The sequence below is a fragment of the Balearica regulorum genome, chromosome 2 (assembly GCF_011004875.1).
Source record: "Balearica regulorum gibbericeps isolate bBalReg1 chromosome 2, bBalReg1.pri, whole genome shotgun sequence".
NCBI lineage: Eukaryota > Metazoa > Chordata > Aves > Gruiformes > Gruidae > Balearica > Balearica regulorum.
This window is the reverse complement of record NC_046185.1, coordinates 19,567,062-19,628,009: the sequence shown is the minus strand read 5'-3', so window position 1 is coordinate 19,628,009 and position 60,948 is coordinate 19,567,062. Positions and strand designations below refer to the sequence as shown.

The following is a 60,948-nucleotide window of genomic DNA, read 5'->3' as shown; positions in this document are numbered from 1 at the left end:
GGGGTGTCACAGGGATGTGAAAGGTCTCTGAGTCACCTCTATAAGCATCGGTGTGTTATCACCCTCTTGTGTTGCAAATGCTCCCACCTGCTGGCCAATTATTTCTCCTCCCTTGTGCCCTTCCCAAAAGCTGCAGAACAATGCGTGGCACTGTCTGGCTTCACTAGACCCTTCTGCTCTGGGCTTTGCTGGAGGGGAAACAGGAGGCCGGCCAGTGAGGTTTAAACGGCCAGAGGTGGTGTTGAAAGGTTGGGGTGGAGCCAGGCAAACCCCACTGTTTTATCTGTTGGGTAGATCTGATCTATGCACAGATCTATGCACAGATCTCAAGTTTTGGACATAGAGAACTAATGTTTTGATGGTCACAGTTGCATCTCAGTGGGCACACCGAGACTGCGTGATTCAGCTGGGTTAAACAAGGTCATCTGGACCTCTGATAAATGCCAGGAGGACTGATATTCTCCTAGGAGCGCAGAAAAGTGAAGTTACAAGTTTCCAGAAGATGGCATTGGGTTAAAGATTACATCACTTGCATCTGTAAATGCAGCCCGGGTGCGGCAGAGCAGGCAGCGTGCGTGTCTGCAGACAGACTGGAGCTGCCTTCTCTGGCCGAGTGCTTACGCTTGGAGCTGTACTTAGGTTTTTCTCAGTCTAGGTCTGTTCTTTGGGTCCTGGTGGTTCCTTACGCCCTGACACAGTGCCTCTTCCCGCTCAGCCTGCGCCTGACAGCTCAGCTGAGACGGGTTTTTTTTTATAGCTTTGCTACAATAAAACACTCGTGCATGTTTGACATTTCGAACATGCTTTACTGAACTTGTGGTTATAAAGGTAATTTACAATAAAGCAATTAAATAAACAATAAGTTAAAACACAGTACATTTATACATAGTATTTCAAAGGGCTCAAAAGACTATCGGGTTCCAATACATTAAGACTTTAAAACAACATTAAGATTCAAAGTGTATCCACGCCTATACTGATCATTGTAATAAGTTTCAAGACTCCCAACAACGTACATTTTTGGTTACAGTCCCCATATGCGCACAAGACCAGTGAAATGCTCAAGCAGTTGTACGATTGAGAAGAGCACTACACGAGACAGGCACGAACGATGTGCTGGAAGCTGCCTGGGGAATAGGGGTTTTACCTCTAAATTGAATTGACACTTCGGACAACAAATGGAAAGCGCTAGCATGCTTTCTGGAGCACGTGTGTGATACACTTATGGGAACGAGCCTCCATGTCACTTAACACTGTAGTTTCACAAATGTTTTAGGTTAGTGCAGCCTAAAGAAATACCCCACCTTTCCCTGGCCATTTGTTCCCGTGTGCATCTCGCGCTGCCCAAACCAGCCAGGGAAAGTGACTGAGCTTAATGCTAACTCAGCAAACAAACACGGAAGAGCGCTAGCTGTAATTCTCTTTGATGTCCCTGGTCATGTCCACTGTGCAGATGCACTGGCACCAGAAAGACACCAGCACAGAAGAGGGTCACAGTGCCTGGGCGCAGGACGACTATTTCTGTAGGCAGCAGTACTGTTAAAAACACCAGTTAAAAACATCTTGTGCAACTACAGTGTTCAGCTTTTTAATTTTGACACAAGAAACATGTTTTCGAACTGATTTATAGTGCAAATCAAATAGTCAAAAGCAAAATGATGGACTCTGCCAGGATATACATTAACTTTTTATGATCTCTCTCATCCCTCCTTCTCTCTGCCTCAGCCATTTGGTGCCCAGGGACAGAGTGGAATTTAGGTTTTGATATTGAAGGGTGTACGGCGTAAAGAGTGCAGGGCCACCAGGCAGCAACCACGGAGCAATGCTCCAATATTATAAATGGGATCTGTTCCTCCTCTCTGAGTACTGAAAGCCCACATGATAGTTGGTACAACAGGGGCTGCTACAGCCAGAACATCTTTGAGAAGACTGCTGCTCCAGTATCTCCTTTTTATTCCTGTCTGAGAGAAAGTGTTGACATACCCAAAGGCTTCCTCATCATGAGATTCTGTAAAATCAAGTTCTTTCATGAAACGGTTTTCATTAACTCCGTGCTCCACCTTCCTGCATGGAGACTCCACAGGAGACAAAAGGATGGCAGAGTTGGGATCGCTTGGAGTTAAGTCCACTATGACACCAGAATCACTGAAGCTTCCAAGAGAAAATTCACCCAATTCCTTCAGTGAAGAAGGTGGGCTTAGAGGACAGGCATCTTGAGCTCTGAAGATGTTTTGAATGAGCTGCTCCACATCTAGGCTATATGGCACCACATCAGTCTGGACGGCCTGTTCCACCATCATGTTGCTGCTTTTCTCCTCCTCCTGGGAAGAAGTTAGTTTTTCATCAAGCATCTCTTTATTCACAGCAGAACTGTGGGGAGCTGGATCACTCAACTCGGAGGTTGTGGTGGTCAAACTCTCTTCAGATGAATCAGTCCTGTTATCTGTGTCCTCACTAAGAAGTAGCCCACTATCTGCCACCTCCTCCAGAGCTTGGTCCTCTGTGCTGAGGCTGTCTGGCATCGTGGCACACAACGCTAACGGCTTCCCCTCCGAGTCACACGTGTACTCCAGGCAGTGCTCATCTCTCATAGAGCTGTTCTGAGCCATCTCCATGCTCTGCAGCAAAGATTCCAGTTTCTTGTTTTGAATGTTTATGTCTATGAAATATTTCTGAATTTTTTTGTCTTTCTCAGCCAAGCTGTTTTTCATGGTTTCAATAACCTGCTTGAGTTGTTTAATTTCGCTTCTTGCTTCCTTTAAGGCCAGCTCTGCCTCCACACGATTACACTCTTCTTCAATCCAGTCTTCCCTCATCCGTCCCAGCTGAGCTTTGAGCTCTTCTATTTCTGTTTCCCTGTAGCAAAATAAAAATGGTGTAACATTTCTGCTGACTGGTCAGTGAAAAACTCAATGGGAGGCTCCACCGCGCTGGGATGGCTATGCTGCAGAGATGCTCCAAGAAGGAAGCAAATTCCTCCATGCATCATTTGCTGCTGCCTCCGAGGGAGCTGGCAGAGGTATAAGCCAGCTGCCAAGACACGCTGGCTGATGGCTAACTGCAGTCACTGACCTCACCACACAGCTCGCAGCCTTGTGATCTCAGGCGTTTTGAGGTGCAGATGGTGACCTCTAGGTTAGGTCCAACCCGTACACCTACAACATCTCACCTACTGCCTCGCCCTGGAGGAAAGGAGAATCAGCTGCCCAGATGTGTTCCCCGTACCGGCCAGCAGCTCGTCGCTACAGCCAGAGCCCACGCTGGCTCAGACAGCAGGACGGCCCGGGGCTGCGCGCACCCGGCTTGCTTTGCCCAGTGTGGAGCCAGGGACTTGCAAGGAAGTTGGGAAGGGGGCCCCTATGTGAGAGCCAACCCTCGCAGATGCAGAGGTTGGGCTATCCCGAGCTGGACCACGGGGTCCCTGGGATGCTGCCTTGGCACTTGTCCAAAAATCCCAAACCACAGCACTATACCAGCTACTAGGAAGAAAAATTAACTCTATCATCTCAGCTGAAACCATGATGGGGCTCCACTCAAACACCCCTTTGTGCCCGCCTGGGTTATGTGTGCTGGAGAGCCAGCTCTCAGAGCGCGGTTTTAGTAAAAGAGACAACATCTGTTGCTGTGTAACGTGCATTGTCACTTCTTTGCTCAGTGTCCATACAAAGGGCTATTGTGAAAAATTCAGTATCTATCTAAGTGACAAAACCACAAGTGGATGATGGTTTGTGTAAGAGCTTTTCTTTCACTGGGGGAGAAGGGGGACATTTGTAGTCATATTTCACTGACTGAGGTAGAACAGGAAACTAAGGCAATACATGCTGGCAGGTAGAAACTGTTTTGTGTATAAAAGGTCTCAATGCTAAATCAGACTGGTAAAAAAAATCTTTTAAAAATATTCTATTCTGAAAGTTCAAAAAAGGGAAAAGAAACAGCTATATTCAGAACTAAACTGCATGGTACATATTCCCTGAGAGAATGCTATGAAATGTGAAATACCTGAAAACAACCTAATCAGGCTGATCATATTTCAAATTTCTTAATGAAAACTTTATGTGGTCAAGAAATGAGTAAAAACGTTTAGGATTCCCACTTCTAAATGCTCCTGAATCAATCTTTCCAACTCCGATTTCTGAAGTGAAATTTACCTTTCTTTAAGTTTGCTCTCAGATTCCTTCAGCTTTGTTTTCAAATGCCGTACTGTAACTTCTTTCTGCTGCAAAGGAGTCAAATACTGCTCTGGATTTTGTGGCTTAATGCTGTGATTGTCACCACAAGAAATGTATCTCCCTGATCGCCTGAAAAGAAAAAAAAACACCAAACCATCACATCACATCACTCCTAGTTCTCCAGTCCTGGCAAAAATAAAAACACCCCACAGACTGATGCAAAGCTTGACCCATTTGGGGCTCCACAGTGTCCGCACAAGTGACTCCCTTTGGCAAATCAAAGTACTTGAGGAAACCACTGATTTGTGGCTATAGTGCCAAATTTACTATTTATTGTACTTGGTCTCAGTGCCATTACATCAGATGAGATATTTAACTTTAAAGTACCTCGCCATCCCCTCACCCGAAACGGGCGGTGTGCCCAAGAGCAGGCAGCTGGGCGGCAGACATGGCCAGGCGAGGCAGGGTAAGGACTGAGATCAGCTCCACATGCGAGTTAACCACGCTGAAACCCAGATTCATCCTACCTAGCTTTAGGTGTGTATCTATCTGACCTGCTGGGCTGTTGAGTTGCCTGAGGGAGGGGAACAGCAGCAGCGTGGTGGCAATTTCTTCTCTGCAATATGCATCTCATGGTCTGGCCGGCATCTCTTCTCTTTCCTGCGCAGGAAACTTGCACAGGGAGGTGCCTAAGGCTGGGCAGGGTGAATTTCCACCCAGGCGTACAATTTCTTCTATACTACCCCACCCAACTCTCTCCAAAGTGAAAGGACCCTTAGACAAAAGAACCAGTAAATCCCCATGAGTAAATCCCCATGATGGCATGAAACCACATGAAGGAGCCTGCCTCGGAGTGAAAACCGACTACAAAGGGCTTTGACTAAAAGTAACCTTCAATTTTACAGTGCTGAAACAATAAAGCTTTTACACGGGATGGAGCACCCTGTTGACTGTCGAGCCACTGACATGACGAGTCACACCTACGCTGAGGAGCAAGGCGACCTGCTCGGCAACTCATACAGCTGATCCCACGTTACAGTGCAGAGAAGGTAAGTCAGTGCGCTGAACACCGGGATGCTGGAGTAGAGACTTGCCTCATCACTGGGCTGCTGTCGCTCCCTTTGTATGAGCCTGAGTTGCTGCTGCTGGCTGAAGAAGCCCTGTAACTCTGATGGATGTTAGCAGGACTCAGCTGGTTTTTGCACAGTGTTGACAAAAGGTCCTTTTCATGGGAAGCAGGTGGGCTGGCTCCAGACTTGTAGGATAAGGATCCATTATTCCGACCATAAGGGCCACGACTGGAGAGGAACCAAAATGGTTAAAGCATATTGGATTATCCTTGTCACACAACCCATTATGTGTCTTATTTTACACACAAAGTTGTCTAAACACTAAACCAGATAGATAACTGTGAGTGACCGGGAAGAAAGAAAGTCCTGATGCCATCAGCCACTGCACATTCTTTCATGTGGGGCTCTCAGTCTGAATTACGTGATCGGGGAAACCTCGGCCATTTTCACATTGCCCTGTGGACAGCACAGTTCCCAGTGACTCCATCAGATCGTCCACGTTCCCTGAACCTCTGACTCCATTAAGCAACGAGAGGACTGCAGCCTGGATGACTGCCAGAAGAACCACACTTCAGCTCTCCCCGGCCAGCGCTGCGGAGAGATGCCCGTCTGGGGAGGTTTGCTGTAAGACTGCCTTCATGCTCCTCAGCAAGCAGCCCGAGGGATCACAGCGAGCAGTGAAAACAAATTTTGACTGAGCCACTGTTCTGTTCTGCCTTTGGCATACTGGGTGCCTCAGCTGTCACTGCCAGCTATTCATTTCCTTAGATATAGCTTGAACCCCACGGAGAGCAGACTGAAATGGTATTTAAAAAGACAAAGGAAAGCACAGCCTTTTCTTTCTTCCTTCCAGTTTCCCTCATACATATCTACCTTTCTTTTCCCACTCTATTAAATAAGCTGACTGCCAACTGTGTGTGCCTGAATGCAATTGGCATCTGCACCGCCCCACAGCTGCCAAAGGGCCGGGGCGCTCTGAGGACAGCTTCTCGGGGTGCACTCCCCACTTGCTCACTTGGTTCGCCTTCCTGCACTGCTACGCTGCTTCCTTCATCCTCCCATGGAAGTTGTTCTTCTAAACTATAATGAAAGGGCAGGTTTCAAAAAAATACGGAAAAAAGCAAATCCAGCCAGCAAAAGAGAAGGCTTGAGAATCAAAATTTAAATACCACAGAATTATGAAGCAAAATCTCTTCTTAAAATCATTTGACTTGGTTTCCTCCCTTCTCTGAAAATGGAACAGTTTATAAGGAACAGATGGTTGAGTGGCTGCTGCAAACCTTCATCACACTGCTGTGGTTTGGGTGATTTTATAATTATTTTACAATGAAGTGCAGGACTGTGGTTTGTGACAACATTGAAATGTTTCATAGCAAGTTAAGTCAAACAGTTAAAGAAGAACATATTGCAAAGGAGACATCTCTTTCCACTGCGTACAGTACAGCATCAACTCTGGCGTGAGGCAGAACGTGCACGGACTGTGTGCAACACAGCAATGCATTTGAAGCAGCACTATTACATAGGACATATTACATATGATCTAATTTAAAGTTATATTTAAATGCACAATAATATATGAAATGATACATAATCTTACTAAAAGTAAGGTGATTTTAGGGCTTCATATTATACTTAGTGCTGTTTTTTCCCCACAGCCAGTAACTTTACTTGTTAATCTACAGAGAGCTTAAGTAATGATTATTTTTCTAACAGTCTCACGATACAGATAGGAAACTGCTCATTAAACATCATTCTGCTGATCTCTGTACACTGGGGCACGCTGCGACCCTGGAGATGTCTGTGGGACTTAAACGTACGGGTATCCCGCTGCTGGTCCCAGCCTGCCTGCCAGCTCTTCCACAAAGGGCAGGAAACCAGTCCTGGCGATTTGAACTCTTTCCACCTACTGCCAAAAAATGTAACCAGCAGGGATTGCGTGGGCAGAGCACAACGTACGCTGCTCCATCCCAACGGCCCCGTATTCACAAGCTGTCTGGATTTGCACTTCACACATGATAGCGAGAAATTTCACAGAGATTGTTTATGAAAGGTTCATTTAGATAGATGACTATGGTATTTTTTTTTATTTGCATACAGTTCCAGTTATATAAAGGTTGGGCAAGGGTGTTTAAGAAAAAAACGTCAAAGGCAGTATTGTCTACTTCTTCCTACAAAAAATAAGGTCATGATCTGGAAAAGCACATGCGAAGCTGAAAATTTATTACAGAGAGAAAACAAAGTGATAAGAGCAAAAGGTTAACTGGTTAGAAGTACTGCTGTTAACTAACTTACACCCAGTTGTCTCCTCCTCCACTCCAGCCAATGCCTTGTCTGCCTTACCTGATTGTATCTGCCGTACTTGTTATGAATAAACAACAAAAACCTACCAGTCAGCTGATCTGGCATATTGACAATTTTTGTGCTCCAAATACAGCATTTTTCTTTTTTTTCTTGCTCATATTACAGTTCTCATCAGTGTAAGTGCTGCCTGAGAGCACAGTGTTACTCAAATTGTTTTAAAACTCATGATACTGGTATTGTATGTATTAACTGCAAGCCCTTACACAGTAGTCTATCTTTGCACTAGCAACACTTGCAATATTCAGGAAAAATTGCTTTGCTTACTTGCGAGAAAAAGAAGATCTTTTGCTTCCAGCAGCGGACATATGGACTTCAGGAGCTGAAATACTGCCTGTGCTGCTTGAAGAGCTAAAATCGGCTTCACTCCCTGGAAAGGAAAAGGGAAGAGTGAAAACATGATGGAAATTATAACTCAAAGACTGTTTTCAAAATAACAGTGAATCACGAGCATCCTTCCTTTGTCCGTCCTGTGTGAATTTCAGAAGTTGCATGAATTTTCAAACATCCCTGAGGACAAGCTCTGGATCTGTTCCAGATTTTCAACATTTCTTCAGAACTGGCACTTCAACAAGAGCAGAAAAAAACATTTGGACACGAAACCCTCACGCTACAGAAGCCATTTTAGGCCTGGGCTAGGAACATTTGTTGTGACAACCTGTTTGCTTTCCCACAGCCATCACTAGATGAATGAGGCTGCTCACGTGGCTCCTTCAGGAGCTCAGTGATTAGGATTGCAACTAGAGATTTCTCCATACGAAAATACCACTTGCTGGGGGGGAAAGCTGCTTCTATTTTGGTTCCTGACATTATGTACGCTTACATGTATATATGTACAAATGTGTATAGGCTAACAGGGCCTATACATATGTACACATGTATGCAGGTTTTCATGTGGCACAGCAGCATAGCAAGGCAGTTCTAATAGCCTTAAAATAATCCAATAATCACGTGTGGCTCTCAAGTGCTTCTCAGCTACTAAGCCATCTATCTGATTACTGACTTTCTATGGATCATGGCTTTTATTTCTCAAGCTCTGGCACACACAAGGAAAACTGCTCTCATTTTGCTAGGGCCAGTAGTGGCTAGATGTACTAAGAATGTCTTATCATCTGGAAAAAAACCCAAAAAACCCACCCTAAAGGTAGGATTCTTTTCAGTCTGTCCCTCAAATGGCAAATGTCCCAAGCTGTAGCCAGGTCTCACGCTGCAGAGCCACGATAGTGGATGACGACTTTACCGAGGGGATGGAAATAACTTTCCAATATCCTTTAAGCAGCCGGTCAGGGGGAACATCTCTCACCTGAGAATTTCTGGGTGCCGTCCCACGCACAGAGACCCCCGGCCAGTGGCTGCAGACTTACCACAAAACCCATTTTTGCTGTCTTTTCCACGAGGGGGAGATGCAGCTGCAGCTACCATCACCCCCTCCGTGCAGATAAGCCTTCAGGTGCACAATCTCTCTTAAACCCTCCGCAGAGCTGAGGATGAGACATCCAGCAACCACCCTTGCCATCCGGCAACTCTTAGCAACCGGTGTTAGCATTAGGCGTGTTCGGATTTAATCCAATACTTTCCCAACCTCACCAAGCCCCAGCGTCGGGATCAGCCCCCCTTTCTCTGTGCCTCTGGTTCAGCCCAGCCCAGATATTCCCCAGCCCAATTGCAAGCACTGAAGTGCAAAGCCTAGCTCTTGCAAAGGGCAATCCCCCTCTAACCAACTCCATGCCCAGTACAACGTCCCCCATAACCAGACCAAGACGCCACAGCTGTAACCAAAGTGCAAGTTCACGAGGGGAGGGAGGGAGAGCAGAAAGGCGCTTGGTTTCACAGAGTATTTGTATCACATCTACAGATGCAGATGTCAGTGACCCTCTCCTTGGGGAAGCGAAATGACCGTGGGACATGATGTCCAAAGCTGCAGCAGAGTTTTCCTGATAAACAAACCACTCCCATCTACGAGACTAAGATACCAAATACTGTCTCGGTATCACGCTACTCCCAAACCTACTTTTCCAAGCAAGACCCGAACAGGTAAACACATCGCACAGATTTCATACCTCTGGTGCTCGGGCACACAAAACATTCCTGCCCTTGCAAGATGCCAACAGCTTTCCAAAGCCAAGTCCTGGCTGTGGCACAGAGGGCAGGAGCTCTAGCCGAGGCTCATCTCTGGTTAAGCACACGACATCATAATCAGATCTCGTTATCGAAAGCATTTCAAGGAAGGAAGGTTTAATAATAGCCTCTCCCTGACCCGCCTGGCTGGGAGCGCAGTGCTGGGAAGTGCCAAGCTGGGCACTGCTGATAAGCGTCAGCAGAGCCTGAAGACGCAACCGCCTCGAAGGCTGAGCTTTCTGAAAGGCTGAACTGCATCTGGGACCAGGAACTGTGTCTGCAAAGCACAAATTAACCTTTCTGGCCCCAGTTCCGATAACAGCCGCACACAAGCTTAACACTGAGCGCAGGAGACGACTTATGCTTAAAATTAGCCATGTGGCTATTTATAGGATCTTTCAGAACATTTTATAAATTAAAGGAGTCACTGCTAGTATCTGTTCCAAGTGTGTTAGTTATGCTCAAGCCAGCTCTGCGTGTAGCAGAGCTCAACAGCAATGTTACTAGGAGACTTTAAAAAATATTTTCTCTCATTTGGTAGACATCTCTAAGCAAAATAGCATGGCATTTATCCATGTAATATCAATTGCAACATATTCTCCTGGGTAAATGTGACTTCTATCTTACAAATGTCTTAAAAAAGAGGTGAAACTCCTTGCCTAGCAGCAGTATGGGCAGGAGCTGAACATGGCCTCTAATCTTTCCTAATGCCGTTCTCCAGGCTGACAGCTCCCTAAGGACACCTGTTGATTATTTTTGTCGCTGTGACAATGTGATTGTAAAAGCTCACACATGTAAGCCCCAGAACAGCCTGCTGATTCAGTGTCAACCGTGAAAGAGGTTGGCATTTCTGAAAAACATATTATTTTGTCCTAACTGGCTATAAGACTTGTTTTGCCCTGATGTGAGATTTCCCTGCCTAAGACCACTGTCTTCCCCACCCTTTCCTGCAAAAGAAGCTATACGTTGAGCTGCCGGCTTCAGCAGTATCTCATCTGAAATTCATTCACATGTATCCCTCCATGCTGCCGCTGCTCAGTGACACACCACTAACAGCCTGCCGGCAGGCGAGCCAACTCGGAATTACACTCTGAGAGAAATGCTCGTGCTGCACATACGGCATCCGATGCCAGGAGGGCCGTTCCTCCAGCCTCCCCCCGCCGCGCAGCGGGCTCTGGGCAGCAGCACGCCCACGCCACGGGAGCGGAGCTGTGCACTGCAACAGAACTGCTCTGTGCAATGGGAAGAACAACACAAGGCTGGCCAACAAAGTAGTGTAACATTTTCCAGGATCGCTCCCTGCCTGGAATGGGCATCTGAGAAGCAGGACTGAAATCGTGCAGCTTGCAGCGCTGTCCCTGCACTTTACCGCTCGACGGGCAATGGCACCGAGCTGAGAGCACGCTGCAGACAGCATCATGCTTTCTGCTGCCTTCAGCCTCCTTGCCGCCCTGACAGCACCGCAACGGTCACCCAGCTCCAGCTGACGCGGAGGGGAGGAGAAGGGAGCCTGCAGCCCTGCGACTGCGTGCTGCTCCACCCGTGATGAGGAGTGCAGGCAGCGTGGGCAGGCACAACCCAGGCAGAGGCAGAGAGGGCAGCGACCATCCGACGCATGGGCTCATCTGCGCCATCGGCAGGGACCACAGCTCAGGGAGCTAACGCCGCCCTGCTGCAGCATGGGAATCAACTGGGAAACCTCCTACTAATTACCCAAGGGCAAATTTCCCATCCTGCATGTGATGCAACTACAAATTTCAGGGCGGGATGGAGGAGAGGGAGAAAGAGCTGCCTGTGCAAGAGCCAGTACTCCCCCAGCTGGCACTGCTGCGTGTTTATCCCATGCCTGCAGTGCAGCCCTCGCGCCTACATTTTGGGTGTAGAAAAGCCCCACCTTCAACTCTGCTCTCTGCACTGCCTCAGTCATAGTGCAAGGGTAATGGCGCAGTACAGCGACCACATCACACATTGCCTTCACAGCTTTTACAGGTAAAACAGATTAGGTGTATTTGGCCTACTGGGACAGTATGCAAACACAGAAATACCACGTCATGTATGTATGTATGTATATAGAGACATATAGTATATATATTTCTTACACAGAGTCACACAATAACCCCACATGCACGGCTGGCATATAGCATCCCAATCTGCTATTTCTAGCCATTACAGATGGTTGGATACCTTGCTGTACAGTCTTCTGGCCTCGATATTAAAATTTTGCTTGCATTTTATCATTCAATCTTTTTCCTTCTATAAGAATAAAGCTCAATCTTCCTTGTGTGCATTTTATTGTCTATTTGCTATCTAAATAGTAAGATTAAAATATGGAAAAAAGTTCAAATAGTATCTGTGACAGGAACATTGACAGCTGAGCAGCAGAAATGGATTCGCAAAAACTCAGGATGCCCATGAACTTGTTAAAATTTAGTCTTTTTGTGTAAGTCTCTCCTATTTGCAACTTCGCCACTGTTTCATAGATGCTAAAGCATATAAGTCACAGAGCTTACCTATCTTCTGACTCCATAAACATGAACTCTTTTTTTTTATATATATATATATATATCTCACTCTTCATGCTAGGTTTTGCCTATGGTCACCTAGTGAAACAGAGCTGTAAATAAAACAGTGCTGACATGACAGAGACAGCTTGTCCTCAAAATGTAAAGCACTAAAATTTGCTGACCTTCCTTGCCTTCAAAAGCATCTTGTTATATAGCAAAGAGACCAAAATATGCATATATGTTCACCACTCCAGTGCAGCAACTAGAGGACTCAGTGGCATGCTGGCTCTGTAGATAGCTTTATTTAGAGACCCCAGGGGAAGAGAGAGGGCTTGACTGCGTAAAAAATTCCAACAAAGCCATTAGAAGCCCCTAGAAAAGTAGAGAGAAATCAGTTGTACTGCCCACTATTGAAAGGACCTGTATTTTTAAGAGATTTGGTTTCATTTATCTTGAAACCTTTAACTCACAGCTACATCTCTAGTTCCAATCTTTAACAGCATAAGCAGTATGTTTCCAGGAAACACTAATGCTGCTGCTTTTCTATTTAATATGGGGTTGTTCCTGCAAGATTGCTTTTATACACCACAAACGATCTAGGAAAGAAACCCACGCTGCTCACATGCACTGACAAATGTATGGAAAAGAAGCTGCAAAGAAGCGATGAAGGCTTGCTGTAGCATTTCAAGCTTTTCTGCAGATAACACCCTTAAAAATGACCCATTTTGAGGGCACAGTCTCCTAGTGGGAAATGTACTGGATTCACAGCCCATAGCTGACAGTGGGTTTTGGTTCCAGTTCCTGGCCTTTGACTTACTACTTTTTTGACTTACTATTACTATGTGTGACACTTCCCTTGGACTTACTATTGTATTTCACACCACACAGTACCTGGGTAAAAGCAGATACAATCCTGGGAGCAAGGAACAGGACACGGGACTCTCCTCCATGAGGATGCTCTAATCTTTGGGGGACAGAAGCTGCTCCCACATGCTCTCTCTCTGCCCATGTCTCGTACTCTCCACTGCCATGAGGTCCAGATGAGGAAGCTGAGGATGCCCAGCAGGTTGCAGTGGTTCAAGAACTCTTATGAGAGGTGTGGATTTGAACTCCCTCAGTCTAAGGAGGGCACTGAACTCAGATCTTTTCCCTGAGCTCTAACGGCTCAGCTGCGACACAAAACAGGGTGGTGGCACTACTGCTGGCCATATTTCCAAGGAATGAAACGTGCTGGTTGCCTGCACTCACAGGCATGGTCTAGCTCCAGTATGGAGTGAATTCAGAGTGAATCTGAGGCACACATGTGGGCACACTCAGGACTACAAGCAGGTGGCAAAGTCTAGGAAGACGGGCACTCCTCTGTGGCATCTCCTGTGGACTGGTGGAGGTGTGTTCCTGCCTGCCGTGCTCTCTGCTGTGAATTCTGGACTGTAGCAGCTAACTATCCCCTCTGATTTTATAGGCAGTTTAGTCACCCAGCTCAGATTTGTGAGCTGCGCTCCTACAATGATGGTGAGAAGCTGGGCACAGCAATGCCCGGCCTGGTGAACCCTAAGGGTACCAAGAGGCATCCCCCACCGCACTGGCCAGTGAAGCCATCACTCCTCGCTCTTCGGGGGACATCCACCCAACTGCTCACCAGTGCTCCCTCATCAGACAGATCTGTTAATCACATTTCAGCTGACTGCACATCGCAGTAACAGCTGGTAACTTGGGCAGCTGGCAAAGATACTGTCAGAGGGGATGTGGAGCAAATATTTCAGTGTGACTCTCCATAAATTCTTGAAACCTGCTGGATGAGGAGACTTCCAGCTCAGAACCAGGCAGAAAACTTTGGGGAGGAACTGCAACGCAGATCCTACTTCCCTGTGTTTGGATTGAAACTCGCTTTTACAAATGATCTCCTCAATTCAGACTGCTGGTTGTGTAATCTAAACCACTTATTTATCTTGATTTCTGCTCATTTTGCTTTCTTACTCTTCCTTCTTTGGAAGAAGGTTTGTTATCAAACAATCAAAATTTATATCATTAAGCAGTTTTCTGATCTCATCTAAATACTATAGTTCTGGTAGTAATCTGAACTACATTAATGCAAATTATAAGCACTGCAGATCTCAAAATGAATACAGAATGTGACTTGTGTATGCTGTGAAACCACAATCAATCAAGCTCTTCTCTAAAAACACAGTCACTACAAACTAATTACTGATACTGGCTAAGAGCCATCATGTATATTCTGCATATCACCATGATCTGGGCTTCTGTTTTTCTTAATTGTTTTTAATTCATGTACTTGTAGAGCAGCCACAAGCGGATGCTGGAACAGACAAAGAGCATCGCAAATTGGGGTTTTTTCCTGCCTTGTATATCTTAAGGAGATTCTTCATACAGAAATCAGCCTGACCTGATTATTTTTTGTGCTTTTATATGCAGTTTGAGCTGTTCTGAAAACACCTTAAAAATGGCTCCCATAAATTTTCTCTTCTCAGCCTGAAATGACCTTTGTCGGTGGAACATATGTTCACTGAGCAGAAGGGAACAGGCTGGGGAACTTACTTCCCTGTTCAAACAAAAAGGCTTTTTGGATCCGAGACGGAAGGATGCTACTTTGCTACACCAGCCTCAACAGAAACATTGAGACTGCATGTTCAAAAAATACACTGATAGTTGAACAACATGATATTCAACTTGCATATGACAGTTTTATAAAATGTATGCATAAATCCACCTACAGACAAGTATCTTTTATAAGCAAGCATGTAGTGTCACCTCAGGAGATTTTTCACATACCTGGCAATACTATTTGGTGTGCTTGAAGGGAAATGGATAGGCTGGTCAGGAGTATTTTTAGGAGCTGGAAAATGTCATCTTTGGCAGGGATGACTTAGCAGTACACAGAAAGGGAGCGAACTCCATCGCAGACTGGGAAAACATCCCAGCCCTCCCATCACGTTGGTGGCAGAAGTTTAACAAAGGGCTTTCAGAGGCCCCTTCAACGCATCTCCTAAATCTGGTTCCCATGCGCAAGGAGGAGAGCGGCCGGCTGGTGCACAGCAATTAGCTGCGCAGGCAGGCGTTCACAGCATATATGCAAATGCATGAAATCACATGCTAAACCTGATTCAGCTGAAAGCTTTTGCACAGTCACCCTTAATATAAGACATATGGGTTTCATTATAATCTGCATAAAACATTTTAAATCAGTTTGACATGTTTTCAACAGGGAAGAGAAAAACACTGGAACGAGAAGCATATCTGGGAGGTAACTAACTAAACAACCCTGCAGTCCCAGGACGAACAGCAAGATTTGTCATAAGCTAATCAAATATTTACTGTAATGCACATGTTGAAATGATTACAAAAACCTAATAGAGTTCAAGTGTCATCTATTGAAAAGAACAGTAAAGCCCTACCCAGTAGAATCACTGGTTGTCTAAACTGTATTTTTTAAAGTAACAAAGCCAAGGCAGGTCTGAGGGCCATGCATTTCAAGTCATGGCTGCCATCATTTGCTGCTTTTTTCCCCCCATTAGCACTCTTATCATTAAGAAGCACAAATGACAGATGAGAAGCCTGTGCTTTTTTGGCTTCGCAATCCTTGCAGGTCTGCGGTCACACGGCACTCTGCCAACTCCAGCAGTCACAGCCTGCCCCGCAGCTTCCTATAACTTAGAGGATTTCAGAAGGGAGGAACAGAGACCTGTAACGAAGTGCCTCAGCGCGGAAGCAAGACACGGCTCCTAATACTGATACAATATGAAACAAACCCGGCAGAATTTTCATTTCCTTTAAATACGTTATATGGAATGGTATATATATAAGATACGCTATTACAAAGCAGGTTTACTATTTTGTTATGTCACATTGAAGGCTATATATTTCAAGCTCCTTGGGGAAGGGATGTCCACCCTGCAGTGGCTGGAGGCTGGATTTATGGAGGGATGCCAGGTCCCCAGCTCCCAGGGGGAACTTTGGAAGTGGAGCTCTCCCTGCCTGCCACCCCACTCGGGACATACCTCCCATCAGCCTCAGCCAGCAAAGCATCTCAGCTGTGTGAAACTCGTGTTTCTGGGCCTGCCTAAGAGCAGGTCGGCTCTAAAAACACTGAACTGCTCGGTGCTGGGCTCTGGTACCTGAGGACCGGGGTGAGTGTTTCACGCCAGGGTCCACACAGAAGCGGCCCAAGGAAAGCTCTCTTCTGCTGTCTGCTTCCCTGGGGAAAGAAAGGATCCACCTGGGACGTGCAGGGCCAGATTCAGCTTTGACCTGGGAGGAGGCAGCCCAACACCTCCCTATCGCACCACCAGGAACACCCACAGTATCCAGCCGTTAAGAACTGGATGAGGAGAGGGGGTTCCCGTCCTCTCAGCTTATCATGGCCCTCTCCAGCTCCTCCGTAAATCCACCCAATTTAGGATGCCTGTCTGTCTTCATTACCCGCTGCTACACGAGGGAATCCAAACAGGCCTTCATTTCCCACAGCTCTGGCCTGCACAAGGAGACCCGACCTGACCCCCGCACCCAACACGCCTCAGGAAAATAACCTCTGCAATCTAGAGTTCTGGGTAAAGTTGGGCAACCTCTACCTAGTTGCTCTCCTGGTTCCTGGGTTTTATTTAATGTTTTTAGATTTCTGGTTTATTTATTGGAGCAGGGACTGGATGTGCATTTCTCCCTTCTCCTTGGCTCTGCCCGAGTTCAGAATCGTAACTGCAAGTGAGAACCAAAACAGAGTGAAGGCATCTAAAACACAGCTTCACCAGGATTTAAGATATCTAGGTACATAAAAGCAAGTAAAATACCATTGCTTAAACCTGCCAAGTGCTCAAAACACTACCGCTATCTGCAAAGACCTGCTTAGTTGTTTTTGCTAGAGCTTCCACTTTTGAACTCAGTAACCACCAACTTACCCGATGTCCTTACACCAACGGTGACATCAAGTAAGTGAGATTTGCACAACTAAAACAAAGACATTCCCTTAGCTTTCCATGCCTATGTATAAATACAGATATATAAACACAATCAGTATCTAGACATATCCACTCAATACTGCTCAAAAAGTATTTAAAGTTATCACTCTGAGGGAAAGAAAAACTTCTAGGTAGTAATTTGGTCACCAAAAAGCCACATTAGGGGAACACTGAAGCTATTTATGATCTGAAGTCAAACACAGCCAGAAAATAGAAAATGAGGATTTTCTACTTTCTGTTTGAAATGATGCTTTAATTTTGAATACTGACAAATTTCTTTTTCTTTTAAAAAGTGGGTAAAAGCATTAAAAAAATCTCCCCAAACATTCTGAATATTTTAGAATGAATATTGTCTTTGTTCAGTCTGAAACAAAGGTTTTCTTTAATGTTTTGATTGGGCAGCAAACCCCCAAATCAGTTGTTTGCATAGCTCCACTTTGAACATACTAAGATGTCAGACAAGGGGGGTGTAAAGGAAAATAGAAAAGGAAATAATCTATCAATTCTTGTGTAAACATTGCTCAGAAAACAGTTTAAATCCCAGGATTCTCATTAAAAAGGCATTAATAACCTGGAGGAATTCCAAAAAAAGGTCAACAATAATGATAACAGGATTACAGGGCACTGTTTATGAAGGGAGATTAAGGGAATGCAATTTGTGTATTCTAAGATAAAAATAAATACTGGCAACACTGTTTATCATGGGGATGAGGAATACAGCTGGAAAGCTGTAAAGAAAACCATGTAACAGTAACACAGGATTCTGGCTGCAGTGCGTGTTATTTCATGAAAAATGACTCGAAATAAAAACTGATGGTTGGTGGGAGTTGTGCATAGTAAAATGTAGCTGGAGTAGAATACTTTAGCCGGGGAATCAGAAAGCTATTTTAAACATTGGCATAAATAATACAGATTGTAATTTAAAAACAGAGCACCAAAAAAAAAAAAAAATCTCCTAAGGGAAGATTCATAATGGCCTCTTTTGTATGCATGGTATTTCTTTCTGTGGAGGTGAAGCAGGCTGAAAACCACAGAAAACAGCCAGGAGGAGCAGAAAATTCACTGCAGTAAATACACAAATTGCAAAGCATGTTCTAGCTTGACCTCACACATATTTTAAAACAAATACTTAGAGTGTGCAGTGTGTACAGCATCAGTTTCTCTTTTTTTGGCTCATATTCCACTCTAGATTAGCAGAGGAGAGGGAAAAAAACCCTGCTTGAATATACAAAAAGACAATTTTTTGACTAACGATCACAACTATTGCCATCTTCCACACCTGCCTCAACTCTGACCTCTGTACCCCAGAGCCCCTCTTATGGCAGGCACTCAGCCATCTTTTCCAGATGCAGGAGCACATCCCCACAAACCCCAGGAGATGTGCATCTCTATCAAAAGGCATTTGGAGGTAAAAGGTGAATTGGCTGGCACGGGTCTCACCCTGTCCAGTGGCCCGGGCGTTCCCTGCAAAAGTCCCATATCCGCATCCCCTACTCACTCCGATTTGCAGTTAGAGCCGTGGCTCTCTCACGGACCAAGCGCAAGGCTAAGCTCGAGGCTGCAGGCATCCCGAGGCGAGAATCTCCCTTTAACGGTGGCTGTCCCACTTTCTGTACATCTGGAGCAGTATCCGGACAATTAACGGGCCAGAGAGAGAGAGAGAAAGGAGTTATGGTGTGCCTGCTGGGAACTCAGCTCCAAACCCCCGATAAAAGTGTTACTAAATTTTATGAAGTGGAACAGCTTCCCTGGGAGCAGACTCCCTGCAATCCCCTCAGCTTGCCCAGCAGCCCTCTACTAAGGCACTCTTCTCCTTTGTGCTCAAGTCCATCCTCCAAAAGAGGCAAAACCAGATCTAAATATAAGTTTCTTTTCCCTTTACTGAACCAAGTAACAGGGATCTCCTTTTATTTATATTTTTTCTTTGTGAGGAAGGAGGTAAGTACCTAACTGCAAAAATTTGTGCCCAAGACCCTGCATTGCAGGTGGTCTGTGCCACCAGCCCCAGCTGGGAAGGTCATTATCTAGGACAGGTGGGACTCAGGCTTTCACCTTTTACTTGCCAATTCCTCCTTTGCAACTTGTTGACTTCTTTTTTGGATCTTCCATTTTCACTGTGACATCTGGATGCTTGCTGCAGCCTGAGAGACTTTTGAACAAAAAGAAATACAAGTCTTGAGAGGCCGCAGCCCAAACACTAATTGCCTACGCCTCTACTAAACAGCATCTAAAATAATTTTTAGAAGTGAGTGGATTATAAAATTTCTGACACAGAATTAAAAGATTGTTTTTCTAGGCCACTTTAATTTAGCAGGAACTTGTAAATTTGGGTTAAAAAATATGAAACACTTTAAAGCCAAACCATTCTTTGTAGTTGCTACTTTGCTTATTCTCGTTTGAAGGAAATACATGGCTATTTGAACAGGTTTTCCACATCAATTTAAGCAAATTTGTTTAAATTCAAAGTCTGAATCTAAAACATATATAAATTCAAACTAAAAAATAGCCCTATGCTAATAATTTTTACCTGTCTGAGCATCTTTTGCTCAAAATATTTATATTCTGATTATATTCCAGTATTATCCCTCAGAGGTTACAGAGAACTTTTTTCACTTTGGTGGAATTTAGTTAGCTTATGTCCTAAAAAGACTTAATTCCTGTGAATTCACAGTGGGGAATGAGATACCGAATCTCCCTGTGCCATGCTAGGCACCTTGGGCAATGGTCCTCAGAAACAGGACAGAGAGTGCCTAAGCTTATCAAGGATGAACAGAAGAGGAAAAGACATCTAATTAGACCTACATGAAGATCCACGCGTGACCTTCAAACACAAACTTTCTTCCACAACTGAATGTCTAAGACTGACTTTCCTTTCTGTTAAAAAAAAAATAAAATAAGAGAAATAAAAGAGACAGAGACTGTACTTGGCTTCAGTAAGGGCTAACAGCAGAGTTGTCAGAGACCTGATGAGGGACACAGGAGATGGGGGTGGGATTCATCCGACTGAATGTGGATGTCTCTAATGTAGACACCCATGTCCGAGCCAACTTTGGTCCCATTTTTAGGCAACAGAGCGTTAGTCAGTATAACCAGTGAGTTCAAGGTACCATTTATCTTATCCTAAAGTAAATGCTTATATATTTGGTCAAAAAGACCGCACACTAGATTGACTGATTTTATCTGATATATCTCCTCTAAAACAAAATAGGACCTTAGTGCACTTGCGCAGGCAGAGATGATTACAACTACATTACGAATATGGAACTGAGGTCAGATAAATCACAGGCCTCTCTGCTCTATCCAGCTTGGCTCAAGTCTGTGAATTCACATCTCCCTCACCTCCAAAACAGCTCCCATCATAACTCCCAGAAGAAGGGAAATGGCAGATTCACCTGCTAAAGCTGTTCCACCCCCTGTGAGCGATGGGATCAGTCACTGGACCGGAGAAAGAGAGCCAGTCCCCACCCACAGCCCACAGCTCCTGAAGGTTGCTTAAGGAGACCTGTAGATTCAAATTTCACCTCTCCTGGATCACAAATACTAAGAGATTTATGTTAGACAGAGGAGCTCCAATGGGATCTACTGGCAGTGCTGGGTCTGTTGACCCAACTGGGAAGGACATTCCAAAATCACTGCAAGAACCCAGACATTCTGAGGCATGGGAGGTGGCTGGGCTATGCAAATGATAAACCACCAACAGCCACTTCCACCTCACTGCCATCCACCAGCCCTCACAGCGCTGGTCGCCTTCCGGACCTCACGGCACCGACTGCTACAACACATCAAACCTTCGCAGGGTGATGTCCCTCCATGCTCAACTCTAGGACGCAAGCTTTGAGGACAGCACAGGCTTGAACCCGGACACGGCATCCTTGCTCCTGGAGGGCGAGATGTGCACGTTCATCTCCCTGCGAAGCACATCCCGGTCCTCCGGTACCCATGGTGACCGAGTCTTTAATAACTCCCTGTGCTGGCAGGTCAAGTAAGCAAATCTACACAGCTCCATAGCAACAGACGTGAAATTAAAGCGGATCCCAACAGTAAAATATGCAGGAGGGCTCAGTGCATACAGGATTATTACCCGGAAACACTTTTTTATTTAAAAAAATCAGCAGTAGCTATTTCGTGTAGGCCCAAAATGAAAGGCGAAGAGAAGGAAGAAAAGCAAAAGTAAATGAGAAAAAGGAATAGGGTCGAAAACTGCCACAACTGTATTTTTTAGACTCTGCGTTAGGAAAGATCTCAGAAACTTCATTGTCCCAAATAAAATTATTATTTCCACATATAAGAAAGGGAGAAGAGAGAGATTAAAACTGTACAGGAAATAAATGTTGCGTACGGTTGGATCCGAACATCAGGATGGTTACGTTGTGTGCTGTCAGGTGTGGGACAGAAGTGAAGCATTCAAACCATGTGCTTACATCTGGGAAAGATGCCACATGCTCAAGTGCTTCCTCCCTTTTTATTGCCAAGGTGATGTTTTAAAAAGCAAATGGAAAGCCTTCCAGAAGCACATGTAACTGACCACTGTGTATCTGCTCTTTGCCAAATATTGAGCTGCTTAAAAATCTAATACTGAAGTTAAAGCTATCCTCATCAGGTTTAAGTTACTTGGGTAACCTGAGCTTTTGCTCTTCCTCTTTTCACTTGCAAGCTCCTCTGCACCCCTCAGAGAATTTATGCTTTACACTTATCAATAAACACAGGTACATCAAGAGATTGTTTATTATTAATTCAAATACTTTAAGGAGGTACAAAAGAAACAAATGTATGGAGAACTTATGGTCACAGGAAAGATGCTCCATCATTTGTTTTCAACTCACTTTACCCAGTCCATCTTCAGACCATTTTTTTTTTTGTTTTACGACCAATTATTTAAAGTACACTGAATCAGGTGTAGCTCATTTCCCAATTTCAGTATTCTTATGCACGTGACACCAGCCACATATTTAACTGTTGGAATATTCTCAGGAATGGAAGCCCAAATCCTCCCACCTTCACCGCACGAGTACGGTTATGATTGACTGCAGGATGGGAGCATGGTGTACTCTGATTAAATCCTGCATTTGTTAACTGGGTTAAATGTTCTTTGACGTACCCTTGTTCTTAATTATCCCTGCCCCAGAAAAGGCGCAGTCTTGGCATGTGGGTTACAAAGTACTGCTAAATAAGTCACAGCAGAAAGAGAGACACTGAGCACTGAGGTCACCAGTCTTCTCATCGCTCTCACCTTTGCATGATCGTGTTTTAAAATGAAGGACACCAATTTATTTTAGGGATCAGTCAAGGCAGATTGCTACCTCCAAATACAGCTTTTCTGTTGGGTTTTTTGTTGTTTGGTTTTTGTTTGTTTTTTTTAAACAACCAAACAATGTGACTTTGCCTTAGGGTACATAGTACACTAGCAGCATTTTAAAAATTATTTTAACATAGTAAGTACCAACTAGTAGTTATAAAGAACAATGAACCTCTTTGCATGCCATCGGGTCTATTCAAGTTAGCACATTCTGTAACTTGATTTTTGTATTCTGTACTGCTGTTTCTGAACAACAGGGACAACAGTTCTATTATTTTTCCCACAGCTTGCAGAAATTTGGTACAGAGAATGAACAAAAGCCATGCACATACGAGATACAATGTTCTGGGATAAACGCACCAGTAAAACATGTCTTTCTAATATTTCATCAGTCTTCCCAAGATAAAACAAAGTCCTATCACTGCATCCTTCTGCAATCAGAAAGGTGAAGTTCTTGAGAGTGATGTGTATTTCCAGAATTACCTCTAAGACAATCCTCTGACAAAACCTATACACCAAATCATCTGTTTTTCAAGTGAAACACATATATACATATATATGAAAGACAGACACTATTATTCCCATACTACCATACTGAAGAGAGGGAGTAAGCTGACAAAAGATCTGTAAAATCATACAGCCAGATGTCAGTAATACAACCTAAATCAGAGCTTTTATGCTTTGTTTTTAAAACCACCAAAGTGACTGTCTTTAGAATACAGAAACATATGGAAGTAGTGTAGCAATATGGATAAACTTATCTGCTAATTTTACACTAATGGATTAACTAGCCACTACTCTGCTTGCACAGGGTACCCCCCATAGTAAGTATTTATTTAGTCTCCTGGGAATCTAATCCTCACACACTAGACAACAAAAAAAAAATCAGCAGGAAGATCATTATATTTTAACAGCTAGACATTTTTAACAGCTAGACATAATTTGCAGCTAATACCTGCATTTCCTATCTATCTAGTCTGTTTGGCTTATTCAGCTCTAACTGTAATATTCCCAAATGCCCAGGGTCATTTCCCTTGTCTCCTTTTTGTTAACTACAGTCAGCTCCAATGCTGCTTAAAAACACACCCGCACCTACACCGTACTCACAACCAATTTAAGTCCAATACAGTCAACTCCACTTGTCTCTCCTCAAACTCCTAATAGCCCTAAAGCCTTCAAAGATTATTGTGTTCAGACTGGGACATTGTGGTGGGCTGATCCTGGCTGGGGCCAGATGCCCACCAGAGCCGCTCTATCACTCCCCTCCTTCTCTAGACAGGGGAGAAAAAGTACAACGAAAAGCTTGTGGGTCGAGATAAGGACAGGGAGAGATCACTCACTGATTATCGTCACGAGCAAAACAGACCGAACTTAGAGAGAGAATTCATCTTATTTATTATTAGGCAAAACAGAGCAGAGGAATGAGAAATAAAATGAACTCTTAAAACACCTCCCCCCACCCCTCCCATCTTCCCGGGCTCAACTTCACTCCCGGCTTCAACCTCCTCCCCCCCTTCAGCGGCACAGGGGGACGGGGAGTGGGGGTTATGGTCAGTTCATCACACGTTGTCTCTGCTGCTTCTTCATCCACAGAGGGAGGACTCCTCTCATCGTTCCCCTGCTCCAGCACAGAGTCCCTCTCACGGGAGACAGTCCTTCATGAACTTTTCCAACGTGAGTCTCTCCCACAGGCTACAGTCCTTCACGAACTGCTCCAGCGTGGGTCTCTCCCACGGGGTGCAGACCTTCAGGAGCAGACTGCTCCAGCATGGGTCCCCCACAGGGTCACAAGTCCTGCCAGCAAACCTGCTCTGGCGTGGGCTCCTCTCTCCATGGGGCCACAGGTCCTGCCAGGAGCTTGCTCCAGCGTGGGCTTCCCACGGGGTCACAGCCTCCTTCAGATGCCTCCACCTGCTCCGGCGTGGGGTCCTCCATGGGCTGCAGGTGGAATCTCTACACCCCCTCATCCTTCCTCCATGAAGCAGGGGGACAGCCTGCTTCACCATGGTCTTCACCACGGGCTGCAGGGGGATCTCTGCTCCAGTGCCTGAAGCACCTCCTGCCCCTCCTTCTGCACTGACCTGGGTGTCTGCAGAGTTTCTTACATCTTCTCACTTCTCTTTCCAGCTGCAAAAGCTCCCCCTAAGTTCTTTTTTTTTTTTCTTTCTTAAATATGTTATCACAGAGGCGCTGATGGGCTTGGCCTTGGCCAGCAGCGGGTCCATCTTGGAGCCGGCTGGCATTGGCTCTGTCAGACACAGGGGAAGCTTCTAGCAGCTTCTCACCGAAGCCACCCATGTAGCCCCTCCCGCTACCAAAACCTTGCCACGCAAACCCAACACAGACATCCTAACACAAGGCTCGTTCACTCGTGACTTGACAAATTCACCATCAAGAAGCAGAGATGATCATACTGGCAACACATGCTGAGTACAACTACACTTACTATGGCTCAAAGTTAAATGACATTTTTAATTGAAAAGTGATTGATAAAAGTTACTTTTTTATTTTTTCATTTCTCTAAACTCATTATAAGTGAAATGGCAGTACACAGACAGGAAAGATAGGGAAGGAAAAGCGCAAATTGTGCCTTGCAACTACTTAAGTACATATATGGGTGATGGGCTACTTAAAGGAAAAAAAGTCCACACAACACAGAATCACTGGGGGGTGGAAGGGACCTCTTGAGACCACCTAGTCCTACCCCCTGCTCAAGCAAGTCTAGCTGAAGCAGGCTGCCCAGGACTGTGTCCAGTTGAGTTTTGAGTACCTCCATGGATGGAGACTCCACCTCCAACTCCTCTGGGCAACCTGTGCCTGTGTCTGACATAGTAAAAAAAAAAAAGTGTTTTCTTGTGTTCATATGGAATTTCACGTTCCTTAATTTCTGCTCATTGCCTATTGTCCAACAAACGTAGATGCTCTATGTGGTGAAAGTCTCTGAGGTTTGCCCATTACTTTGAACAGACCAAAGTTTTAATGCCTGAGTTCTCAATGACTGTCCTTCTTGAAATACAATCCATTGCAGTTCAACTGCTGTATAATCCAACCTGTTACTATTTTAGCCAGATTCAGTAATGGATGGCCAGATGTTTGATCACCAGTGAAAAATCCCCACTTTTTTGCATAGTCTGCTGCTACTTGGAATGGTTATTACCAAATCGAGCTGTGAAAGGCAGCCAGCCAGTCTTTACAAGGTTTGGGAGCTGACCTGACTGTGGCTCACCTCGGACTCTTTTCATGCAGCGGTGCTTAAACCTCTACTCTGCAGGCTCCTGAAGGTGCAAAAGGGACAAATCTGGGACAGTCTTACTGTTTTATCTTAATAATTTCATGTGAAACTTCAGCAATTCCATGGGCTCTAAGAGACAGCTCCAACAGTAACCTCAGCTCATTCAGAAAACTGTCCCAAGTTTGCCCATGACACCAAAAGCAAGAAAGTAAAGACCAGAACTTTTCCCAGAAATGCTGAACACAGTCAGCTGATCAGATGCCCTTCTCAAATTATAATGCCCACAGACATTTAAATACAAGTATATCTCTGGGTTACTTTAAACATGCAAGCCTTTTAAAAGTTATTGACACAACTCTTGCCCAAGATTCCCTTCTTTATCCACATGTCTTTGGAAGTTTATCAGTACTTTGCAGCTTGCAGAGCCAGATTTTGCATCCTTGCACTAAGCATTCTAACAGAAGTCAAAAAATGAGACGAAAAAGACTGTCAAAGAAAGTAAAACAGTTCCCACTATCCTCAACAAGTTGTGCACATGAGCTGCAGGAATTCAGGATGGATCTTTGCAGGAGGAGTACACCAAGAATGTGAATATGTGGAAGTGTTCATTCAGTTACAGAAACTGTAGGATTCAGCACAGCATCTTGATACAAAATGAAGACTAGTGTTAATTAAGCTTTTTTGTGCCTTTTAGCAAGGGCATTTTCTACAACACATTTTCTATTGCTTTTAATATTGCATAAATGAATTACATCCAAAAGAAGGAACCACTCTAAAATCCTGAAATTAAAAGGCTGGTAACTTTCTCCTGGAGTGGATGTGATATATCTTCCTTAATGTTCCAGTCCTCTCCACCCTTTCCTGGGAAAGCAGGCACAGATTTTATGCCAAATTCACCTATAACACTGCTGTGATTCAGATTTCATGCGCAATAAAAACCATTACCAACTACCCCAAATGAATAATTTCTTCATGATTATAAATCTTTCAGAGGTTTAGCAAGATGTAGTGATAATGCATTCCAAGATTAAGTATGGCTCGCTATGCAAACAACATAAATTATGAATGATATCCAAATCTAGTTTGTTAATACTTCAAGAGGTGAAGATGACTTAGATCCACATAACAATGCCTTAGGCTGTTGGAGAAAAACAAGCAATGTTGTATTTCATACTTTGAAGTACAGAAAAGAAAGATGAAGTGATGTTGCTAGAGTAGCAGAAAAGCACTGGAGCTTGGGAACAGCCTAAGAACATCCCAGGGTTCATTCTCAGTGCTATCCCACTCTGACATTTCCTGAATTATCTAAATATTTGTGTGAGTGTTACTTCTGAGATTCAGCATGTTCCAAGAAAACAATCCTGGAAACAGATAAATTTTCAGCAAAATAACAGGCATTTTGAAGGTGCGCACTGATTGATGTACTTGCCTACAAAAATGTAGTGCAGGACAGCGTCTGTAAAAGATAGTGGTAGGCTGGATTTTTGTCTCTCGTGTCTGGATCCTGCTACGTAGTTACTATCACAAGACGTTTCAGATAAATATGAAGTAGAGATTATCTCCATAAATCAGCCAGGGCTTTTGGTAGAAAGAAAGGTATTATGCACAACCCCTTCTGCACTGTAGTTTGAGGTATCCAGCTGTATGCAGAACTAGGTTACGTACAACAAGCACGCATTGCTGTTGTTCTCCTCCCACGTCCCACTTCCCTTCTGCTCCCCTGTTAACTCCCTGTGTGTTTTGCTACGCGACGATGCCTCCTCTTTGCACAAGGCCTAGATCTTCCTGACTGAGTCACCACAAATTCATGCGCAAGTAGGTCATGGGGAAGGGACGGGATCCACCTGAAGCCAAGAGATAGCAATGGGAGAGAATTACATTAACCCGTGTGGCCAACAGTGAGGAAAAGGAACCCCAGCTGTCCCTGGCATGCTCTCCATTTCAGGAAGGTCCCTCACCTGTAACACACTTGACTACAATGTGGTTTTTGACAACTTTCCACTAAAGAGGTGCAAGATATTTGGCAGGAGGAACTTAGAAGTAGTACTTTGCAAATCAGTGCCAGTTCCTGCTCTGATACTTTTGATGGGTCTCAGGAGCGATACGCTTGAACTCTAGAGACAAGTTTTCCAACTTGAGAGATCAATCAATGCAAAGGTACCGACAGCTACAGAATGACCCACCTACAAGAATACCTAAATAACGTAAACAAAATCCATTCAAAGACTTGAAATAATACCATCAACTAAAATGAAGATGACTTCTGACTATTACTGCAAAAAAGCTAATACCTTGATATTATAGGTCAGTTTAAGTGTAATGATCGAAAACAATGAAGTAATTTATTGAAACAAGAGCATAACTCTTTTCTGTGTGTATAGGACTCTTCAGTAGAAAAAATCTTTCAAAATTCTTTATCCACATTTTGCTAAGATAAATTCATGTTCGCATACAAAATGGTTGTGGTAGCCATGGCTGCAGATTTGACTGTAATACACCATATTCACTGCATTCTGCCAGCATTAGATTCCTTGATTTTTAACAGAACACAAAACAAATCTTGAAAAAATATTATCTACCATCCATTGTTCAGTGCAATGGGAGACTGGGAACACTCAAGTAACACGGTGCTATGAAATGAGCTGAAGAACTTGCAGGAATAGTGGTAAGTCAGATTTAATCAGCCCTTTCAATGACCAAAACAGTGAAGAATTTTTGCAACAGATTCTCTACTGTTTCTGGATTAAACATGGTGCTGTTAAATCTGAGCTGGGTCCTCATGGAAATATCTAAATTGCTTCCAGAGGTAAAATGACTCTGGAAACATGTCCTGGTTTTGGATGAGATGATAGACTTAATTTTCTTCCTAGTAGCTGACATAGTGCTGTGGTTTGGATTTAGTATGAGAATAATGTTGAGAACACACGGATGTTTTTAGTAGTTGCTATGTAGTTGTAGCCTACACTAAGTCCAGGACTTTTCAGGTTCTCACACCCTGCCAGGTGCACAAGAAGCTGGGAGAGCAGAGCCAGGACAGCTGACCCAGGCTGGCCACAGGGATATTCCCTGCCGTGGGACGTCATGCTCTGGATATAACTGATGAGGCTAGTGGGGAGGCGGGATCACTGCTCGAAACAGACTGGGCATCAGGACTTTTTTTTTTCTTCTGCATGTGGTGGGCAATTGCATTTGTGCATCGTTTGTTTTATATATTATTATTACTATTAATATATAATTATAATTAATAATAATTTTATTACTATTATTATTCTCTTCCTTTGTTATCCTATTAAACTGCCTTTATTTCAACCCACAAGGTTTTTTTGTGCTTGGTTTTGTGTTTTTTCCCATTCTCCTCGTCATCCCCTTGTGCTTAGTTACTGGTGGGGGTTAAACCACAACAAAACAGGAGGTACCTGAGCTCATAAACCACGTCAGTTCTGCAGCTGGCTCTGTACAGGGTCAAAACCCTCTCTTTCTCCATGATTAATTAAATAACAGCAGAAACATCCTGACCATTTGTAATCAAGAGCTGCCTGTACATGAAACACAAAAACATTTTATACCTACTCATTAAAATTACAGCAGCCAATGACACACCAGAATATTTAGTCTTGGATGTGCGACAAGCAGGTGCTGATTTACTTGGTGGTCTGAGGCGGCCCATTAGCCTGAGGCAATGGGAGACATGCTCTCGATTCAACCAATGCAGCATGGACCTACATCTGCCTAACGCCCACATGTAGGCTGCCCGTTATCTTGCCTTGGTTTGATATGTTCTGTCTCCAGAGCTATCACAGCCTGGCAGCGTCCACCAATAAATCTCAAGATCTGTATCAGAAGACTATAATTCTTTGCTTTGATACTAAGAGTCATTGATCTTTGGCCAGTGAAATAGGTATGCAAGTACCATGAAATAGGATAACATCCATTTCAGTTGTTATTTGACGTCACCATCGAGCCTCATAAAAGAAAGTGCAGATGTTAATGAATTATATTTCCATGAAAAAGTTAATACCGATAGTGTTTTCACATCTTGCAGGTGGCTCCGTAGAAAGAACCCAACTACTTTTTTTTATTTACTATATCAGCATTAGTGGTATCACAGCCAGCACAACACAAAGCATGTAGACACCTATAGATGTACTAGTCAATTAGAAAGTGTAATTAAAGAAATGAAATTAACTATATTATACTCACCGGGCTTTACAAGGCTTGTCTTTGTCTCCTTCTTATATCGAGCCAGCTGCGGGTTCCCTTCACTCATTGTCCCTGGACTGAATTTCTTCCTGGAGAAGTCTCCATCGCTACCAGTGCAAAAACTGATTGGACTGTTTCCAGCATCAGAAGGAGTCTTAACTGGAGATACTGACTGGCTACTAGGACAGCCAGTGTCATCTGAAGAGAAAAGGGAAAACATCAAAATTTCTAACTAGTAAGTACATGAACATGAGCAGACTTTAAAAAAAAGAATGTTTGGACTACAACTGTTTACAACTGTTTACAGTCAGTTACTCAATATGCACAACCTTGGTGAGAAGCTATTAGTTTCTCCCATTTTGTGAAGAAGTCTTGGATACCTTATGGCAGACTAAAATGGCCAAGTGCTTGTTTCACTAAATCTGACAAAACACACAATCAGGGGCTACATAATGAAAACTCAGATCTAAGGTAAATTCTTTTGACTTAGCTAGGTTAGGGAATATTATGGCATGAAGAAATGCACATAAGACACAAGAATGGCTTGTGTAGTGCACACTGGATGAAAAGCAAGCATGAGCCACATGCTCTCATTCAAAGTATGTTCCTATCTGAACAACAAGTGAACACCCTACAGCCCATATGCACAAAGTCAGGATTTTCATTTAACTGGAATTAAAAATGGTTTCTCAAAATTGTTTTTTCCTTTTAAAGCAACCATGATCACAGAGCTTATCCATTCTTGATAAGCGGCTGTGAGATACCTGGTTCTGAAGAGGGTGCGTTATACACAGACTGCTTTTGTTTAAAGCAAAATTCCTCTTGAGGGCACACCAGTGCTTCATGGCATCAGCAGCACCTCGGGAACAGACCCGCATTCCTGACCTCCAGGAGTACAAACACTCCAGCTCTAAACAATTAAATGCAAAGTACGAAGTCTGAGTCCAGGTGAAATCCACATATCAAACACTCCCTTCATCTAATCACATCTCCTGTAATCTTGAGTAATCACAGCTCCCCTAAAAGTAATGGTGGTTTTAGAGATACACAACAAAACCAAGCAAGCTACTCTTGACACTGGGAAGCCTTGAATATTTACTCTCTTGGAGAAACGTAATTGTTTGTTCTTTCCCAGGACAAAATGAAAGCTGCCATCTTAATTATGCAACTGCACTCTGCTCCCGGTGCATTATCTTTACCTAACATGAAACTCAAAGAAGTACCTGCAACTGAGCCAAATAATTTGCATGACTATATTGCACTTGCCACTTCCACCCTGTTCATAATTTAGGTCAAGCCTGATCTTGCAATGACCTTTACATGGGCAGATTGTTTAAAAAGTCAGTGTATGACTGTGCATTTATGAGGCAAAAAGGCCACCCCATAACTATCTAACCCCCTTCCCGCCCACCCCTCCTCTGCAGGGAAGAGCAGCTTTTGCTATTGTTAACTATAGGCTCCCTCAGTACAGTAAAACAACCTCAGCCTTTCATGTGAACCAGTTTTTCTCCATGCCTGGCCAGTGACTCTACCTTCACCTATTTGTTCCAATGTTCTGCTTCTCGTTTCTCCATGTCCTGCCTCCGATGCTGAGCAAGGTACCTAAAGGTGCTGACTGTCCAAAGCACGCTATGTGCACCAGCACGCAACAGCAGCCGGCAGCCTGCGGTGTTGCTGCCCCGGCCTCTGCAAACCGCCAGACGTGGTGCCGAGCCACGGGGGCAGCCCGGCCTCCTGCCAGAATTACCTCCCGAGGCACAGAAGGCACTAACGGTGCAAAGCACCTAATCCAGTTTAATCGTCTTGGATTCCTTCAAACCAGCTCAATTAAGCCTACAAGCATCTCCTTTTGCCATCTTGCTGCTGCCTTTTGCAACTCAGAATTAGTTCCTAGAAAAATAACGGGAAAAAGAAGAGTGCTAATAAGGTTTTCAGCCCAGCTCCACATTCATCCTGACTACAGCAGGATTGCTGCCCACATGATTTTTAGTTTTTTATCCTTTCCATTCTCATCGACATCACAACATAACTCAACATAGGGAGGAGAGAAGGTGGCAATTTCCTCCCAAATCAGCACCCATTTCCTTTTCTCAAGGGTTCAGAGTCTCTTCTGCAGGCTGGATGAACACTGCCTACAGGGCAGTGGATCAGCACGGCTGAGTGAGCGTTTTAACTGCCATTAAGCAGCTCCTTTAGCTATGTCCAAAGCACCTTCTCTTCAGAAGCACACAAACATTTATAATCAAATATATTCAGAAAAAAGTGCAGGTTCATTAAGTTTATTTTTAATTATGACCTTTCCATTTAGACCTCTCTCTATGTGGCACTATTTTCAAAACTTTGTGGGTTTTTTTTTAAAAAAAAAAAGACAAACTATTTACTTCATTTCTCCACCAATAAAATCACTGCAATACCTGGACAAGTTCTAAGACCTCACAGATGTGTTTTATATGGGAGACTTTATGTACAAATAACTCCCAAAGCTATAGAGATGCTACCTGGGAGAACCTCAGGACCTGATAAAACCTTTAAACAATGAAAGAACTAAGTGTTAACAATTCGGGCGTTAAAACCCCCAAATATGTAAAACTAAGTGCAACGAGGAAACAGGGTAGCTAAAAAAAGTATATTACAAAAATAACTATTTTAATGACTATCCCCCCACTATGGCCTCTGATATCACACTGGTGACACTCTGTGATCAGAATATGTCATATCTACATATCCTTGTTTTACCCTTAAGGACTGGGGCATCTGTTAAGGACCAGATGAGCCTGGCACAAAGCACAGCAGCTCTTCTCTACTCATACCACTTGTGACCTTAGGCACACCAATAACCAGGTAAGCATTCCCACTACAGCTGAAGTAAATGAATGATTTTATTGCACTCATTCTCCTCTGATTGTTTGTTATTTTTTATATAATGTATAACTTCTACTCCTTCTACCTAATATTAGCCAGAAATGTGAACAAAATCATAAATTTTCCAAATCTAGGGCAAGCTGCAAAGAAACATTTTTTTCTCTGTCAGCTTTTTGCAGTGCCTTTTGAATAATCAAAATGTTTACTATCACAGAAGGGAACGGCTGCATACGAAACGCTGGTGCTCACCACCAAAGGCAAGCAAAGCTCTGCTGTACGCTGGGGGGGATCCATCTCCCAGCCGACCTGCAGCTTACCCTTCTGGCACAAGGAAAAACCCTGGTGAACACTGAGGGGCTATCCAGCTGCTCAGTGCGAGCCAAATTGCCTGCACTTATCTTCGTTCTTCCCTGCTACCGAAGCCTTAAAGGGCTATTTAATTGTGTTTGATATTGTAGGTGAACAGAGGAGCAGCAGACTTCTCCGCGGACCCTGACTGTGCATCAAGCTGATGCCCGCTCCGTCCCGCAGACAGCCGGACTGCCCGCCCTGCTCACGGCCGCAGCAAACACCTCTGCTCCTCGTCCGCAAGAGGAAGGATGCAACCACAGCAGTGGGGGTTCAGTATTTCCCACAGACCTGCAGGCTCCTCCAAAACCCTGCTGACAACTCTGATGGAAGGAGGTGAAGACCTCCACCTGCCCAGAAATGGGCCAAGATAAGGAATCTATCTCCAAAGTAGGCAGTGGGGTAACAGGAGCAGATGAGCCCATGGGATTCACTTTCTGCTGAAAAAAATGTGAATCTAGTTTGCAGCACGGTCAATTAAGGATTCAGTCCTACAACTTGGCAGGAGTTTTGCCCCAGTAAGGATCCCAGGAATACAGATGGACCTGATTTACCTTTTCAGGCACGCAAGCATCATGAAAATAGAAGAGAGAAAGGTGGCAAATTCTGCTGTGAAAGCCCATAGTTCTGATCTTGCCTGTATTATTTACTTGCACGAGAGGGAAAAAACACATGAATTTATAACACAAGGCATTCATTGCTTTCTTAGCAATATTCATGGTGTCTTTTTTCACAGTGGCCTCCTAAGAGCGTTCTGGGAGTAGACTTTCCCTTTGAACATCAGCTGGATTTCATCACTGAAACTCTACGTCCAACCCCTCTCCCAGATCAGACACGCTTGCCAAGTTTCAAAGCCAAGCACGGGATAGTGTCTCCTCAAACAAACAATCAGGGAAGTTGCTCAGAGCACTCTGACATTTGCATGCACTGACTAGCTTTCAAATAGTAAAGTCAAAGTATAAACAACAGTGTTAAAGATAATAATACTCTAGCAGCTGACAAAAATATTGTTCGCATAGACTCTAAGGCCATATGTTGTGACTTGATAATTTTCTCTGGTTTTCTGGGCACAGACACTTTAGAAGATTCACTGGAATATGCCTTAGAGCGTTCTTTAGAAAAATACTGCCTTTTCCTGAAGACTTCAAGAAAAACTGAATTTACAACCTCCTTATATAATCCATCCAAATAATTAATGATGCTCTTGCTGAGGAACCACTGACTTATTTCTACTTTCACTCCCAGCTGCCAGATCTAGTTATGCACTCTTATGAGTCTGAACTGTCCATCCCCTACCCAATCCATTGTCCCACTTTCATGTTCTCTTAAGGTTCCCTTGACCAATGTTCAGGCTGTACATACTCTGTAGTTGCACTAGGAAATGTGGATTCCAGAATTAAACATGGGCCTCTAATGAGCTTCTACCAGTTCCATGTACGGAGGCAAAAAACCTGTTTCCTGACTTTTCCTAATGGCTGCCTTTCCATTCATCCCAGGATCTGTTAGTCCGGGTAGCCACAGCTCTGCCAGGATGGCACACCGCGAGCTGGCTATTGACGGTGAACCACCGAGGGTATTTCAGAATTTTTCAGGATAATCTCCCAATCTGCTTGTGTCCTCCACATTTTTGATCCCCCACGTGCTGCTTTGGTCTTCTTTTTGTGACTGGTCTTGTAGCACTGGGGTGTTTTATGCATTAATGAAAGTTTCTGACAGACACCAAAGGGAATAGATCACCTAGCTTCCACATGCTAAGGCTTTTTCTGTTTTAAATCAAGAGAAGGAGGCTCCTCTGAACGGTGAGTCAGAACAACAGCCCAATTTAGGCTTCTCCAGTCATCCCACGACTGAGTCATTGTCTGGAGCATCTCATCTCTTTCCGTTGACTAGCACAACCACCGTACTGACTTGGGCAGCTGAACCGGTGAGGTGTAAGGGCTCACCGCCCAGTCAGAAAGCATTGCTAATGGGAGATTCACGGTATCATTATGGAAGAACTGGGCAACACAAAGGACCACAGCAAAAGCAGCAGGATGAAACATAATAGTATAAAATGAGTAGTAGACATAGAAAGACAGATGTGGAGCATATTCTCATGCACACCATCAGACTCTCAATAAGCAGGAGTCTAAGTCCTACCTCATCACAACACTGAATGGTCCTCTGGAGGCACCCTCACCTGCCCAGCAACAATTTAGGGAGCACAGTTGAAGCTAAGAAGTGTGAATATTCTCCTCAGCCGTTATTTGTACTAAAACATTTTGGTTTTACTGCAGCCATTCTAGTAGGTGATTTTATGTACTCTATAAGATTAGTCATTTGCTACAAACAATCTGTCACCTGCAAACCTGTAAAATCACACAGACTGTTGAAAAAAAATGTAATAACTTCATTAAAAGTCCTGTAACTGCTACTATTTTTCGTCCTTTTGATCAATCCTAAACTAATTTTACAGCTATTTTTAAGATCTGTTGGGGTTGGTATTTAATAAAATTAATCAGAATATCATGTGCTTGTGAGGCAAGTGTCTTTCTTACCAGAAGTCAAGCACATTAAAGCAAAGCAGAAGAGCAACCAAAACTATAGCTCTGTCAGGAACAGAGAGGAGGTTTATTTGACAAGGCCTACTTATACAAAATCCTGCTAAGCAAATTAATTCCACATCGAATCTCTATGTCTCTGCAGACGGAACTTGAATTAACCATGCTCCATTTTGCCTGTGAATGAAGGCAGGCTAGCAGCTCCATCACTCACTGAGGTCACCTAGAGAGGCTGTGCAAACTCTTGTCCTTGAAGGTTTTCCAGGCTTGGATAGACAAAGCTGAGGTGATGTAGTGCTGGAAACACTCCTGCTTCAAAAATGAGGCTACAACCTACAAGCTTAGGATCATACTTCTCTTTTACGTTTTTTAGATAATTCCACAGCTGGGAACCACCCTGTTTTTCCAAGTCCATCTTTCAAGTTGGAACTACTGATCTTAATTTTCTAGTCATAAAATCTAACCCAGTAGTGAACTAAGTAAAATCAACACTAAACATCTTCAACTCCTTCTGACGGTTACTGAGGTTCCTGTCATTAGTATACAGGCAACTTTACACCTGTTCCTCACCACCCCCTTTGACCTTGCTTCCATCATACCCAGAGGCTGACCACTAATGATCACTACTGAAAATTTAGTATGGAAGCTGCTCACTGAATTTGGCAAGAGGTCCTCTCTGGTCACTCACAGCATGGCATAAATGGTGACAGACTCATATTGTGTAGAAGAGGTGAGAGAAAGGTGAAAGAAGATGGACTGACCCACTCCTAGACCTTGGGCATCTTTTACCATGCAGTATTTCCCATAAACATGTCCTTAAAAGCATCAGCTCTTGACAATAGCTAAGTTACACGGAAGCAGCAAATTTTAATTGACTTTGGCTGCAAATGATGCCTCTACTAATCTTCCTTCTATTTCAACATTTCACTCATAACCAGGACTGATGTAGTTCTGGGAAACCATCTGAAAAAAGGACCATATAATTGTGGTTTACTGGCTTTGTCATTACATTTATAGTACCACTAATGGCATTAGTATTACAGAACAAAAGCATCAAAGCTTTTGTAAAACTATCAATAAAAATAATAATACTGTTACCAGGAGAGCGCTGTGGTCAGGAACAGCACAGCTGCTAGAGTTTTGATATCACATCACAGATAACATTTGGACGAGGGCTTTAAGATGATAAAGGACTGAAAATCTATTTGAAAATTTTAAAGAAAAGTTTTAACTGAAGGTCAGAAGAGGAAAGAGACTGAAAAAGAGAAAGAGTTTTGACTGTTAGGCACTTTAGTAGACCTCAGTAACCTCTTCTGAGGCCAACAGCTGGAAGTGGAGCCACTGCTGCTACCTCTGGTGAGAGCGCCTTGACTACATCAAGTGTAAAAAATATAACCCATTTCATATCAACAGTATGTGAAATGTATGTATATATCGATAGGTTTCTCTGTGTGGTTTTACGTGCTTAATCGAGTTACGTAGCAAAGGAATATAAATAACCTATGCAATTCTGAAGGTACCATTTTTGCAAATAAAAATAGACCACATCATAGAAATTGTACCTGTTCCTCAAATGGCATAACATGTTCTATTCCTTCATCCTCATATAGCTCTGCCTCCATGGCTGACAGCATATCACTGTGACCCTCACAGTTTACCTTCTAATGATGCTTGGAAACCACATATATTCTAGCCATTGTTGGTTTATGCATTCTATTTTTATTTTCTTTTTTATTGCCACCAAACCCAGACTGGCACTTTGCATCACCACAGAACTCACTCACTGTATTTGGTCATACATATATGTCAAAACACTGTTCCAGAATTTCAAGGATGTATATTAACCCTATAAATGTAGGGTTAAAACAGGTCATGTAGAATTTAAGATATCAAGATTCTCTTTTAATAAAAAAGGAAATCAAAGACTTCTGATTAAAGGTTCATTTCTGCTACAAGTTGTGAAGTTCTTCAGTATACATGGCAACATTCAACTCAATAGAAAATTGCATGAAAAGCGCTTTAAAAGCATTAGATTATGCATTGGTGGTGAAGAAAACACACGATACAGTTTAGAATTCAGTCCGTAGTGCACAGCAAGCTGCGACAAACAGGGTGGTAGAAAGGGTGAGGTACTGACTGTTCTCAGGACACCATCCAAAATGTGCCGAGACAATGCAAACTCCTCGACTGACCTCAGGAGGCTCTGGGTCAGGCTTTAAAGGTTCACAGTGCTGACAGACACAGAAAAAGGTGACAACAAACATTCGAAAGGTCAAATATTTTGGCTTCCAGATGTTGTTGTGTGGCACAGGAACAAAAGGACCGTTACTCTGTAAGAGGGAATAAATAGTGAAGTAGAGAGGGAAGCAGGAAAAGGCCAAAAACTGCGGAACGGGCAGGCTTTGCTCTTTAGTACCTAGGCACTTTTCTCATTTCCATGTTTGGAACAGATCTCTGCGCTGCAGAAACAGAACTGGTGCTTAACAACATGAAGCAATAATAAATTATTGCACGTAAGCTGGCCCAGCAGGAAATTCTCCAGGGAAGCAGCAGTGAGAAAAGGAAGCATGTCACCAGTGTCACCCTTGTGCAAAGGCCATACGTGCATTTTTGAAAGCAGATTTTGTTTCAACATTTTTGTAAATTAATATCACAGTCATTACTGAACTGCCTTATGGAGTGCTGCAAACAAATGTGCCAGAGAAGACCTCCACCACAGAAGTCTGAAAAAATGGCAAAAAGACTGTGGAAAAGCATAACATAAAGGACTGCAGGAAAGAGAAGCTAACTTTCAGTATCACGTACTTGAGCCCTTTGAAGCCTATCTCTGATTCAGTAACTCAGGCTAAAAAGACAACAAAGAAACCAGTAAGGAACTATTTAAACAAAATATTTCTTCTTACAACAAGAAACAAGAAGAATGGCAGAGCTCACTGTTTCCCTAATAATACATACATATGTATGTACATAGAGACATACATAAATAATAGAGGTAATTATTTTTGGTAATTCATAATAATTCTCCAGCCTCAATCTGTTGATTTGTTAAAATACTCAAAATTTATTTTCCTCTATCTTTTTCTATTCAGAAATATATATTTAACTACACACACTTTAACAGTGTCGCCTCCAAGGCTAGATGGTTTACAGGAAAACCTAATTCAGTGCTCTAGCAAAGAAATTATTTACCGGAGTGTGAGAAGGTACAGCATTTTGTCCAGTAACACCCATACAATGCTTCTCCTCTGATCTGTGGCTAGCAATATGATAGCGCATTCACATTGACTTTCATAAGCCTGCCTAAAGCCTATATGCTTTTTTTCAACATATGCACTGCAAACTCAGGCCCAGCATCCATCAACAGCTGGGCCAGTTGGTAAATAATCTCCGAGTTCAAGGGGACCGTGCACAGGAGCCAGTGAGCAGGGCAGAGCAACACTGAGATTCCTGTCGCAGCACTGACACCCCGGGGCTTACAGAGCAGCCGCGGTACCAGAGCATGCTTATTGTGCCACCCATGTAAATAGCAAGACTTTAAAAAAAAAATCTTTACACCAGAAAAGAGCAAGTTATGAAATAAGCACTGAACCCAGACCTTGAAATTTGAAAGAAAAAGCAAAAAAGCAGCTTCGAGTCATTTTTTTGAAAACTTTGTTGGAGTGAGTCACAATCATTCATCTACAGGGCCACCACTGCTTTTCAATGGCCTGTAGTACTATGCAGTCTAGTTAAAAAGGCGGCTTGCAGGTAAGCCCAAGAAAAGAGGAACCGTTTGCTACGGGAATAAAACAGGTCCTCGGGCTCATAAAGTCTTTTGCTGAACTGATTATTAAATGCACAAGTGCTTCCTGCAAAGCTGCATCTCGGTTAGCAAAGCACTGCTGCATTACCTGCTGAAATTCAGGCGGCTGGCTCCTGAAGAAAGGCTGAGGGAAAGCTTGGGCGTCGTTAGGAAGGCAGCGTGTAACAACTCTTCTTCATAAGGAAAAATTTAAAAGCTGAGCTATTCAGAGGCAGAAACTAGGAAAAAAACGTATATCCCAAACTAGCTTCCTTTGAAAATGAAACGCTAAACAGACTGTTACTGAGCTTAGCATGTCCAGGCTGTCTTCGATCCAACGCGCAACTGGCTTGCTATCAAAAGGACGTGTACACAAAAATGAAGGATAACGCCCCGCCCTGAGTGTCTTATTTCTTACAAGGCGAACACTGTAACTGGAGTTACAGCAGCCCAGCAGCCGCTCTGCCGTGGACCTGTGAGCGGACGATTTGTTTGCGATGTTTAAAACCGCGCTCTCCTCCCCGCTGACCAGGTAAGTGCACGCAGCCGCTTCAAAGCAAAGTGCAACTTATGAGGAAAACACGCATGACACGGGCAAACGCTCGGTAGCAGCTGAGCCAGACGGAAGCTGCTGGGAGAGTGTTTTTTCATCGTTTGACATCATATGAGTTCTGTGGCCGACATCCAAGCCGAAGGAGGGCAGCGGCTGAAGGAAGAGAAGAGCTCCTGTATCAAATGACAAACAGGACCCCAGATGCGCTAAGATTTTAAGGAAGAATTGCGCACGGTGAATACTGATATAAAGGCTCGGCTTGCCTACGCAACATCCAGAGAGCATCCATGTTCACTTGGCAGAAACTAAGAATATTAAAAACACATCTTGTCAGGAATATCACACATAAGATTAACAACAGCCCCACTGTGTTTCATAGAGATTTACAACCAAAACCGACGTAAAGTCAATTGCAGGTAATGGACCAACACGATCAACTGAGTCTCTGATCAAGTCACATGAGACAAAGAGGGAGCTGGTCGCACAAATTTAAAACTTATCTCAGCTAGAACTAACAACTTCTGCAAAGGAAACTAAGCATTAGAAAACAGCATCTCTTGTCTGTTGCCAAGAGGTATTTTTTGCTGTTGCCGCCGTGCTCGCAGCACTGCCGGTTCCCAAAGGTTCCCCCTACCTAAACCAATGTTAACAATACCTGGAAGACCCTACTGCTCTCATTTAGAGAGAAAGAAGAACTCCAAGCCTTCACTTATGCTTTGGGACCAATGTAAGCACCCAGGGAAAATGGACAACCTCAGGAGCTCTAGGGAATCAAGCAGGAAATACATATTTAAATGGACAAGGAAAAAAAAATCATTTCTATTGGGGGAAAAAGAAATCTAATGATCATAACACTCGGTGTCAATGATAAAAGAAGAAAGGTAGAGAGCAACTTGTCAAGAGGAGGGTAAGGAGGAAAGGAATTATTCCAGGGGTCAATTCACACTATCTGCTGCTTATCAAGAACCTTTTGGAGTTTAACGCTCCAAGCAGTTACAAAAAAGACATTTATCCAAATGCCCATGAGCTTTTTCATACTGCCAGCACACTATCGTTCATCATATTATTCATCTGCTCACCTCTTCCAAATTTATTACTTGCTAATTTTAAATACGCTTTCTGCACACGCCACTTCTCAGTGAAGATGGTAAGTACCTAGCCAGGCATGTGGAGAGGCAGGTTAGAGGCTGCAGACCCTCCACTCACCTCTCCACACCGCTCTTTGTCATCCCCTCCCCAGACACAGGAACCAGCAGCCACCTGCTACCGCCAGGGAAATTAAATCTAAATTAGACATACCGTGATAAGGAAGGATCGTAAGTGGAAGACAGGGAAGAGATGTCAGAGAATGAGGAAATCAAGCCAGTGACTGTTGTCACACCTGCATCACAGTGAAAGCCCATCAAACCTGTCAACACCACAGCCACATACAGGGACGGAGAGTGCCCTGGCTGATCCTTGGCTGCGTAAGGTTTGAAGACTCACAGCAGTCAGTCTGGGTCGTCCATACCTGTCTGGGTGCTGCAGGCAGCTTGAGAAGCGCGAAGATCTCATGGGGAAAAAAGTCAAACTAAATCAATGCAGCATTCATAGAAGAATAAAAGACGAATAAAGGAAATAAAAATATGACCAGTTGTTCTTAAGAGGCAGGTTAAAAGACCAGCATCACACTTTTGAGTACCTCTGTGAAAGGCGCCTTAAAACTGGCAAGCCGTGAGATCAGACACACCCAGAGTAACTACAAAGCTCTGCTGGGACTCCAGACACAGCCCATATAGTGCACCAGGACAGCAAGGGTATTACTTTGGCAGTTCTGTGTTGAGTAGATCTGAAGAATGTGATACAAACCCAAAAGATACCACAAAAGAGAATGTCAGTAACCAGGATGAAAGGCTTGTCAACACACAGGGGAAAAAAATCAGGATAAAAAGCAGCCATTTGGGAGAGATCATAAAAATAATGTATTTCTAGAAAGCTTCAAAAGATTTTACTTCTTTGTTTCTTACACGGCAACGGGCAAACTCAAAGAGGTAAGGTGGAGGGGTTCAAACAGCATGGGAAAAAGACTTCAGCATTCTTACAACCTATGTTGTTTGTTTAACGCTCTGCATTGTTCATTAAACAATAATCAAATAGATCATTCCACTGAGCCTGAATTGCAAAATCTATCCAAGCTAAGAAGGAAGTGGTAGACTCAAACATGCATATTGTATTCCTCATTTAGGAAAATTGACTGTTCTTGTACACAGTGTTCACTACACTGCTTTTCGTTAAATAATCTGACCCACTGTAGTGAAGACAAAGATAAATAGGAGTGTTTCTGGCTGTTCTCGGGAAGACCTTTAGTAATTTAAATACTTTATGAACAAACAAAAAGGAAGTTCAGGAATTTGCTCTGATATTAACTGTTACAAAAATACTTATTATAATTCAGATTTTTAGTTAGACTGTTATGCTCTCCAAAATACTATTAAAACTGAATTTTTAGTCCATCAAAATATCTTTAAAATTTCCACACACACAGAGCCCAAGGTGTTCATGATGCGACCCTCAATGCTGTTCTCCATGTGTATAATGTCATACATGGTGAAGAGTTTCACTGAATTAAAAGATTACTCACCACTAGTAGGTATCTGAGTCATTCACTGCTAGTTGAGGGACTTAAATTGTGCTAAACTATACACAGAAGAAATATTTAACATAAAAAATCTGGTTTCAAGCTGTCCCTGACATAAAGGGATATACTCATTTTGAAGAGCAAATGACACTTTCGTGGTCTGTGGCTGGAGAGCAGGAATTTACTTCTCGTATGTCACCTAGCCATTGCCTTCTCTATAGAGAAGACATCATGCCCAATTCACACCTGGCAACGTGCTTATCAGAAGCCTGAATTCTCAAATAAACAAAACTCACTTCAATATGACAGTGAAAACTACACCTACGTATTTTGTTTTGATTCATGCATGGAGTTCATTGTCAGAAAACTAAAAAGAATTGCAGTATTTGACCCATGTCCGATCCCCTTAATAGGAACTCCCTTGTTTTACAGACTCTGTGGCTTACTGGCTTTTAAGAATGCCTCAAACCCACGCTGCAGTTTTTAAGGCAAATCTTTCTCTTTAAAGCAACTATTCTGCCGCAGTAAAACCGCCAACTTTTTAGCGGCGGATAGCAGAACTTGAAATGGAAACATCTGGTGTCGCTTACAGACGTGTATTAAAAGAACAGATACTGGATTTCCCTGGAAAAATCAATGGTTGCCCTTCTTCATCTGCAAAGCGGGGATGCTCGATACGAGCCCGACACACGGATGCTGCGTCTAGGGGTGACAGCGAAGCCTCGGGCTTGGTGTGATGGGGCTCACCGTGACCCCCAGGGTGAGGACTGTGACTGGGGTGGGGGGTGGTGGGGTGTCTGTTTGCGGTACCTGAGCAGAAGCTGTTGCTGCTGACGGTCCTGCCTGAACACCCGGAGGAACTGGGCGGGTTGAACTCCCGGCTCTCTTCCTCCGAAAAAGGCGACTCGGAAGCTGGGGATACCTTCTGCTGCGGCCGGAGGACCAAGCGGGGGATGCGGCTGCGGGATATCTCCTTCTCCAGCTGCGCCTTCTGCTCCTGCTTGGGAAGGGACACCCCGGCGTCAGGGACCCCTCGGATGTGCCCTCCTCCTTCCACCATCCTGGCAGAGGGGCAGGCAAATCCCGGCCCCCCCCCCGCCCCTCCGGGGCGGGGGGGGGGCCGGGATTTGCCTGCCCCTGCCTCTCCTCGGTCCCCGCAGCCATCCCTGCCACCCATCCCCGGTCCTCACCTTGCTGCTCTCCCGTAGGGGCCCCATCTTTCTCCTCAATCACCGCGCAGCCGGGGACAGGCACCTGGCATGGGCGAGAAGGATGCGCTAAACCGGGTTTTCTGCTCCTTCTGCTGCTTCTGCCGCTGCGGCGCTGGGGGGTGGCGGAACCCGGGCCCGGCCCCGTCGCTCCCCGCCCCGACACGTGGTGCCGCCGCCGGCCGCGCCGCCGCGCCCGGAGCCTCCGTTCCCTCCCGCCCCAAGGGCACCGAGCAGGTGCGGGGACGGGGACGCAGCCCCAGCCCCCCCCCCCCCGCCTCCTTCCCCCCCCCGGGCCGGTTCGGAGTCCCCGGGAGGCAGCAGCATCGCCTCGGCAGAACTGGCGGTGGGCTGCCCCCGGGAGGCAGGTTGCCTGCCCGCTGCCTGCCCCTGCTGCCTGCCCCTGGTCGCAAAGGGCTTGTAAAGAGCGTAAACATGTTAAAAACTGGGCAGGCTGAGCGCGGGCTGTGTGTGCGGTTTTATAGATGGTACGCTGAGGCACCAAACCAGATACGTAACAGAGGGCAGATGTTACCAGTACAAATATGATAGATGTATAGCTATATAAATAGCAAAATGCGTCAGATGTTTTCTGCTCCTTATTATTCAGTGACAGCTTTTCATGGAACACGTAGAGGCATAAAAACTTACTTTATTCTCAGTCAGTACATCACATATTGTATTTAATGATTGTATTGTCTCTCTTACCTTTCATCATGGTAATTGCTGTTGACCCTCCTATTGATTAATGCACATGTGTTAACTTCGTTCATCTGCTCCCCAGAGCGGGTCTACTTAAAAGACATGCATGTATTAGGGGGATCGCGATCTGGGCTGTATGCGTATCCACACAATGGGTGAAAAGGACTTCTTTTCCAAAAAAAGGGTGGTGAAATTCTCAACATGGAGCTCTTTTGAGGTTTCACATAAAGAGGACTTAGTGAACTTGCAGTAGCTGTACTGTTCAGCAGTAGTAGTTTTGAGCAAAGATTTCCTTTGCATGTATGCTTCCTACCAAGGGCCCCAGTTTCTGTTGGGAACTTCTGTTTGCTATTACAGCGTAAATATTAAATACCGTCTCAAAAATAATTAAGAGCAAATGTGTCTTTTATGTGCAGTGCAGAGAACATACCATCAATAATAGGAAAGGTGATGCATTCATCTAGTCCTCGAAGAGGAAAGAGGACACTGGTGAGTACTGACACACTGATTGTTGCATATACAAAGAGTTATAATTACTAATTTATTAACCTCCAGTCAGGATTAGAGCCATTAGTTATGTAGAGCTCCAAGCTATGCTCTGCCAAAAAGATGATACCATCCTCCCCTGGCAGCGTCAAGACATCTATAATTCAAAGAAGTGAGATAGTTAACGGCTGAAAAAAAAAAGCTTAAATTTCCTGTATTAAAAATGCTGCATGCTTATAAGATATCTTCTAAGTACTGGAATATACCTTCCTGAGGCACAAAAGAGCAGGAAGAATTCTGGACCTTTCCCTAATGCTTCGAGAGTGTTTCCATGGGAAACAGAAGATTGCAAATCACATATTTTAATGACAGAAATTTGCTCTTCCGTTCAGTAGAAACCAGGGCACCTGAGACCGTGGGCTTCTCCTGCAAGCCGCACGTGGCACGTGTGCGGTGGAAATTTCCCACCTACACTTACAAAGCTGTTGTACTGGTAGAAAGAGTAAGAAGAAGCTGTGCAGCAGCACTGCTATTGCCATAGTAACTCAGCTCAGAGTTGATGATGATGATTCAGTTGTCGGAGCCTGCTTTATCTTTTTCCATTTCGAGCTCAAATTTTTGCCTTGCTCAGAAACAAGATACGAAAAGTGAAGTCTTCGAGCTGCCTCAGGATTCATAATGGAATGTGATTGCCTTTGATCTCCTCTCCTTTTTGCATAGTGATTTATTGCCGTATCATAGATCATAAAGCAATCGTTAACTTTTGAGCAAACATTTTTTTCCCTCACAGTCCACACATATCTAATAAATATAGAGTAATTAAGTCACTTTTCAGCTTATTAAAATATTTTTACTGTGCACTAGTTAATCATCAGTACTGGGAGGAACACATACTCGGTATGGTCATGTGATATGACTCTTATACTCCTCTTGACATCTTTTACTAATCAGCAGCGTTGCTGTATTACCTATAAAACCCAATTTCATAACTAGCATGTAACTCGGAACAAAAGCGTATTTGCTGAGGAAACGGAAAATGTTATGCATTCATAAGGGCCTCAGAAAACCTACAGAACACAGTATCTTCTTAGGCTTTTTCTTGCTCTACTCCCTCCTGAAAAATAGCAGCTCTCCAGGAAGCCACAGAGGGTTGCAGATTCAGCAGAAGCGCCTGGACTCCAGGAGCTGCCAGGGAAAGCTGGGCGCCGAGCCAGACCCTTGGGTTAGACCTTACGCTTTCCTGACAGGGGAGCAAGGTACGTGAAGCACTTTGTATTCCAGGCTTTGCTACTGAGATCCTCGCTCAGATGGAGTGCTCTTCCAGAAAACGTTGCGAGGGAGAGAGGACGGGGTGAATTAAAGCGGATCATAGAGTACGTTTTGCTGTTGCCTCTGCTCCTGTTCTGCTGCTCTCTAAACCTTCTCGGTGGGAGAGGGAATGGGGTTCTAATTCGGCAGAGTTTTGTTAGGCAGCCGTTAGCTGTGTCCTTTAGCGCAGAGACAAGGAACTCGGTGCATTGCTGCTTCCACAGCTGAACTGCTAAAAAAAAAAAGCTTAACCTGATGTTTTTGCAAAGCTTTCTGTGAAGTTTGTTTGTGTAAGTTTATTTGTTCCATCTGATGGTACTGTGTTTCTAGACATCTGCAAATGCTGTTTTCCAGTTTGCTTTCTTGCAGCATAGTAGTTTTCTCATGACCTGCCGGAATAACAGCAGCAGAGAAGTCCAGTAAAGGTCTCAGAATCCTAATCACGTACCCAAATATCTCTGTTCAGAATCAGGCACTTCAGAATAACAACCAAAAAAAAAACCCCATCCCCAGGAGAGAATTGCTTAGAGCGCAGCACTACATACCAGGGTACCTTTGCACCTTCAGCACAAGAGGTTTATTCATGCTGCCAGTAGAGACCAAGTCTCAATTGAGACCTTCTCTGTGGTACAGCCTTGTACACAGCCTTTCTGATCCATGCATTTTCCTTCTTTTCTGTGCAGTAGTTCAGTTTCAGCAAGAAGGCTTCCGCTCCGAACTCATTTTGTGTTTGACCAGTCCCTCATGGAGTGGGAGAAAGCAGGGCTTGGAGGAAGTCGGAGTGAGAAAAGGAGCAGAACCCGTAGTTTTTGGGGGGTTTTTTTGGTGTAATAATCAAAAGGCTGAACAGTGATTCCTGTTTTATGTGAATCCTCACTGAACACTCACCTCGTGCACCTGTGCTGGTTTTATGCTGTCATCGTTCAGTAGTGTTGCATATACTTGCAAAATTTGACTTTGTGGGGAAGTGGCATGCTTCTGCACTCAGTTTATCACCTGGAGGATACTGGTCCAAAACCAGGCTGACTCGTTGCTCAGACCAGGACAGTTTCGAGTTTTGATAACACTGAACGCACTTGTGGACATTGGGGTGAAAACCAAAGAGTCACTTTGTGACCTAATGTTCATTAGGGTTAGGTAGCTTTCTTGCGAAGTTATTTTGAATTGGAGAGTTTTGGTGCCTAAATCTGTCTAAATTCAATCTTGGGTGGCTGAATTTTTCTTTTAGTTTTGCCACTGGGTTTTCACAGGCCAATGAAGTGCAAACAATTCCTTATACTGCTTCAGGACCATAGGCCAAATTTTGTTTTTGAATCCCATCTCCCTCTGAAGTCAAAGGAAATGCTGAATGAGGCAGAAGGCAGGGCTGGGCCCCATAATCCCGATGCTACATGATTTCATTAACGCAGGCACATAGCTGATAACGCTTCTGTCTCTGACCTACAGAGCATCTGTACTCTGCCAGCTGAGGCCTGTGATGCTTTCACATTTTTTTCTCATCCAAACCATGAGAGTGACGTTGAAATTAGGTTTTCAGAGTTTGGAAATGGGTAAACGTTGGGAAGATTATGAAAGCACATGAAGCTGGGGAAAGTGAAGGAAACACTAGAGATCGTGAATATTAAAAAAAATTGACGTGGAGATCTTTAAACATCTCCTTTCTAACAAAGTGATTAATATGTAATTTAGCAAGGAGAGTGAAAAACATTGCCAGGTATACAAGATGGTTCACTTGGAATTGTGTGTGTCAGTATATTAGTAGGGATGGGACAGTTAGAAATGGTGGAGATATTAGAACTTGGGGAATTAGAAGATTACAAATAAATCTACATTTAAAATGTCAGACACAAAATGCTTTTGCATAAAGATTATACATGTAAAATCAGTATAAAACACAATCAAATAAATGCAAAAATAGAGGAAAGCAAAAGATGAAACAAATGTTCATTGAATATATGTATTTAATATGTATGAATGCAACTCACACATTTCTTATTTTTGATGGGTGGTGGAAAATGGATACTTTGTCTGCCTTAGAAACCAGGTGTGCAATAGAATTAAAATCCAAGTGCAAGGCCCTGCACTTGGTTTGGGACAATCCCCAGTATCAATACAGAATGGAGGATGAATGGAGTGAGATCAGGCCTGTGGAGAAGGGCTTGGCGGTATTGGTGGATGAAAAGCTCAACATGAACCAACATGTGCGCTTGCAGCTCAGTATCCTGGGCTGCATCAGAAGAGGTGTGACCAGCAGGTTGAGGGAGGTGATCCTGCCCCTCTACTCTGCTCTGGTGAGACCCCACCTGGAGTACTGCATCCAGCTCTGGGGGCCCCAGTACAGGAGAGACATGGAGCTGTTGGAGAGAGTCCAGAGAAGGGCCACAAAGCTGATCAGAGGGCTGGAGCACCTCTCCTCTGAGGACAGGCTGAGAGAGTTGGGATTGTTCAGCCTGGAGAAGGGAAGGCTCTGGGGAGACCTTACTGTGGCATTTCAATAAAGGGAGTTTATAAGAAAGATGGAGGAGAGGCTTTACTAAGGCCTGTAGTGACAGGACAAGGGGCAGCAGTTTTAAACTGAAAGAGGGCAGGTTTAGTTTGTACATCAGGAAGAAATTTTTTATGGTAAGGGTGGTGAGGCACTGGAACAGGTTGCTCTGAGAAGTTGTGGATGCACCATCCCTGGAAGTTGTATGGGGCTTTGAGAAACCTGATCTAGTTGAAGATGTCCCTGCCCATGGCAGGAGGATTGGAACTAAATGTTCTTTAACGGTCCCTTCCAACCCAAACCATTCCATGTTTCAAATCTCCATTCTGATTGCCCTTAGTTCAACTGAGTTCAAATTCCCTGGGCAGAATAACACACTGTAGTTTGCTTATCAAATGTGTTGATCCTGTTTTTCTACTCACATGGGTTGTATAACATATCAGAGTATCTCACTCAAACATTTCCCAAATGCTGAAAAGAACACCAGCTGGAACTAACCATTTTCACAGCAAGAGTTTACATTAGAGGTCTTCAGAGCATTACCTGAAAAATTCTCTCATCATCTTTAAGAAATACCAGAAAATGAGAGAAAGATGAGAAGACTATGAATATCATTATAATATCTGGAAAAGTGCAGAAGGGAAGCATTACTTCATGTTGGTCTAGGGCAAAATAAGAGAATAATTAATTTGGGACTCTGGCAACAGAAATCAGATGTTAAAATATAACTAATAACCATCAGGATGTCTTCATAGGAAGCATATCTTGTAAAAAGACTCATTAGATAGAGCAAATAGTAACAATTTTTAAAAAATACAGCCAAATTAAAAGAAAAAACATCTGGGACAAATAATAAAGCTCTGCCAACAGGATGGGAAACTGTTTTGGAAAGCAAGTATGAGAAAAATACTTTGGACCAGTAGTAGTGAATGTCTCAATGTGAGTTCTTAGACCACATCTGTGGTTAAGAGAACTAATGCCGAAGAAGTGGAACATTTAGCTGAAACAGGAGAGCGATCTTGCCTGTGTACACAGTGTAAGATGTCTGTTGGAACAGTGTGTTCAGTTCTACTGGGGAACAGTTCAAGGGAGATGTTGTTTTCTGCAAGACATTTTTAATCTGACTTCTGATAAGAATTGTGTGATCTGTTTGTACTGAACAGGTCTGTGTCAGTACTACTCAGTGAAATGCAAGCCAGAAAGCAACCTAAAGCACTGCACGCCCTCAGATGTTTGTGTAGCAGCCTATATATGTAGAAGGGACTTGGGCTGACTTGTCTGACTTCAGGCATCTGAAGTTACTGCATGAAATTATGAGCTACATAGGGGCAGAGTCATGGCAAGCAGGAGCATGCATGCCTGTGCCCACGCTGGAGATGCAGATGCGGGGAAGGATCTGTGCCCGTGACTGCCTGGATTTAAGCTTCCCTCCCCAGGGTGTCCAAGAGCTCTGCCACTCAGCAGTGCGACTCAGGTCTGCATCCATCCCATTGGAAAATACAGGAAATTTGGGTTGAAGTGCAGTTTTGATCTACTTTTAAAATACAGTGTAAACACATAAAAAAATCTACCTAGAAACAATTGCTGGACTGTCTTACCCAAAGAGGCACTCCCATCCAAGGCTATTATTTTGTAAATGTGTAGTCTAAGTGGTACAGAAATATTCTACATGTTTCAGACTATAGCTGTGCCTGAGCTCTAGTAGAATGAAATGTGGTGTTGCTATGTAGGTCCAATTTATCTAATTCATAAAATGATTGTATGTAGCAGAACATGTATTTTGGTATTCTCTGTGAAGATATTGCTTGATCCAGTGTCAGACTTTAGGAGCAGCCTTCTTATGACTCCTGAAATTCAACCATTTGAGCTGAATAACTGTAGTTTATTGTACCATATCCCTTTTTTTATAATATAAATTCTGTACAGGTTTGCAGTAGGGCTTGGAATGAAGCAGTGGTGAGGTCCTGAAGAGGATGAAGGTTTGTGGCTATTTCTGCTAGATGAGACCTGGTGTAATCAATAACCCCAATTGTTTTACAGTTTGGTGTGATATTACTGAAGCATGAATACTCAAGGAAGACAGATTATTCTGAGATGGACATTTACATAATGACTCCTACATAGTTTTGAAAGCTTTTTTGCTTTGGAGCGAGTGTTGTCCGCTTCTGTTTTGCCTCAGTGGTTATCAGTCAACCATCTTTTAAACTGGAGGATACAAGTATGTTGGATCTGACAAAGACGTTTTTCATATGAAGTCAAAATGAGTGAGAAAGTAAGTAGTATTCAGCGGTTAATTATTTCTGAATGCTGGACCTACTAAGGTTATAAAGAAAAATAAGTATCTTGCCTTATTTTCCTCTGTGCCTTATGTATGTTTACATAGTGTATAGCATTTGCAGCTCAGAGTGGATAGAAAAATCATTTGATTGGGAATCTGGACTGAAGTGCCACTTGGAGAGGCACAGTTGATGTTTTTAGTTCTGCCTGGAGACAAGTGTCTCTTGATGAATACAGCACTTGTAAAAGGAGTTTTATGACCCCAAAATGGGTGTCGGAGAAGTGTCTGCTCATTTATCTTGCACACCTAGTCGGGCCTCTCCATTCTGATGAGTAACGGATTTATTTCCTGAGCTGCCTGTATTCTGTTCTTACCCTGCGGGTAGAGAGGAGTCTGGTTTCAAATGCTCTTCAGTGTGGGAAAGACAAAGGCCGCAGTGATACCTGGATATCAGAAAGTTCCCCAGGAATTGAAGCAGACTCTTGCAGAGGTCTTTAGGTGAGCTTGAAAATGGTTGATGACATTTAATATGGTTAAGAGGATAAGCTCTCACTGACCTGGAATCTAACACGGTTCTTGCGAGCTCTCCCCTTTGAATCAAAGTAATGCCTTGCCAATTGCCACATGCCTCTGGCAAAATGCAATGATTTGAACTAGGACAAATTTCATCAATTTATGGGAACGCTCGCAGGACAGAAAGGCGAAATGAGAGATCCTCATGGTGGAGAAGGAGATGAGGTCTAGAATGTCCCCACGGGCTCTGTCGTACGAGCCTGAAAGGGCTGCAGGTGCTGTAGCCAAGTGAGATGCGATGTGGGAGGTTATGATCGGTGCTGACTCCCTGGGGCGCAGGCACAAAGTAACGAGGAAAAGGATATCTAGGGTGCAGATGTGATCCAAGGCACTGCTGGCCAAAATAATATGATTTCCCATACTCACTGTATGAGTCCATGAATCCATCTGAACTGCCACAGAAATAAGAAAAGATGGTGTGAACAGTATACAATTGCCAATGTCAGTAGCTGTTCAACTTGAGGGAAGAGCTGAAACTGTATTAGCAGAGCATTATAATTTTTTGAGCTTAGGATAACTGAATTGAATTTTAACCATATTTCACAAGTAACAGTAATGAAGAATGGTCAAAACAGAGGTTTTTTTACCTCAGTAGTGTCCTTTTAAGTGACAAAAATATGAACAATAATTACTCCTCAAAAGTAGACTGCAAAAAGTAAGAATCATAGAAAGTCTTTTGTCCTAATTATCTTATTAGGTACTGCATTAGTCCTTTTGGAGTTGCTTCAATAACAAAATTTTGGATATGTGTGGGTTCGTTCAGTACCGAGGTCCTGTGTTGAACAAGTAGAAATTTATATATGGGTATTCATGTATAAATTGGTTCATGAAAACATGAATAGCACCAAAGAGGAACCAGAAACATGTTTTTTATTTATTCAACTGATGTATTTATATTTTGATCTTATCCTTCCAAGGCTGGTCTTGCTTCTATCAGTTTCACAGTATACATATATATAAGCCAAGGATCATACCGTAGTTACTGTCATCCTTGTGCCCTTTTTCCTTTCTGCTCTAATTGACGTTCTTGGCTAGACATTTATCCAGCAGTGCCCTCCACCTAGGCACTCTCTGGGCAGGTTTGGAGCCTCAGCTGTGAACAGTTCAGTGACAAGGCCTTCTGGTCTATTTTTTCAGTATCTATTGCAATGTGGTCTTGAACAGGGCCTTGAAATGCTCCTCCAGCATAAACAATAGATGATAATATTAATAGGAATAAATGATAAAGCTTAATGCCTTCAACATCAGAAAGACTGTCAGGATGCCAGTTGGGCAATAAATTCTTCAAGTAGTCAAACAGATTGTGTAGTCCTTGACGGCTTTTATGTCACTGGCATAAGGATTATGGAGAAGCGTGTTTGTGGTTCACACAGGTACATTTCTGCCTGATAACATCCCCTATGTGAGTTTTGTTGTTACCATCCTCTCATTTCCTTTCAATAAGATAATTGTGCTATCTGGGGCAATTAAAGGGAAATGCCACTTTTTTATCTAGGCCTCTACTTTTAGTAGTTAATGTCAGTAAAGAGCAGTGGCAGTGCTTTGATACAAAGGCTTATGAAGTTTCTGAGAACACTGAATTGCAAAGGGCAGAAATACAGTGCTCCACTTCCAGGAAAAGATGAGTGTTTGTAGAGCTTGCTGTTGTCTAGAAATGTCAAGACAAAATGAGATTTTTAATCTTCATTTTGCATCTGATTGATTGGATAATTTTATTTACAGTATTAGTTTGTAAAAAATTTTATTTAATTTTTCTCTAAAAGCAGACAAGATAAACAAAAAAAAATTTTCTGCTGACCCTGAATTGTTGACTATGTCAAATACACTGTTGATTTATAGTCTGGTTATTTAGCTGAAAGAAAAGGGTCCAGCCTGAGCCATGAATTTACATTATGGGTAACAGTGAAAGACTACGTCAGCCTCCCTTACCTTTCTGTTCAGAGTCAGCTGCGTTTCGCAGACGTTGCCCTTCTCCTTGAACAGGGCCCTTTGGCTCTAACCCAGTACGATGGCAAAACTCCTGCTGAGATATGTGTTGGCTCATGCCGTGTTGTTCCAAACTTGCTGGAGGCGCCCAGCCAGCAATCCCCAGCTGCACTTGTCTGACACCCAGTCCCTTGACTCAGTTTAACTGCTAATTGCACCAAATGCCTCCTAGAATTTGAGTGCGGGGGCAGCAGGGATGCAGCAGGGCAGAGTCCCCTTGCATCTCCCCCTAACCACCCCTTTTGCTTTCACTAGCAAAAAAGTAAGCTGCATTGTAAGGCTGTAACACACAGGCACGGCAGGGATCTGCGTAAGTGTAGGGGACAGGGAGGAAGCCTACCAGAACTGATCTCGTGTCCCGTGCCCCGCGGGAGCTGCCGTGGGGACAGTGCCACCTGGCACAGCTGGATTTCAGCATCCCCTGCCGCAGCGCAAAGCAGGTGTGGGGCAAGCTTCGGGAAACATTAAAGGACCAGGCCCAAATATTTCTGAAGTATGATTCAATCCCGTGGTCCTCATATATCCATAGTTGCCAGCATAACTGAAAGATTATGTCCTGCCCTGCAGTGCTTACCTGCAGTAAAGGCTAAGCTTTGAAAATCATCTACTGGGAAATTCTTCTAGATACTAAAGACTAACTTAAATGAATACAATGATTGTGCACCCACTGGTGATACGAATTTCAGAAGATTCAAAATCCTCATTAGTAAAAGCATCCGTTATTAAAATTTTTATGCATTTATTTCACACATTTGTTTTCCTGATTTCCTTGTACTTTGCTATATTCATCTAGACCTGAAATGATCGGTGGGTCTTCTAACTGGCTTGGGGGGTAATCAATGCAGATTCAACATCTTAGTTTCAAAATTGTTCATTTTTCATTTGTAAAAAGTGTGTTGAATGCATTTAAGTATAGTAACTGGTAGTTTCCTTTTATTATTCCATATACCTCTTAATTTTTGTCATTTTCCTGGATATACTTAATGTATATTTTTTATAAGTCAGTATGAGAGACTATCATTACTGTTTACTGTGGACTCGAATTGAGTTTATAACAGTCAAGAGCACCCACTCAACCCATTCAAAGCATTGGTCTTGAATCCTCATGGGATGCGCATTTAACCCACATCATCATGTGATCCCACAAATGCACGAGCCTGACGCAAGAAGGATTGCCCCTCAGTTCATCAGCAATTGTGCTCTGGCAACTCTGCAGGATCTGGCCTCAATCCATTATTAAAATTATATCACTGCCAGAAGATAACTTAAAACCAAAACCTGCATAAACAATAAATAACACCCAGTGTTATTTTTTATGGTATCAGTAGAGTTAAAAGAAACATACTTCTAGCCGAGACTCCAGAGACAACTTGTGACAAAATGAAATATAGCCCGCTGAAACCTACTGTAAGCAAATACCACAAGCTATGCCAAACAATTATATTAGTTTCAGTGTAAAAGTAACACCAAATAGAAAGAAACAACTTGCATATTCTTGTCACCATTGTTTTTAAACGGTACATCCGTGAAGAAGGCTAGCAATCAGCTGGCTAAAAAGTCATTAGCCATAATCTGTTTATAGAAATATCCAATACAGACAGGAGTTTTAGGGACTTGGTTCTTTATAAGGAAAAATGGATCTGAATATCAGATCTGCTTCCTAATCCTGTTTAGGAATATTTAGAAACCCTGCTGTTATTTCAGAATTTAATTTTCATTATAGTTTAAACACTGGTTGGCTCCTCTGATCCTATTTGCATACAGACTCTTTTTCTACTTTTCATTTAGAAAAGCTATGGTGTAACTCATCTGCTATTTGCAACAAAGCAGCAAAAATGGGATTCATGTTTAGATCATGCCTAGTACATTATTACATTTATAACTCTATAAATGGATTTCTGGGGACACCTCTGAAGTGGTGAGGTTATACATACTTAAAACATCAGGTGAGGGGCACACGTGTCAAAAACCAGCTTCTGATGTATTCTTGCCAAAAGATACTACTTTTTGTATGCTTGTCTAAAAAAAAAAAAACAGGCTGTCAAGTGGTCTGGGATCACATACTCCTGGCTCAGGGCCCTTGATGCAATTTCTCATCAGATACTCTAGTGCTTTTTCAAACAATCTGTGTCTGTAACCTGACCTCACCCCCCAGAGAAACTCCCTTCTCCACTGCAGCAGATGAAACTGGGCATGACTGGAGAATACAGAGCTTGATAACGAGGGGGGACTTTATCTTTAGTTTGTCAGAACACACTGCCAACAGTTTTGATTTCAGAGCTGGGTTCAAATTCTTCTTTAAGGAACCCTTTGTTTTTGCCAACTGGGAATCTTCACAAATACTTAGTTTTAGCAATGCTTCAACAGGAATACAAATATCTCAAGGGTTTTATATTTTTCAAAAGTCTGCATACTGGTTTATTTGTAGCCCCAAATATCACATATAGGAATGCATTGTACCTCACTAAACTTGTTTTTCACAGTCTGTCATCAGTAAAAATATATACATGTCACTAACCCCACACAGTCTAATCCCAGCAAAGGTTCCTGAATTTGAGTAATTTTTTGCATCACCTAGCAAATCATCTGGCACATTTTCAGATTTCCCTTATTCATCTTCTCCCAAGTACTGTACAATTTCTCGTTGTTGTGACACAGAGTAAATAATGAGTATATATCTGAAGAACATAAGGTGAAGTTCCAACTTCGAAAGTGAATCAAGTATTGACATTGTTAGCAAAAACTGCAGTGCAAACTTCAAGCTTGAAGTCCTGCCTTATCAGTAATATCTTATTATTTTCTCACTGATCCTATTTTCAAGCTGTAAGAGAGAACTGCAAAGAGCTGTCCTTGCTCTGTTATTTTTTTGCTTCATTTGCTTTCTAAAGTTAGTCTAAACTAGTTTCTTCCATGACCTCAGCTAACTTTTTTAAAATCACACTAGCTTTTACGGGTGCTTTGGCATGAACCATGAAATGATCTAAGCATTTTAATGACTTCGCTGAAATATACATTTTTAACAGTGCTGTTATCTGCCAGCTCCCTGTGACTTACAAGGCAGTGTATTGAAATTGTTAATGACATACAGTTCTTAAAGGGCAGAGATTTCTTACTATTTCATTACTATTTCTATAGCTTGACTAACGATACTAGTAACTCCTCATTTCTTATTCTGGTTATAGGTACTTGTCCAAATTCATGCTATGACAGGCTTCTTACTTGGTTTTGTGAGGTATCTGCAGTTTTTCTGTCATGTGAACAATATCATGCAGTTTGGTAAAAGTTCCATCCCCTGTCTACTTAAATGTATGAGAGACATTAGCTTGGAAATCTGAAGTTTGTTTTAATCTAAGATAAGAACATTTAGGAATTTTAGCAGCGAGTAGTTTTTTGGTGCTTTGTAGGGTGGAAACATCCACTGGCAAGGTCCAATTTCAGTGACAGGCAACTAATAGCATCAGCAGAGGTGGTGTTATTTGTTCTTCAGTTAAAATCTCATGTTCTGTGGACATAGAAAAAGTAATTGCATCTCTCACTGGATTTGTATTCCAATGTGTCGTGAATGCTGTTCATACTCCCTGGCTATTTCACAGTCCTTAGGTGATGTGATGCCTTTCTAACATTTCCGAATGATCGCTGATTTCTGCTTTTATTGAAGGTCTTGTAAGCTTTCTCCAGCTCCTTGTCTAAGCCATTATTCTGTTCCAAATAGGACGAGAAAAAAATATGAACAATATGAAATCATACTTGGAATTTTTCCCATTCAGAAAATGCTTTTAGATTAAAGAGTATGACCTCATTTGATATTTAAAATAATGGTGATGATACTAAATAAATCTGAATTCACTTTGTTCAACATTATTCTCATCCTAAACCAAAAGACAGCACTATACTAGCTACTAGAAGGAAATTAGCTCTATCATCTCGGCCGGAACCAGGACGGAAATGAAGAAATTTAGTGGTACCTTATTCTGTAAGCAGGAAGTTTGCATGGGAGTTGATGTAATGTTTCTAATAACAGGATTTTTTATCATCCTCCTGCAGGTTCTGGATCTTGGCAAAAAATAATTGTCTTCGTAATAATGTCAAATTATTAATTTCAAATAACCTTTGAAATGTTCTGAGTGGTACGGTGGCATCTTATCCTGTTGCTTCTACTAGGGCTGTTGGAGAAGTGTGAGAGAAGCTGTGATTCTGCGGGCAGTGGTGCGCATGTGCATTCCCCGGCGCTGTGTAAAGGCCCAGGCACGCGCTTATCTGGAGACGCTCAGACTTTCTGTCACTGCACATAACAAATCAGGTTCCTTCCTAACGTCGGTGTGTGTGGTTTGGTTTTCTCCTTTGTCTAACATATCAAATAATAAATATTGTTCTTTATAAGTGGTAATTGAAATTATTCTAGTAGTAAGAGTTTCAACTATACCTATGTTGTTTCTGGTGGATACACGTCTAGCTTGCTCTTAGACATCTCCAGGAATGGTTTCCATAATCTCCCCAACTAAATTATTCCTCCACTCTTAATTATCTTTACTAGGTGTTTGGTGTGAACTTCCTGTGCTAAGGTGTTAAAGTCATCACGTCTCGTCCTGTCCACCACAGCCATGAAGAACACAATGCCCTTTTCCTCTTTGTAGCAACTTACATTGCCTAACGCTTGTATTTTGTGCAGACTTTTGTTTGAAGGTCTTGCTTTGTAGTTCCCGTCACACCCGTAGCAGCTCTAAGTGGCACCCAAACCTGGCCACGCTGTGGCAGTTGAGCCCCTGCAAGTGGAAGAACTGCTTCACACTGTAGTGTCTATGGGAACCATTACGTGTCTTTCTCTCTTCATGTGACAGTGGGGTTACCCTGTGTTTCATAGCAGTCCTGATCCTTTACTGCAGAACTGCTACCTAACAAGTTTTTCCTCATCCTGTACAGCTCATTATTCCTTCAGTAATTTTCATGCATCCTTTTTAGAAAATCATTCTATTATGCTAAGATGATATAATTTGTTAGGATGATTTTGAATTGTAAGCATTCTTCAAAGCACTGACAGTCCCATTCAGCTTGGAGTTGTCTGCGCATTAATAATATACTCCTTATTTCATCATGCAGGCTGTTAATGGAACTGCTTGCCAGACCCAGGGCAGATCTCTGAGGACCATACTGAAATATATGCTGCCATTTTTACAGTGAACCATTGATAACTCTCCTCCTAATACAATTTTGTAACTGGTTTCACTCCCAGTCAACGATATTTTCATCTCTATCATGTGTCCCTAGTTTGCTTGGAGAATGCACTGTCAGTACAGTGTCAGAAGAAGATCAAAATATATGACTTCAGCTGTCTCTGTCTTACCCACAGGCCTGTCACTGTGTCGCAAAGGAATTTATATTGGCTCAACATAATTTATTCTTAACTAATCCACATCATTGGCTGTTAGTCATCTGTTCCTCTGGATGCTTACAGATAGTTCGTACAAAAATTATCATTTCGGTTAGGATTGGGAGGAATTGAGATAAGGCCAGCACTGTGTCTGGCTCCCAGCTGAACGTTGCTGGATATTACCAGAATAAGATCTGCCTCTCTGGGCTCCTCACCCCAGTTGCCCTTCAGACCGCAGCAGGGACGGTTGCTGCCCGGGAGGCCGGTAACAGGGCTGTGCCGTCATGCCACAGGCTGGTTCCTGGCATGTGCCTTCCACACCTTCGGGTGCAGCTGCAGTCTCCTTAACCTCTTGCATCCCTTTTCAAGGTTGAGGTCTTTCACGGTTGTCACCAGTGGTGAGCACTTGATTGGCAAATTATCTTTTTAGTGAAATGAAACTTGGCAGCATCACTTGTTCATACCCACTGAGTGGCAGACTAACAGTTTGGGGTTTTCTCTTATTGTTGAAGTACTCCAAATGTCCCTTGCTAGAGTAATATGTTTGTCTTGCAATTAAAATCTGTTATTTGATAGTCCTTTTAGAGCAAATTTCCACTGAAGTGTTGGCTGAGGTTTTTATTTTCACTAAAACATGTGCCAGCTTAATATGTATATTCATGTCACTCCACTTTTTAAAACATAATGCCTGATGATACATTTTTTTCAGGAAATTGGCATCTCAAAGATGAGAACAAATAAACCTCTCTCTCTACATATGCATATAAGTATATATAATAAACGTATTTTTCTAGGAATCAAATGTGTATGTGTGCTTTTTAAATAATAAATTTATCAAAATCAATGTAATGAAGCTATTTAATTATATACTTGACTTTATCCATTAAAAGAAAGAAAATTGGGTTTGGTGTTAGCTAGTAAATGTATAGCAATATTTGAAAGGAAAAAGTAATAATAACTATGGTCTCTCTGCATAGTATTATAAATTATACTATATAAATTTACTATATAAATGATATAATATATAATTTATATATTATAAGTTATACCTGCTAACATTAGTCCAGCTAAACAGAATTTTCTATGGAATTAATAGAAATGCTTCCTCCATATCAAAACCAGAATATATACAGTCTTCAGAAGGAATGTCTTCTGGCAGATACTTATCCTATATGAGAAATGCAGTAAATAATGCTAAAGTTGAATACTTTTTTTTTAATATAAAGGAAAAAGGTATAAGCTAAAATAGCATACTGAAAGAAGACCTTCCAGATTAAACAGGCATAAAAGTGATGCTGTACTGTTGAACTTTACTTGGAAATTTTAGGGGTAAATATTTTTTTTCCTTTGGTTTTCAAATTCATATTTGTTATAATGCAAACAGTTCAGGTAACGAGAACCCGCGAAAGACCATCGGAGCTCCGGGGAAGGGGCTACGTGACAGCGTCCCGCCTGCACGGGCCAGCACTGCGAGCATGAGAACGAGTGGAAGGGCAGGGTTACGCATGCAGGGATATGTTTGCAAAATATTTTCTCAGCCTGTAGCAATTTGTAGGTCAAGGGCTTTCCGCAGCAGAGGTGAAGCTGTATTTTACAGCTCTAACTGGATTTTGATCCATGAAATTTCCCAGTTGTTTTCTGCAGCCATCTCTACACTCTCAAAGTCCACCACCTTCTGCAGAACAGCGTTCCACAGCTTAATTAGATGTGGGGTCACACCGTTACTTTTTGTTGAATTTTTTCGGTGACATTGCGGCCTAACCACTCAGCATCACAACGCAATAGCACTCAGGCAGCTCACATCCTGCCCTGAATAACTTTGTATCACCAGTAACATTCGTCCCCTCTCTGGTCACTGCTTTTCCTCTGACCGGCTGCTCGTTCCTCAGTTGCACAAGTCTGTCTAGGAGGGCAGAGGCTACTCTCCCGTCCTTAA

General features: G+C 43.1%; 1 protein-coding gene across 5 annotated transcripts; it reads right to left on the bottom strand.

Annotated features, from left to right (window-relative positions):
* Nucleotides 1-785: 785 nt before the first annotated feature.
* Nucleotides 786-43,994, bottom strand: SYBU (syntabulin). Of its 5 annotated transcripts, XM_075743480.1 has the most exons (8): nt 43,809-43,967; nt 43,429-43,615; nt 29,918-30,115; nt 18,688-18,807; nt 7,865-7,967; nt 5,264-5,467; nt 4,149-4,298; nt 786-2,856 (listed from the first exon to the last, which is right to left on the bottom strand). In XM_075743480.1, exons 1-8 carry the CDS (start codon nt 43,833-43,835, stop codon nt 1,755-1,757), a joined length of 2,091 nt encoding a protein of 696 aa, XP_075599595.1. In that variant the 5' UTR covers nt 43,836-43,967; the 3' UTR covers nt 786-1,754. The 5 variants fall into 5 exon arrangements, with proteins under 5 accessions (XP_075599595.1, XP_075599591.1, XP_075599592.1 ...); XM_075743476.1 differs by lacking the exon at nt 18,688-18,807 and having other exon boundaries at nt 43,429-43,618; nt 43,809-43,992; XM_075743477.1 differs by lacking the exon at nt 18,688-18,807 and having other exon boundaries at nt 43,809-43,977.
* Between the last annotated feature and the right edge of the window lie 16,954 nt (nt 43,995-60,948).

Excerpts from the sequence above, each read along its gene's own strand:
- SYBU (XM_075743480.1), bottom strand. The coding sequence starts at position 43,835 with ATGGGGCCCCTACGGGAGAGCAGCAAG. Across the intron at positions 18,808-29,917 it reads GACAAGCCTTGTAAAGCCCG|ATGTACAGAAAGTGGGACAG; the intron begins GTGAGTATAATA and ends ATACTGCTCCAG. Across the intron at positions 5,468-7,864 it reads AGATCTTCTTTTTCTCGCAA|TCGTGGCCCTTATGGTCGGA; the intron begins GTAAGCAAAGCA and ends GTTCCTCTCCAG.